Raw genomic sequence first — 58743 nt, forward strand, 5'->3', positions numbered from 1 at the left:
TCCAACTCTGATTTCCCGACGATCTGCTCCGGTAGATGCGTAGAGAACTCTACCAGGAGCATCGTGGTTGCTTCGGATCGTCAATCCGGCAACTGGTGGGGCCGAAAATGAAGAGAGAAGGGAGAGAGAGTCAGAGGAGAGAGAGAGCGGCGAGATAAATGAGTAAAAACTTGTCTTTCCACTATTTATACAGCCAGGCTCGTCGACGAGACACGTCACCTCGTCAACGAGCTCTTCATTAAATTCGTTGATGAAGCCCTATGTTCGTCAACGAAATTCAGGCTATCCCAAACTCCCTCTCGGTACTTTCTCGTCGACGAAACCCTGTGTTCATCGACGAAATCTTGAAGACCTTCGTCGATGAAACCCTGTGTTCGTCGATGAAGCTTGGCAGATTTATGAAATTTTGATTATTTAATATTATCTCCAAAATGCAATGTCGTCGATGAAGTCTACGGCCTCCTTCTATTTCTGTATCTATTTTTTTTCTCTCTCTCTCTCTCTTATTATAAAAATACTATTATTCTTCGGGTCACTACAAAGACGCCACCTCGTCGACGAATTGGACCGGGTCAAAGGCCTTATAAATATCCCATTTGAGTTGCTTAAAAGCTAAGCTTCTCCCAAAAGTGCTCTCTCTCTCTCTCTCTAACCTACGAATCTCTCTCTCTCTAGGATTCTTCACCTTTCGTCATCCGTTTCCAAAAACGGAGGGTACTGCGTGGATCAGAAGAGAAAACTCTACAAGTTTAGCAGATTGGATCGTCGTTTCGGAGATTTTCAGGTTTTTTTTCCCAAAAGTCGAGGTAGAGATCTGATCTTAGTTTTGATTATATATTTGGAAAGTAGTCGAAGTTGTAGTAAGATTTTTTTCTGTGGTTTTAGGTTTTCGGGATCCCAGGTTGTCGATTTGGACTGTGTTCATACAAAGTTTCATTTCGAGTATAAGGTAAAGGGAATTTGATTACAACAGCATTTTTTGAAAAACTAAACCGCTAAAAAGCTAGTTTATACTTATATGTATGATTTAACTGCTTAGTTGCTAAATTCTACAGAGTAGAAATGCCGGTTTTACGATTTTACGATTTTTGGTAAAAACAAGGATTTTGGCATATGATCTCCAAATATTACGGAAATCACTTATTTGCATTTATATTGTGATAGGAGATGCTTGAATCCTTTACTTTTCCTTTCAAATGATGTTTACTGGATTTATATTAATTTAGCGGATTTTTAGACTAAACTCGTGTGATATATGTTGAAATGGAAATGTATGAATTTTCTATACTATTGATATAGATTATGGGAACAGAGTTCCAATTTGTTATACCGAGTATGTGGAAAACAGAGGTCGGTGATACACCAAGCTGTATTTGTGAAAAGGGGTAAACTGAGTGGATAGGCGCCGGTTTGAACCCGATGTGATTATTTGAATTTGTGAAAATACTGGAATTTGCACAGGTTACTATATTTTGTTATAAATTGTATATATGATAAATGGAACCACTGCTTGCTACTAAAAGAGTTGAAAGATACTCCAGTTAGAAGTTGAAAAAGCTTCAGTTATGGGGTTGAAAGATAACCCCCAATGGCAGGGAATATTCCTTAGCTGGAAGGGTACAGTGCAACCATTCATGTTTAAAATCAGTTTTGGTACATGGATAGTCGGCTAGTAGGTGAAATGAAACCACTGGTGAAATAATAAACCAGATGGGGGCAGTCAGACTATATATAGATACTTGACATACGCCTGCATGAACAGGGCATTGTTGGAGTTGTTCTAATATTCAAATGCATGATTTAAATATTTGATGTGCTGATAAATGTTATAGGATACAGTATTATAAACAAACATTTCAAGCGTATGAGTTTGTATGAAAATGTGTATATATGCAGTCACACACTGTTGTAACACTTTCTTCTTTACTGAGAGGTGTCTCACCCTATCTTACAACCTTTGTTTTCAGGTCCATTAGTGCATCGATCCTAGTAGCTAAAGGGACTGGGGAGATTATTTTGGTTAGCTTACGTAAGCATATGAATTTTGTACAAAACTTGGATGAAGTTCCTTTTTGGAGGGTTGTAATAATGAAAATTATTCTAAGTCCGAATTTATGTAAATTATGGATGTATTTGTAAGCTTTGGTACAAGTCTAGTAGAAATCCCAATGGATGTTTATGTTTTTCCGCGACATTTACATCATAATTATGTATGATTTAGACCCGTGTGTCCCTTTTTAGGACGGGTTATTTCCATATCTTGAACAAGTATAGGTATTCGATATAAGTGAGTGACACCTGGGTCCATAAAAAGGGCCAGGTCATTACAATAAGTGTACTCAGTAACCAATGCATATCACATTTGTAACTCATAGCTACCCTAAGGATATTTCTCCACGCCATGCTTCATCCCATGGTCTGGGTTATGCTTCTCTGAAAATATTCTCCACGCCATGCTTCCCCCCATGGTCGAGATTATGGGGCCCGAAGGTTGGATCTTAACCGTAGTTGGATTACTTGGTTAAATCAAAATAAACATACCATATACTCGTCTATAGTACGAATGGCCTGCCTCACCCTGGTCCGAACTCCAAAGGGCAAAACTACCCTCCACACTAGCTCATTCGACTATCACGCCACATGCTCCACAAGTTCGTGTGATTGCACATAATCACCACTAGCAACGGTATCGTGCTCATGATCGCAATCCATCCATCAGGGTTTTCATTTCCACCTTTCCACTTTCACATATCAGTATTCACCATGTAGTATTCACGTTACATTATTCACATTTCAATATTCACATTGTAGCATTTACATTGCAATATTTATATTTCCAGTATTCATATTCCAATATTCACATTGCAATATTCCCATTTTTCAATATTCACAATCAAGTATACACATTTCAAGATTCACATTTCAATTTCCACATCTCAATATTCATATTACAGAATTCACAGTTCAGTATTCACATTAGGTTCTCATTCTCTTCTATTTCATTCTCAACATTTCAATACATACTTCATCTTATATATATATATATATATCATTTCACATTTTTCCACATATCTCAGTAAAACAATACCAACATTTCATATTTCTTCCATTTCCCAGCATACAGATCTATGCTCAATTTTTCCTCATTTCTCAGAAAACTAAGTAAGGTGAGTGCCCTGATAAGTATCAGTTGCTGTCTCACCCGAGTTAATCGGATAAGGTTACAAATGATATTAGAGCAAAGGGGAGCTACATGTATGAGCGTGTAATCTCCCTTATCCTTGGAATCTTTCGCTAATAAATATGGGTTGCATGTTGAGTTTTGAAAAATGGTATTAAAAGCTTATAAAAGCTTATGTTTTATATCTATATGATTATGAGTATAATTGGTATATTTTTCTCAGATGGTATTATCACTGAAATGAGAACATTATGATATAACTAAATTCTTACTACCACACACTCTAAATAATTTATTCCATCTTACTGAAATATAACTCACCCAAATATCTAAATATTTCAGGGAATTGTGTCAGACCAAGAGATAGAGCTCCGAGATAGAGAGGAGCTGGTACCCTGATAGACACGGTAAGTGTTTTGAGTTGGGGATGTATGATTCCCCTAGAGAGTTTGGTTGATTTTTGGGGATGTGTTGGATATGTATATATGGATGTTTAAAACTATGGTTATTTGTATTCTAAATGGTTTGTAAATATTGACTTCCATTGTTAGGGATGTTTGTATGACTGTGTACCCGACACCCACTTCAGGTCAGGTTATGTATAAATGGTATCAGAATTTTTGACGTGACCGATGTTTGATTAATATTTATTATTTATTGGAAAAAATGATATGAAAATCAGGGCGTCACAAAAGTATTCTAGAAGTACCCTTAGAAGCCCCTAGTTTTCATCTTCTTACAGCAAGCAAAAGGGATTATTATTAGCATATTGGGCTTTCGGTTGTGCTTACATTTGTGCTATATTTTGGTCGGCTTTTGGAGCTTTGTTCTCAACATTTGGTAAGGTCTTTCATCTTGTTACATTTGTTATACAATTTTGTATATTTGTAAGGCTTATCTCTTTTCTACCCACTTTGTACGAACCTTGGTGATAGTGGATTTGGACCGTCGTGTCCCGTGGACGAACCTCAATATTTAAGAGAGTCATGTTAAATTTCTTGTGTCTCATTTTATTTATTTATTTGCATTACACCATTGATTTATTTGTGGGAATCACTCATATTTTTTCCCAACAAGTGGTTTCAGAGTCATGTTCTTTGGACTCATTAGGATTGCGTAAATCATAGATGATAATGTTGGCTGTATGTTTAGCTTCAATAAAAGCAATTGGGTAACTTGGAAAAAAAAAATTGCAAGATCTTTTATTTTACACAGATTTGGATCGACCTATTGAGGGTGATAGCCAAAAGCCTCTAAACATAAGTGATGATTTGTGGAATAAGTTTAATAGAAAAGTTGTTGGTGTTATCTGTCAATGGATTGATGATAGTGTTTTTCATTATGTTTTTACCGAAACTTCGGCATATGAATTGTGGAAAAAATTGGATGATCTTTATGATAGAAAGTCGGTTACAAATAAATTTTTTCTTTTCTTAAAATTTGTGAACTTGAAATATAAAGATGATGATCTTATTACTGAGTATTTGAATGAGATGAAAAATATTATCAATCAACTTGCTACTATAAAAATAGTTTTTGATAATAAATTGCAGACCCTAATGTTTCTAAACTCTAATACATTGATAAAAATAGAGACAACAAACTGACATTTAGAGAAATTGTATTATATTCATATGTGCTCTCATGCAATACATACTTGATATTTATATATACATCAAGAGGGAATGTGCTTTGTAACAAAATTCAGTTTTGCAAACAGAAACAGAACACGAGTGAAAATAGAAAATTATTTTGGTTTGGCACAGCTGCAACAGTTGCTGATGAGGTGTCTTGAGGGCTGATCAGGCCGGTGAGACACTGGTAGTGCTAATATGTACTATATATATATATATATATATATATATATGGATTGCTTTCTGGAATGATGGAGTGGAGAGTGGAGAGTGGAGACCCCACCAGTAGGAGGGGTGGGGGGCGGCGCGTGTCTTGGAGCAGTGTCCCAGCAAAGGAAATGGGACACACAGGAAATGAAGGACACACGCAGCGGCAGGAGATGGATGGATAGAGAGAGATGGGGATAGGGATATGCAATCAGAGAAAAAGGGTTGTGAGCCAAAAGGGAGGATCAAATAAATTGGTCACATTCAGATTAAAAAGGAAGGGCAAGCAAGCTAGAACTACAAGTGGGTGGGTGGGTTGGTGGGTGGAAAGGTCCTACGCACACCCCACAAAGCCAAAAATATGGGAATTATATATATATATACAGTGAGGGATTGGTGCCTTTCTTGTTTTTGTTTTTGGATTTTTTGGTTTTCTGCTTTCGTTTTTGGTTTTTGGGTTATTGTGGGTGCGGGGAGTGAAAGGGGATGCATGAGTTGATCATGATGTGAATGAACGTGGCATGCAAAAAGGTTTGCAAGTAAAGCAGCCGCCCGCATTGGCACCACAGGACACACGCACAGAGCCCTTCACACCTAACTACTACGTGGCTAGGGCATGATAGTGAGAGCACAGCAGCAGTACTTCTAGGAAATTCTGAATAGCAGGGTTAACAAGGCCGACATGACCCTGGTTAGGCTTGTGTTTAACTAGCTAGGTGATTATTGCAGATAAAGTCATCAATGCAGAAGGTTGTCAACAACAACAATATCTAATTCAGTGGATGGGGTTGGGAAAAGAAGAGAACAGTTGGAAAAAGGCAGAAAACCTTCAACATGCCTTACAAAAGATTGAAAATTTCAGAAATTCGAAGACAACGACATCAGCTTCAACATTAGCAGAGTGAGGAGACCTTCTACAATACATCGACGAGGACGTCGATAAAATGAGTGGGGGAGGATGTTAGGGAGTGACAATGTAATGGGAAAAAGGGAGAAAGATGTACTGCTATAATTGTATTCTCTAGGGATTTAGAATGAATATATGATTATTTGTGTTAACGTTTGTATGGTTATTCTCTTGGATTTGAATAATACAAGTGGTCCTTTTCATTATGGTGTTTTGTTACCTTTGATTGTGATATACCATATTGTTGTAGCCTTATTCTGTGTACGTGAATATATTGCTCGTGGGATATTATATTGTTCCTTGTTTCTCTTGAGTATTGAAACTCACCTAGTGCTCGTGCTTGCAGGCTTGAACATGTGAGATTTAACTAACTCGTCGGGGGAGAGCTCTCAACGAGTGCCGCACGACCCTTACTTGAGTCCCATTTTGGGGGTCCGTGACACTAGGCCTCTTGCGCAACCATTAAAGGAGAGGATAGAAAATAATGGTTCTCTTGTGCGCGTAAGTTACGTTAATTCTTAGACGTGTATAAACGAGAGGTATGTTTCACATATGAGTGTTGATAACGTTCCATTTTCGCATGAGTTTGAAGATTAGAAGAACATCCCATGAATTTAAAATTTTATATGAAAGAAACATTGCCTAGGATGGCCGCCCAGAGAAGGATAGCAAAGGAAAGTTGGCGAAAACTCCTCATCACCTTTGTGATTTGAAAGATAAAAATAGACTCTTGGAGCTAGGTTCCAATGACTTTTGAGAAATTTCTCCAATGCTTAAGTTAGTGAATAAATTATAAGAAAGGAGAAAGAGAGTTTTTTTTTAGAGAAAGTTGAACCGGGGGGGGGGGGGGGGGGGGGGGGACTCGAATAAGGTCTCATCTAATTACATGTTCCTTGCATACAAGGGAGAGTTCATAGTAGGTATTAAAGAAAAATTGAAACAGTAAGAACAATGATATTTTTATTCAATAGCTAAGTTGTAAACATTACGTACTTTAGAGAGGATATAAATAAGGGTATTTATAAGATCTGCTATGTTGCCATATATTCTCTTTTTTTTTTTTTAAATCAATAGGCTCTGTTTTGTTAATATATATAACCCTCTGACATTGACTTTGAATCTTTGACACTCCTTACTCTTTATTATGATAATTTGTCTCGGATCTTCGTCATTTAAATCTGCAGCGGACAAATGTGACCGTCGATGGTTTGATGTAACCATCAATATGCATTGTTAATAGGTATGTTCTTCCACATGCCTTGTATATGGGGGAGCAGCGAAGTATTTGAGCTTTTTCTTAATCCATATAATTTTGCTTAAGCAACTAATCAGCTCCTTCATCTTGTTTTTCTAAACATTTTCAAACTTCAATAGAGATGCCAACTAAGCCTTCAGCAACTTTTTAATTTTCATCTTTTTCAATGTTGACTCTACTTTTTATAATTTTGTTGACCTGCCCTAATTTATAAAATAGAATTTTAATGAAGAATTTGACACTTAGAGAGAGAGAGAGAGAGAGAGATCCCTAAGGGGTTATTGTGCCTACGGTGAGAATTCGTTGGTACAATTAATTTGATTGATTAATCGAATTAACTGAAAATTTTCAATTAAAGAATCTTGTTAACCAAATCGAACTTAAATTTCATATTAGTCGAATTCCAAATCGACTGAAGTGAATTTTGGTTAAATAAGATAATCGATTTTAACTGATTTAATATTTTAATATAGATAATATATATAAAATTATAATATATAATATATAATTTTAGTATATATTAAACTTAGAATTGTATGGTTTTGGGAACAAAAATACGAAATAAATTATATTAAATTTTATTTAAATTTATGCAAATTCAAAATTATGGCATGTAATCGATCAATGCTCCTAGACATAATTTTAATATTAATTTTTTAAAAAAATTTACTTGTGAAATTATAAAAAATGCTATTTAGCAAAAGAGAAAGAGAAAGAAAAAAAATGAAAATATTTGAAATTTAATTGAATTATGTTTAGTCATAATAATTTCCACCCAAAGTTGAAACTAGCAACAATAAAAGTCATCACAAATTCTATTAGATGATCACCTTACCTAAAAGTTTAAGTTGTTAGGTTGTATGCCAACAATATATATTAAACTTTAACACTCCCCTACACGTGCAACCCAACAGCATGTGAAGAGATAAACACACAATAAATAACACCCATGATAGGAAACATAATTTTTTTTTTTTTTTAAGTATCACAGAATAAACGCGGGCAACAAGATTATAACTCAGGACCTCCTGAAAACCAGTTATGATATCATGTTAGTTTAAAAGCATAAGTTGTTAGGTTTTGGACCAACAATATATGTATATCAAGTTTTAACAAATTCATTCTCACGTACCTTTGATAGCTTATTAAAAGAGTCAAGCTAAGTAAACTCAGAGTGTAAACAATTGCTTTAGGTAGTGGTTTACTTTGAAAATTATGTACTGAAAGCTTGGTTTGTTTGAATTGATTGCATTGACATACATTGTGTGCTTGACATGAATGAAAGAGGATGGATTCAATGGAAAGATGAGAGAAGAGAAAGCAAATGACTTTTTACCCTTTATTGGGTACAATTGATCTTGAATTAGGATGGTCTTTAGTTCATAATAGCAATGGCAATTGAAACATATTAAGTTGAAAATAAAATGATAAATTCTCTTATTGTATTTGATTAAGATTTGGACTATTGAAATCCTAATTATAGATAAATAAAAGGAGTCAGATTTGGACTATTGAAATCCCAAATGAAGAAGACAAGTGCTCAGTTCTTGATACCAAGTATGAGGTGCTTTTTTCAAGTCATACAAAGACTTTTTTAACCTACAAACATGAAAAGGCAGATTAGCAACTCGAATAAGGTTTTATCTAATTACACGTTCCTTGCATGTGAGGGATAGCTCAGACTAGGTATGCTCTCTCACATGCCTTGTACATGGGGAGCAGTTCGAAGTATTTGTGCTTTTTTCTTAATCCATATAATTTTGTTTAAGAAACTAATAAGCTCTTTCATCTTGTTTTTCTAAACATTGTCAAACTTCAATAGAGATGCCAACTAATCATTCTACAACTTTTTAATTTTCATCTTTTTCAATGTTGACTTTGCTTTTTATAATTTTGTCGATATGTCCTAGTTTATAAAATAGAATTTTAATGAAGAATTTGACACTGAGAGAGAGAGAGAGAGTCTTGAGGGGTTATTGTGCCTATGGGTGAGCATTCGTTGGTATAGTTAATTCGGTTGATTAACCGAATTAACTGAAAATTTTCAATTAAAGAATCTTGTTAACCAAATCGAATCAAAATTGCATTTTAGTCGAATTCAAAATCGATTGAAGTGAGTTTTGGTTAAATCAGATAACCGACTTTAATTGATTTAATATTTTAATGTAGATAATATATATATATACATATATAATTTTAATATATAATATGTCATTTTAGTATATATATTTATATACCCAAAATATATCACCTACCTAGAGGAGACTAGAGCACAACATTAATAAGGGCGGTTACCGCCCAAGTCAATCGCCCGGTCGAAGCAATTGACGCTCGCCTTATAATGACCAGAGCAATCCACACCAATGGGGCAATAACCGAAGTGATTCACACCTGCATCATAATTCGCCAATAAATGGCATATCATCCTCAGGTCAAACTCCTTCACTATAAATAGAGACCCAGAGAAGAGGCTAAGGTATCTCATTCTAACCTATCTTTACTGTTGCTTGCAACCTCTCTAAAGTAGTCCCTTACTTTGGCATCAGAGTGATCCCCCGAAGTACACCCCAGGTCCTCCAAGCCACTCTCATTTTCTTCTTTTTCAGGCGATCGAGATTGAAAAGTTCATCGAAGATTCTTCGACATTTTATCCCGCAATAGTCATCACAAATTTTGTTAGATGACTACTTTACCTAAAAGCTTAAATTGTTAGGTTATGAGCCAATAATATATATATTAAGATTTAATACTCCCCTGCACGTACAATCCGACAACATGTAGAGAGATAAACACACGATAAATAACACCCATGATAGGGAACATTATTTCTTTTTTTAAGTACCACATAATAAATGCGACTAATAAGATTAGAACACAGGACCCCTGAAAATCAGCTCTGATATCATATTAGCCTAAAAATTTAAGTTAGTAGATTGTGGACCAAGAATGTATATCAAGCTACGTAACTTGAAATAGTCAATAATTGCTCTAGCTAGTGGTTTACTTTGAAAATGAAATATTGAAGGCTTGGCTTATTTGAATTGATTGCATTGACTTGCATGTATGCTTGACATGAATGAAAGAGGATGGATTCAATGGAAAAGATGAAAGAAGAAGAAAGCAAATGACTTTTTACCCTTTATTGGGTACAACTGATCTTGAATTAAGATGGCGTTTAGTTCATAATTGCAATGGCAATTGAAACATATTAAGTCGAAAATAAAATAATAAATTCTTTTATTGCGTTTGATTAAACTACCGGTAGCCTGTTAAAGACCTCCTTCAGTGCTGTTATTTATCACATATGAAAGGACCGAAACAATAGAAGATTAGTTGGTAATAGTAATTCAGTTGAAACAATTTTAGCCTTGATTAAAAAAGACATTAGAGGGAGGATGTCTTTGTTTATGAATGTAAGAGATAATTGTTGTAATAGGTTGCTCCAAAGGTTGTGGAATCTCCCCACCTCTATTTTTTCTAACAGGTTAGTTGCTTGCATTCTAAGGGGTTCGCTTCCTTTTCGGTGTTTTTAATATATTGACATTTCACCACAAAAAAAAAAAAAACTATATGTTTTAGTATTTGATATATACAAACATAAAAAATCGCTTCGTTTTTTAATTATGTTACTGCTTATTATAAAATTTTATCTAATTTAATAGAAAATACTAATATAAAAAATTAATTTTTACAGTTTAATATTGATATTAATATTAATAGGAATGAATTATTTTTATAAAAAATAATTCATTCCTATTAATATTAATATCATCATCACGTAGTTTATTGCATTTTGCATATTATGTTTCATTTTTATGCTTACATTTTATTGGTGTACTTTTAAATTAAACTTGCACATATAATATCATAATATGGTATAAAATAAAAATTATAAAATAAATTATAATCACATCACAATAACAACTTAATATTTATTTTTCTATTAAATTTTTTTCAATATTATAAAGAATAATAAGAGTACTATTATTGCTAAAATGTGTACCTAGTCGCGCTCATACACTATATGCTTACTCCACTGCTCTTGATTATTTAAATTTTGTTGTGAAATAAAATAAAATAACTTATTTTATTATTTGTTATTAAAATTTTAAAATTATTTAAAGAAAATGAATAGTTATATAGGTATTTGGGAGTTTTAGAAATGAGACCAATTTATAGCTAATCTAAAAAGTACTTATTTAACCCCCAGGGTGTAGCTCAGTTGGTAGGGCGGATGGTGGAGTACCTTCACGAGGTTAGGGATACATCCCCTCCCAGGTTCGATTCCTGCGGTTGGCTCCTGAATTTACCATCTCTGTGGAGTTGTGGGGTCAGCCGCCATGGGGCGTGGGATAAGTCGCGTGGACCGTAAAAAGGACGTGTGGACACCCGACGATATTCCAAAAAAAAAAAAAAGTACTTATTTAAAAATAGTTAAGAATTATCTATTATGACTACTTTTTTTTATACGTATTTTTTGAAGAAATATTTTTTAAAAAATATTTATTTTTATAAAAAATAATTTTTAAAAATAAATATTTATTTAAGTGCAATTATTTTTAAAAATAAATAATTGCTCTCTTAAAAAATACATATCAAGACGTTCCAAAAGAAAGCTTAATAAAAATACTTTAATCATTAAAAAAATATAAATGGACATATATTTTATGATAAATATTCTTCTGATTCTTCAGTACAATAACCTCCATATAAGAGAAAAATTTAGGCACACAAATAATTGAAGGAAGCTAAGGATGTATTGTTCACTTAATGTATGATGTGATGTTATGCAATTGAGCCTATGTGCGTCTTCTAAAATGATGAATCGGCGTCGACTATAACCCCTAGCCTTTCAAGCTAACAATGTGGATTCGAGACTAAAATATGCCACTGAAAGACTCTATTGTGGCGTTGAATTTCTCGATCCTTTGACTTATCTCGATGGGGGCAGGAGAAGCAAAAGCAAAAGCTTATGGGGTCGCTTTTGTAGTTGGATAACTGGCACATTTTTATTTACTTATTTTCCTTGATTCTTTAATTTCGATGAAATAGAAATAGTACAATTTTGATTGTTTCAAATTCACAATATATAAAGGATAATAGTAATTTCACCATTAACTACTTCATTTATGAATCTCATTGTAATAGAAATATATATCCAATCAAGTTAATAATGGCTGGACGAAACCAAGAAATAACCCCTCACATGCAATAAGTTATATCACATATGTATATAGAATGAAATAATATCCAAGTTTTAAAGAAATTTAAACTTTACCCTTTCTTAAAATATTTTAAAAAAAATTAAATTGTTAAATAGTTGCGTTTTCATTTTATATATATAGTGATGTGCAGTGCATGTATATATATGCGCGCGTGTGTTTATATATACATACGTATATATATATATATATATATATATATATATATATATATATACGTATGTATATATAAACACACGCGCGCATATATATACATGCACTGCACATCACTATATATATAAAATGAAAACGCAACTATTTAACAATATGATTATCTTTGCATTTAAAAACTTTTTCTAAATCTAATTTTTTTTAAAAAAAAATGGAAAGAAACATAAAATGTTTAAATAACTTTATTTGATTGTCATGTTTTCGGTGTTTGATTATTAATAGTAATGATATGTGAATAAGAAAAAAATTAAATTTTATATAAATTGTTAATATTAAATTTTGAGTAATTAACTAACTAATATGTGAATAAGACAAGTGAAGCAGGTAATTATGACCAACATTTGTATGATATTACCTCGAGATAATGTCTTGACATTTAAGTAAAAAAATGCAGAGAAGTAGATTGATTATCATGTTGTACTAATCAAGTATTCAAAGTGTGTCAGACACCATCGTTTCAAACATTATATATATATTATCTTGATCTAATCGATAAGTATAATATAAATCATCATTGTGATTAATTAATTATATATATAAATATATATCGTTGTGATTATGTATATTGGTCAATTGGAGATCGACTTATGGTGAGCCCAAGTTATGTAGTTATTTTGCATTTCATATCCCTTTCTCACTTCTCCAAGCACAAGACCTCTAAATTTTGAAATATTTCCTTGCATTATAGCATAAAATGCAAATATACATGTATATATATATATATATATATATATATATATATATTATATGACATTATTGGTTCAACCAACTGTCTCTATCAATACAAGTTTAAAACTATAATTTTGGCTATTATAAAATGGGTTTTTCTTTCTAAAATCGCTAGCTAGCCCTATGTTTGCGAGCATGGAACTGAGATTTTATAAATTTAGATTTGTATGAATTTAAGTAAGATGCAATACAACATTATTTTAATTTTTACACAAATTCATACAAAATTAAAGATAAGAAAACAATTTGCTTTGCTTCTTCTCTTTCCTTGGCTTAAGCATATGTTCATTTCTCCCTCTTTCCCATTTTACCAACACAACTTAGGATTGATGCCTCATTTAAGTTAATGCAAATTTGTGAAAGTAAGGACCAAAGATAGCTAAGCTTTAACATAGAAGAGAGACATAAATTATTTATTGAAAAAAAAAAAAGGGATGCTTGAAAGGGAGTGAAAGAAAGGGATGTTTGAACAACTAACAATAAAAATAGTGTCTAATCAAATTGACTTTAAAACAGGATAAAAATAAAAATAAACTACAGAAGATGGTTTGTACTTTGAAGAACATGCTGTGCTGCCCAACCAAATAGCCTTATCTGTCAAAATAGTCCCAAAAGTTTTCTGATGAATGATAGGCTTCAAGTATTGTTTAATGATCAATTAATTTATTGAGTTTAATTAATTACTGATTTGAAGATGAGTCTATGTAATTCTAATTTCTAAAACAGTTATATTATATTTAATGAAAGTTATAATATATACATAAATAGTCCGTGATACTATGGATTTCAAGTGTTAGATTTACATATTTATACACGGATTTAAAAGAAAAACATTTAGCACATTTTTTTGTACTAAAATTTATTTAAATTTATAAAAAATTAAGTTCAAATTTTGAATTTCTTGCTTCAACCATATGAAAAAGTTGAGCTCATATTTGGAGTTTGCAGTTGGTAAAGTGCAATATAAAATTGTATTGACTTTTATTAAATTTCTCACCTACTTATTTTCTAAACGTAAAATTTGCGCTTTTAAGCATAACAATCTTATCGAATTCATAAAAAGCTAAATATAATGTTGTGTTTGTGAGTATAGATTTCGGACTTTACATTTAGATTTGGGTAAATTTTGACAAATTTCAATACAATTTTGTATTACATCTGATCCATTCAAATACAACTCTAAATCCAAACACTCCAAAAATAGGGCAAATAATTTTTTGCCAAAAATAAGGTGATATTTTTGTTTTTTTACACTAAACTGGGTTGAGATTTTACAAGATGTAATACAATTCTTCTTATAGTCCCACTAGTATTTGGAATAAGGTTGGACCAAGAAACTCCCGAGACCTAGTAAAATGGATCGAGTCTGATAATCAGTGATGGATTAGGCGAATTAATGAGTGTGGAATTAAATAAATTTATGATTTAATTAAGTGGTGGATTTATATTAGTTTGGATTGGATAATTTGCAGTAGATTGTGAATAATTTGTCATTCACATCTCAAATGTAAATTTTTTTTTTACCAGAACAATTATTTTGTAAAATAATTGCTAAAATTATTTTTAAAATTATAATTTAAAAAATTGCTAAATATTTAATAATCAATCACAAAATTATAATTCTTTTTTTCTTATCATGAATTTAGGATTTTTTTTTATTTTTTTATTTTTTGTTTAGAAGAATTGTGTATTTGGAAGACTCAAATCTAATTGGCCAGGGCCTAGTCTAACAGGTGACCTCACTATTAGTACATTTCCTTAGGTGGGTACCACATTTAAATAACTTTTCAAAGACTTTTAAGTTTTAATTTATAAGGATTTGAAAAATTAGAGAATTGGAGATGGACTTACCTAATGGCATTGACGTATTATAAGTTATAGTGCCTCTCAAAAAATAAAAAATAAAGTAAAAAAGTTATATTATTCATCATGAATCGGTACCCATTACAAAGTTACGTGGTAATAAAAATAAACAAACACGTGGACACTTAGACAAATAAGTCTCTCTCTTCATTTTTGCTTGAAAATATTAAAACAATACAAACTCATGAGTCACGAATTCATACGACAGGGATCAATTAGATGAACAATACAAATCTTACTTTTTCATCCAATTTGCTTTTATCACATAAGCCTGTGATTATCACAAACTCGTGTTTTTAAGCGTATAAAAATGATTTGAAGCATTACTATATTGTTATGAAAAATATGAATGTCGTCTCATCTTCCACCATTTTAGGTTTTCCACCCTAATAAATATATTGTTTTCCATATTGTCCTATAGAATGACACTCTACCTATCACATTTGTATATACACATTGCATACTTAAAGTAAGTAAGATATATAGAAAGAAGAGGGGAGATAAAAAGAAGAGAAATATCTTATACAAGGGCCGGTTCCAAATCATCTTGTAATTTCTTTCGAGATAGTAAAATTGTTTATCACATCCGCTCGTGAAGTTGACATAACCAAATCACGTAAAATTTTATTTCATCTCTATTTATAGTGCGGAAATAAAAGCAATTAGGGAATGAATTCGTTTATATAAACGTTTGCATTATGTTAATGTGATTATTGAAAGTGACTCGCGAATTGTAGTTGATTGGTTTCAAAAAGGTAAATGTACTTTGTAGTATCTTTGGAAATTTTGGGAAGAGTTCGTGGCAGAGTTAAAAGAAATGAATGTCATGGTGATGCATCAATATAGGGAAGACAATAGTACGGCTGATTTTCTTACTAAAGAAGAAGAAATGAGAAATAGTGTAATATATGAAAAACAACGTCTTCTACCACGTTATCTGAAAGTTATCATTCGGATAGATAGGTGGGGTCTCGTTTCCATTCGTCGTTAGTTCAATTCTAGAATTTCGTTTGATATATTTCGTTTTGATTTTGATTTTTGTTGTTTTTATGATTTTATCTCTTTTGTTAGTTATGTTTAATTTTATTTGTTCTAATTTTAGTTGATTTGTTTTAATTTGTAACAACGATATTTCTTCGTCAAAAGTAAAGATATATTAATAAATAAATAGAAGTACACCCTCTTCTAGTAATATATATATATATACTTTTTACAAAATAAATATGAGCGAATAGTGAATTAGAGGGAGCTAGGTTGGAGAAGCTATCCAAACGCAGCCCGTGCTCGCATGGGGTACTGCGAGGTCAGGACATATCAAACGGTCGGAATTATCCCATCAGATTTACATTTCATTTTTAATTTTGATGCGTGGTACATTGTCTTTAGTTCCAATTGAGGATGAGGTCGGTCTGATCAGAACATCCATCATGATCCGTACGACCTCGAGGTATCCTAATTAAACCAAAAAATATATATGTAAATTAATTTTGACAAGACAAATGTGTCACGGGGGGTAGTCAGGCAAGGTGTCATCTGGCATCATCGCCGTTGCTTTTGCTGCAGGCCGGTCATGATGATGGACGTCACAGATCACTCCGCTCCCCTCAATTGTCGTATTGAAACATTCCGCAGCAGCAGCACCTGCACCTGCACCTGCACCTGCCAGCGAGGATGATTTGATCCCATCTTCCTTTGATGGATTGATTTTCAAAATGCTCCCCAATAGTTTTTAAATGGCTCAGCACGCGTAGTACCAGGTGCGTGGACCCCACCCTCCAGCACCAACTTCCCCTCATTCTCTATTTTTCCTTTTTTTTTTAATAAAAAAATCTTATTATTTGTGTTTGTCTCCCATCATTCATCAATAAATTATAACGTTGATGGTGGCATGATCTATGAATTAAACTTTTTTAAATGAAAAACTTACCATTAAACATTAAAATGCATCAGAAAATTGAAGGTTTGTCCAAAAAAAAAAATGCACGTCATTTTTTTTAATTGTACCTATAAATTTTTTATGTTTATCTGAAAAATAAAAAATAAATTTTTATCGTTTTAAGATTTTTGGATGAATTTTGAAAAAAAATTAAAAACAAAGTAGATTTTTTGAAAATTTAAAAATAAAAATAAAAATATTGAATTTTCCCATTTATCTCAAATGATGAAAATCAAATAGAATTTGAAAGGTCGACTTTCTAATGAGTTGATTTGTGATTCCTTGTCTGCTCTCTTACTTATAAATTATAATGATAAAAATAAATTCTCTTTATGTCTGTGTGCTTTGCTCCATCTAAGGTTAGGGTTGGGCACTTAGTTTCTTAAACGGCCTTTTCAACTTTATGTGCATAGTTGAAAACACCCGATTGGTTTAAGAGTTTTTGGTGACTTCTTTGACCAATGAAAAGCTTGTTTTTCCCTTGCTTTTCTTGGTGACAAATTTCAACATTAAAAGCCAAATAATATTTAGACTTTCAAGGACTAGAAAAAATTGAGACATAGTGGTGTATCGTTGACTCTGAGAGCACTTAGATAATTCATTTTGAGTACAGGGGAAATTTATTGGTAGAAATTCCTTAGGAATCAGGATGTGACATTGACTCACAAAGCACTTAAACAATTCACTATGAGTACAAGTAAAGTTTATTTGTAGAAATTTCTCGATATGTATTATGGTTTTTTCATCAAAGGGTGGATCGAAACAATTGCAATGAAAAATTGATATGAAATGAAGCACTTCGCCTATGGGCATTGAAGAAACAATAGCATATGATCCTAGTCATTCTTCTTGGATCGCTCCAATCAAGGGAGTGCAATTGTGCACCCAAAAGAAATGTAAAATGATAAAAGAGTTCATCCACTATACAAAATCATTAAACCTTCAATGATCACCATTCGTGGCCTATTCCAAAACATGTCTCGAGGATCAGTAAAATTTAAATAACAACTTTGGTCATTATAACTTGATTGATGTTAAAGCAACTTAGTATAATACTAAATTCTTTGAATAACAATATTAACTGTATGTGTTTCAAAATAATTAATGAATTAAATTCTTTGAAATTTCTTAGATTATTCCATTTGCTTAATAACTTTCACTTTATAGTATCACGTTAAGAGTATGACTATGTTTGCTATTTAAAAACTTTAACTTGAAAATTAAATCTTATCATTTTATAAAATTCAAATATGTTTTCTTGGTAGGCTTGAACTACAAAGAAACCATGCTTATGCCTAATGGAAAAATCAGGTTTAATTGTTGTCACTAAATTTTTGAAGATAAGAAAGTTCAAGTAATTTTCTCTTAGTTAAAAATATAATTATGTCCTGTCATTGATTTTATGAAGTAAGGATAGTTTTAAAAATTGGGTTAAGAGAAAATTTAAAATAAAAAAAGCGATTATTTTCTAAAATTATTTATCTCGATATTCTAGTTTTATATCTTATTTCTAAAATTTTCAAGTTTATCTATTCAAGATAGTTAGATATTTTTTTTTAAAGAAAATAGATGCCAATTAGGTATAAGCTATACAATGTCACATAAAATGGCAGCTCATCCCTCAATTTATATTCTTTTTTTTTTAAGTAAAAGTAAAATTTTTTTTTTACCGTAGAGTTTCAATTTCCCAACATAAGTGCACGAAAATTGTGTAATTAAAATTTTAATTTTTGCAAATTAATATAATTAGATTGTAAATTGTGGTGAATAGTGGGTGAATTTTAAGGAGACTTTAATAGTGAATTTATTTTTTAAACTACCAACTCTTTTGATTAATTAGGAGTCTACCGAATGGAAGGTTGCATATTCTTTTTAACCCCCAAACTTGACACCTTGATATGACCAAACATTAACTGATGTCTAAACTTCAACTAGAAAATCTCTGAAAAAAGAAAAAAAAAGACTTAAAATTACCAATAAACTTACTATACATTTAATTATGTATTAACTGAAGACATGGGTAAACTTTGATAATAAAAAAGTTGCAGTCAACACAAAAAGACACTCATAACTTCAAAACTATCTTCAACTTTCTAATGGAATTTAATAATTTTTATTTTCTTGTGAATTTTTTTTTTTTCATCTTTTCTGGAAATTTTATATGTGGTGTCAATATTTCCTATTGAAACGTTCTACAAAAGGGTCCAAAATGACGAAAAATAATAATAATAATGTAAATGTGATGCAGTCGTCACTAACATATTATTTTCTTAGATGCGGTTAGTTCACATAATTATTACTTGTTAAATGGTCTCTAAGACTAATCTTAGGTCAAGGGACCAATAGTCTCAGTCTGCTTTTACTAGAGTTGGGACTGAGAGCTCAGTTATGTAAGGGGAAGATATTAGCACTACTTACACACTGTTAGGTTTGGTGCAATCCCAAGAGGGGGGAGAATTAGAGATTTAAAAATTTCCTTCTAAGTTAAACTAATCTAACAACAGTATTACACAACCTAAGGGCAATCTAAGTATGTATGAGATTGCAAATATGATATATTAACCAAATTCAGTACATGCACTACAATTTTAGTATTTCTCAACAAGATACAATACTGTGTCAATCAGATACGCAATATATTCAGCAGGGAAATTAAATTAAGCACAAAACATAATATAATGCATGAAATGTAAAAGTGACACCGAATATGATATCGGGGTTCAGCCAATCCTGCCTACGTCCTCGCCTTGGCACACTTGTACAAGAATTATACTATAAACTCACTTAACGGGTTGAGTGACACCTAATACAACCAGGTCAATTAGCACAAGGCTGACATCAACCTTTACAAATTCTCCTTACGGGGCGGAGAAGACCCTAACAATCCTTACGAGTTGGATTACCGCCCCCTCAGAACATGTCTGGAATACAACCGAATTACAATACAAGCTGTGTACAATATAATGCTTCTCCGATAAGCAGATATGTACCAATACAAATCAATCAATGCACATCAATAATATAGGTTATGTAAGCTCAGTAATGTGTATCTTTGTGCATACAACACTCAACAAGATGTGATAACAAGTATGCTCAAAAGTGTTCTCATCAAGTTATATCTTTGAAACAAGTGTTGAGTATTCCACTTGTGAGCTTGTCCCACATTAGAAAATTTGAGTGGATAATAGGTGCTTATATATATGGTTGGACCCAAGACCCAATAGGCTTAAGCTTTTGGGTTAAGTTGGTGTTCACCCATGTGTATCAAGCCCACCCATGGGCTTCTCCGATCCTAACAACAAGTTATATCAAATCTCAATAACAAATCAAAGTTTCAAAGATGCTAATCAAATATTCAAACTAACTCAAAATATTTTCCTTCAATGAAATAAACATAAGAGTAGTTTGAAAATACTATAGCTTGGAAAAATATTTGCACAACAAAATCAAAGCTATAGGAATCTTGTAATGACAATGCAAAGATCCTTAAACTTGTTAGTTTATCCCAACACAAGATTTACAATATTCAAATATGTGGGATAAACTTAACTAAACTCCCAAAAATCAATATCAATAATCAACCAAAGCAAAGGTAGTATTAGTGATATCTAATAAGCACTAGCACAATCAATAAGCTCTCACAATGCTAAGATGTATCAAGAGAATGAAGATATGAGAGTATTTGGGTAAAATAGGATTTTGAAATAGAGAAAATTTTTGCTAATGATTTTCTTAATCTTTTTATTAATCCTTACAAATGAACTCATATATATATACCAAGGCCAAATTATGACCGTTTAGGACATGTAAGGCATTATTAGATTTGTTTTAAATCAATTTAGAAAAATTAACCCTATTTAATCCTTTTAACCATGGTAAAGTATTAAGTAACTCGAGAGGTTTTGGATGCTGAATTATGGTTCGGTCGCCCGAATAGACTTAGTTAAAAAAGCCATTTTTTAAGGTTTGGGTGCCCGAGTTCAAGCTCGGTTGGCTGAACAAAAGTCAGAAACTTTCTATCCATGATTCGGGTGCCCGAAGCTAAGTTCGGTTAATCAAACTAAAGTGTTTGGTCGCCCGGGACCTATTTTGAACTAAAACCTCAGTGGCCCGAGTTGGTGGAAAATGTTCTTTTAAGGGTTCAGTCGCCCGAGGACGGTGCATTCATTTTTGGCTCAGTTGCCCGAAACCAAGTCAACTCGCTGACTTCTCAGCCGTTCAAGCGCCCGAAGTGTTTTGAACACAATAGGTTCGGTCGCTTGACCTCTCACATGATTTTCAATTTAAGTCCAATTTATTTCAATTTTGATTCCCTGATGCGTTAAGTGATTTTGGGGACATCTTATGTGCTAGTGCTGGGACCTAGGGTCTTTCTAAGGTCTTTTAAGGATACCGAAAAAATATGGCTTCGGTTGACCGAGGGTGATCCCTAAGGTCTTTCTAAGGTCTTGAGCTTACAATTATCTTATATGCATGATATGTAAAGATATATTATAGACATTTTCTTCTATTTACTATTACAGACCCGAATTGAATGATAATATAAATTACAACATAAAATAGTCTTCAAGGTTTTCATGCTTTACTTTCATGTGCTATTACTTGATCTATTAATATAAACTTGCACATACACTTGAAAGCTATCAAATACTAGAGTATTTGTCATTATCAAAACCGAGTGTGACGTATAAGGTCAACACATACCCGTTCTACGAACGTTACCTAATTAACTATAAATTATCCCTAAATTAAATCTAATAGTCTTTAATTAACTCCTTAAAATAAATAAATATTTATAATTTAAAAAGAAAATGTGAAATGAGGTGTGATTTAGAAATATCTAATAAGACCTCCAAATGAGAAAATCTTATTAGATAAACACTCTTATCAAAACTAATATAGGTGAGGTCTAAAATACATCTTTACCCTTTGTTTAATCATTGGGACGCACACACACAAAAATAGAATATATACATAGAACAATTAATCAAATTCATCAAATTTGATAAAAAAAAAAAAAAAAAGTCTTTAAAACATTCCCATATTTTTTAAAAATATATTTAGATTTTTTTGGGATTTTTAAAGAATTTTTTCTTCATTTTTGATATTTTTATTTTTCCATTTTTTCATTCGAGTCAAAATAACTCAAATAACATTTATTTATTTTTTATAATTTTTAAAAATTACAAATAAAATTTAAAATTAATAAATAAACTGACGGTTCAGAAAAAAAGTCAAATTGATTCAATCCATATGAATATGAACCAGGTCAACGAATCAACTCAAGTTGACCTGAGTCAAACTCAATTTGATTCGATTGGAGAAGAGTGGCCAAGTGTCGACTAGCAATGGTGACATATGACACTACTTATTATTTCTTTATTTATTATTTTTATGTTTTTTTGAATTTTTTTGCTTGAGAGCGACATCAGCATAATGTCACCTGCCAAGTGGTAAAACATGGTTCGTTTGGGGGATTTGACATGGATCACTGATGTGGCAGCAATCCGCCCGTCTGGAGAAAATACAGATTGGATGCCCAAGATTGTGCCACGTCGCCCCTCAAACACACGGTCCTAAGTGTGCCACATGTCATCATATGAACGATGACATGTGCCCCGCTCATATATATAAAAGCCATATTTTCTCTCTCTTTTTTCTGCCATTCTCTTTTCTTTCTCTCGCACAAATCTCCACCTCTTTCTTCTCCTTACTCTCTTTCACTTCTACTTTGCACTCTCATTGAGAACTCTCTTTCTAATCTCTTCTCTCCTCTTTCTTCCGTCTTTCGTCCTCTCTCTCACAAATTCCTCTTCTTCTTCTTTTTTCCTCTCTGCTTCGCACTCTTTCACTGACCTCTCTCTCTCTCTCTCTCTCTCTCTCTCTCTCTCTCTCTCTCTCTCTCTCTCTCTCTCTCTCTCTCTCTCTCACTTTTTCGATTTTTCTATTCTTTCTTTTTATGTTTGTTTTTCTTTTCTTTTCTTCTTAGATATCAACCCCTTTTCTTCTTCATTTTGCAAGTCTGGATCGAAAAGGAAGTATGAGCTAAGAGCTTTGGGCTCTCTACTTTCAAATTTGTGTTCAGCCATAATGATAAGTCTTCTGACTCCTCTTTCCTTCCCCCCCCCCCCCCCTTTCACTTTTGATGTGTTTGGATTTTCTTGAATTTTTTTTGGTTTTCTTGTGTACCAAACAAGGCTGGCTCACTCGGGGTCAACCCATGTTAGGTTGGATTACGGGCTAGGTTGGCCAGTGTTGGGGTTTGGTAGGTTGGGTTAGGTTAGTTGAGTTTAGGTGACTTGGGCTCTAGCTAAGTTTGGATTGGGCTGATTTGTCTTAGACCTAATTGGGCTTGATTTGGGTCAGCAGAAGTGGATTTGATCAATTTGCACTAGGCCTAATTGGACCATGAGCTACTGAGTTGTTGGACTCGGACTAGAATCAAATTGACTCAGGTTTTTAGGTCGGATCAAGGATTAGTATCAGAGTATGAATAGTTGGATCAATTGACTTTGACCCGAGTCAGGTCCCAAATAATCAGGTATTCGAAATTTGCGTCAAATACCTGAATTTTGTTTGGAATATTCTGCAGTGTTTTCTCAAATTGTTTTGGTATAAAAACTTGATTTTTGTTCCATTTTTTTTTCAAATATACGCTCAAATTCAATTTTTAAACATGCATGAAATTGAATTGAATAACACAAAATTCTAAGGAACTAGCCACTTATTTCAAAGTGCTATCATGCTTCCTCCTTTGCCGAAGCCTTTCAGTTCCAAGCTTGTACTACAATTCGAACTCTTCAATCCTCAATCCTCTTTAATTTCTTCAATCTCAGCCACTCAACAATTCTCTCTCAATTTTTCAATAAGCAATTTCTTTCTAATTCTCTCTGTCTTTCTCAATCTCGGTCTTTGTATTCCAATCTCAATGTGTGTGTCCTTGTCTCACTCTAAAACCCTCAATTTATAGATTTGTTTCTGGATCATGACTTAAATTTGATTGACTAATCAAATTTAAATTAATCAATCAAACTTAAAACTAATTTTTTTCAATTAAGTTGGTTAATCAATTTAAATTGTTTAATCATTTTTAAGTAACTAATTGATTTTTAATTCTAATTTCCTAACTAAAATTTTACTGTATGTGTGTGCAGGTGCAAACATAAAGAATTCAACCCTTTTTTTATTTCATTTTTTTCTTTTCTATTTTTTTTCATTTTCAATGTAAAAAAATTCAATTTTCCCTGCATTTTCTCATTTTATTGTATTTACCCAATTTTTGTATTATATAAGTCCCGAACAAAATAGGGTGCCTACATTCCTACCAACAAATTACTATAAAAGTAACTTATTTTCGTAGGTTAGCTATTGATAAGTTATAATTAAAAATTAAAAATAGTGATAAAATCAACTTGGATCTCAATTATCAATGGATAATTAAAATGTATGTATGATGATGCAATCATAAATATTTAACCCTATGAAGTCATCCTAAATTTGAATTTATATGAATGAATATTCATGATCAAAAAGTCAAAAAACATTAACCAATGTGATGATTTTTGTCCAAGTATAATTGAGGTAGTCATATTGACCAATTTCTATATGAAGATTTTGTTCCATATTTTTAAATTTTAAAATGAAAATTTTTTTACTAATGTATTTGGCAAGGAAGAAAGCAAGTAAACTTTAACCAAGCAATTATTTTCCTACCAACCATTTTTTTTGTTCACACGTGGACAACATACATCCTTGAAAGATATTTATTATATATAAAAAAAAAAAAAACATGAGCTTTTAATATTTTTTAAAAAAATTTAAATGCCTATCGTCTAGATTAAAATTTTAACTTTTTTATATGTGGTGAAAATTTTAATTTCAAGTTGAAAAAAATGAATAATGGTGACAAGTAACTAATATTTTGAGTCCTACAAAAAAATAATATATTGAAAAATATTAAGTTTAAAAAAAATAACTATAAAAATTATTTTACTAAAATCAAGCTAAATTTCCCTCATTCATTCTTTAAAAAAAGAAAAAGAGAGAAAAACCTTTAAACTCTTTTCAACATTCTTCTGTACAATTATAGATAAATGTGTAATTATGCATGTTTGATATTTATTTAAAATGACATGTGTTAGTTGGTCCAAAGTTTCAGATTCTCAAATTAGGGTGTGCTTTTCGATGTCTAGTTGGACTAGTGGATCGAGACTCTTTTTATCATTCGATAAAATTTAAACAGTCAGTCCTAATTAATGGGTGCTTTTTTTATTATTTTAAAATTTAGTTCATAGTATGTAGCCTCTTTCAGTATGTTAGTTAATTATGATCGCAATTATTTTTATTTTATTTTTAAAAAATAAAAGTAAGAATTTTGGCGCTTTGAAAAAGATGATAAAATTAAACGAGTTTGACCATCTAAAAGCTATTTGTTCCACAAATACAACATAATGGTAATAAATAATTATTAAATAATAATATACAAAAAACTTTTAAGTACACTAATGTCAAAAAAAATTATTTCTTTCCGTCAAGAATATGCTTCTCATTTTCTACATTTGGTATATTTTTTAACCGACATGTACATATTGTAAATCTTTGACCAGTGTCATATTAAAAAATGAACAAAAATTTGAAGTAAAATCAATGCCTAAATTTCCTTATACCATACCGACACACGCATGTTTTTGGTCATCGTTGTTCTTATAACAATTAGACCTAACCGATAGCTACATCGAGGGTCAAGAAAAATATGTGCATATCACTATCCATGAATATTTCACAAATTTGAAAAAAAAAAAAAAGCAATTTAATGCTCAAAGTGTCATGGTTGCTATAATCACTATCAATTGGACACAAAGGAACAAGCCACATTTCCTAACATTCACTATTGCACGTGGGGAAAGTGGGGTATATAAGAGAATGACTTCCAAGGTGAAATGACATGACACTTTGTTTGGACTAAAAACAGGGGAATTTGGATTTTTACTCTGTTCTGGCTTAGCCAAAATTTATTTCTAAATTTGTGAAACTATTTCTTACGGTCCCAAATATTCACCTGCACTAAGCCTTATCACTAGTATTAACAACGACTTGGGGGGATAGAGGGTCAACTTGCCCTACCCAATCCCCTTTTACCTTTGTTTGTGTTCATGCGTGTTCATGCTTTTGAGGACAGAGGTGAAGGTGAATGAGCAAAATGGAAAAAAGGATGAACAGGACAGAGGGGATGGATATCTTGGTAATTTAATTTACCCAATGTCAGCCATTGTACGGGTGAGATTACAATCAAATGGGAAAAGGTGGGGAGATAATTCTTTGAGCCGTTGGATCAGATTTTCCTCAAACAATGTCAGAAATCATTGATGGGGTTTTGGTATCTACGGCTGTGATGGCTGGTTGGAGGCTCTGGCGAATAGGGTTGCCCACCGTGTATCCCTCCCTCCGGCCAACATGGGAATATGTGGACTGCGGTATAGAGAGAGAGAGAGAGAGTAGACAAGATCATGGGATCTGCATGTTTTTATTGCACAAACCCTGCAAATATGGATCGTGCAAATCTTCTTTATGCTCTCTCTCTCTCTTTTGATCGTACCCAGCTGATCTTCCCTTCTCTCTGTCTCTCTCTAAACTACTCAATCATAAATAAACAGTACTCCCTAGCTCCTCCTCCTCCTCCTCCTCCTCCTCCTCAGGTTTCTTTTCTATCTTTCTAAATTCTAATAATAGCCCATTTTAATTAAGGTCTATATCTATGCATCTGTGGCCAAATGCGTTTAACTGAGATGGGATTCACGGATTAAGTCACTTCTGTAGTAAGAAATAGGAATTCCTCTGTGTATATAATAATATGTCACCCTCAGCGAGCCCCCGTGCTGTATAGACAAGGCTTGTAAGTTGTAATAAAGGGAAGATGTTTCGGGTAGTGTGCAACTTGGCCTGCGTCGTAGACCCAGATGAGGAGTATCTTTACGGACGTATTAAGGCTACGTCTTTGCTGCTTTGCTTTGCTTCCTGAACCGAACAAGGACGTTTTCTTGGCTCTGGTTGCGTGCGTTTGTCTCCAATTCTCTTCCTGCTTCCGGGCTTTGAGTGAAAGAATCTCTCTCTCTCTCTCTCTCTCTCTCTCTCTCTCTCTCTCCTCTTTTTTCTTTTTTTCCATTCTTGTAAATTTTAGTCTCGGTCCTCTTCTCTGGTCCTATACCGAGGTCTAAAAGGGAAGAAAGAAAGGGAAGGAAAGGGAAGAACCCACTGAGCGTGCAAAAAAAAAAAAAACAAAAAAGAAGGGAAAGCTAAAATAGCAATCCCCAGCTATTATAGGCCTCCTTTTCTCTCTCTTGGCAGTGTTTCTTATTGGGTTTTCGTATGCTGGTGGGGTTTCTCGATCGCTCGAGCTGATATATGTTAATTACTGTTTGGGGGGTTTGAGCATCTCTGTGTGCTGTGGCCTTTGAGGGTTTTCACGTGTGGTGGAGGTTTTGAGAGGGTTCTACTGTGATCTCTGCTTTCTTCTTTTCTCTGTTTGAGCCCATAACCGGAGATTAATTTATGACGACTTGAGGATGTGCGATTTCAAGCGTTTCAGTTTTGGTTGAGGGCTTAAGGTATGTGCCCTTTTTTATCTTTTAGTTTATTTTGTCTACTTCGTTCACATGTATGATACTGGGTTTTTGTTTTGTTGCTGAAGATTGTCCTTCCATGTCTCTCTCTGAATACAGAAATTGCTTCATTTTCCCGAGAAAGTTCTGTTTTTTGATTTTCTTCTCGCTCATATCTGGGTCCAAAGTTGAAGCATAAGGTGGTAATTTTGCGTAGAGCCATAGAAATGGAAGGGTGCTCAAGGAACGGCGAGGCTCGTCCTCAGTTGTTAGATTTGATTCCAAAAGACATAGAATGGTTAGTGAACAGAGGTGAGGAGAGAAGCCATGGATGTTCAGAGGAGAAAAAGCTTGAGCTGAGACTTGGTCCGCCTGGTGAGGACTGGAACGCCAAAGAACACAACAGAAACAAAAGCAGAGAGAAAGAAGAATCCATTTTCTCTCTTGGGTATTTCTCAAATATGCATTCAGTAAACCACGCTGGGACCGTGCTGTCCTCTCCATGGTCTTCTTCAGGCTACCAAGTCAAGGCCCAGCAACCTTCACAGCAAACGAAGGCTCCATTTCTGCAATTCCCACCAACAGCTCAAAGATTGCCTGCTATGACCAAGGACTCTTCACAGCCCTGCTGCCCTAAAGTGGTAGAGATGCAGACTGCGGAAAAGAAAGCATTTTCCCCAGCCTCTGCTCCAGCAAATACAGCTGTGCCCAACAGCTCTCAGAAAAGGTACTCCCCCTTTTCCTCCCTGATCTCTAGTTTTATATTTCTTGGCAGAGGATATTCACCCTCAGTCACATTGATAGATGTTGTGGTCCAAACATATTTTGTTTCGCATGTTTATGCTACTAGTGTTAATATGGACTCCCATGTATATTCTTTCCCGTTTTTCGCTTGCTCCATTTTATAAATTATAGTTTTTCTGCTACTTGGTTTTTTCTCTCTTTTTTATTATTGTATGCGGAATCATGAAAGCTCTGGGTCTGTTCTGGAAATTTGAGCTTAATATCTCGTATGGTTCCTTCCAAGAAAGTTAAGAAACCCCAAATGAAAAAGGAAGACATCTTTGCTTATACCCTTGTGATTTGATTCTGTTTTTGCATAAACTTGTAATTTAGTGACTATTCAATGACTGATGTGTTTCTATTTTGTTAAATTTTCTTGTGTTCCTTTTTTTTTTTTTTTTGAAGAACTGCTCCTGCTCCAGTTGTGGGGTGGCCTCCAATTCGTTCATTTAGGAAGAATCTTGCCAGTAGCAGCTCTTCAAAACAAGCTCTGGAGCCCCAAAATGTGGTCCATGACAAGGTTGCAAGTGATAAACCAGTGGAAAGTTGCAGAAAAGGTTTGTTTGTGAAAATTAATATGGATGGAGTCCCCATAGGGAGAAAGGTGGACCTGAAAGCCTATGACAGCTATGACCAGCTCTGCTCTGCTGTTGATGAACTCTTCAGAGGCCTCCTTGCAGGTTGTCATAATAATTATGCCCATATGGTCAATTCGTTTCTTTCCCACCACACACACACACACACACACACGCATATGATGGCATTTTGTTTTGCTTGCACTTGTTCAATGCGATTATCCATTAAATTATGGCGATACAAAACAAAAAACAGAGATAGTGTTTTGCTCATTTGTTTGTTTCTTGCCTCTGCATGGCTCAAAAAGATTCCTCTATAATGGCATTTTGTTGTGCCTGCACTTGTACACGATCAATATTTTCTAATTGAAGATCTTAAAACTTAACGACAACCATTTGATGCCATTATTCATTAAGTTATGGTGACAAAAACAAAAAACAGAGATAGTGTCTCTCTTATTTGTTTGTTTCTTGCCTCTCTGTATAGCTCAAAGAGATTCCTCTGTTGGCGGAACCCAGAACAAGCAAGAAGAGGAGAAAGCAATTACAGGCTTATTAGATGGCATTGGGGAATATACTCTGGTGTATGAGGATAATGAAGGAGACAGGATGCTTGTTGGGGATGTCCCATGGAAGTAAGCATCTCACCCACCATGGATCTGATGCATTTTTAATCTTACTGCAGCCCCATGTTATATTCCAGCACTGCTTATTTTTGGCAGTTAAACCTTCACAAATCTTTGTTTTTAAAACTTATATTGTCTGATATTCACGTAATCCCCCAGAGCCCAATGCAATGGATGGCCTTTTTTCAAACTAAGAATATGCCTTCTCTTTCAAATCTCAATGCACAATAAGAAAAACAAAGCCCTTGATCTCGTGTGTCACTTTCCCTTAATTTATGTTGCACAAATTCTTCATGATTGAATAAATTTCCTCAACATTTGGTTTGCAGCATGTTTGTGTCCACGGCAAAGCGATTGCGCGTGTTGAAGAGCTCTGAAATTTCAACACTGGGCCGTGAGTTCGCTTGATTACCATCTTTGTGAATGATTTGAGTTATTAACCACTTAAATATTTTTTTATAAAGAAAACTGTAATTTGACGACTCCTACATCATTGAATTATGTGTGTTCTTTATGCAGTTGGCAGCAACAAGCAAGGGAAAATGTGTGTGGTCTCGGCAATGAAGTGAAAGAGAGAAAAGTTTTCCTTGGAGGAAACACCACTGAAGTTGCAGAGAATTGATTTGCGTCTCTATCGAATGACATTTTGCTTGCGTATTTTCTATGTCCATTATGAAAATAGGGTTTGTAGTCTACAACCCCCAAGTGGGTTGTATGAATGGTTACTTAATTTGCCTGGGAGATTTTTCCCCTTGGTCCTTGTAGAAAGAGGAGAACAACCAGACATGGTTGCATGTGTGCTTATGTTATTATTGCATATGAAGCAATTCCTAATATTTTTCACTTCTTTTTTCTGCACTTCTCTTTTGCCCCATCTGTATTTTTTGCACTAAAGAGCGAATTTTTAATGATGTTGTTTGGAAGGAAGAACACATCAAACACGGTAAACGTCATGTTAAAATCCTTGAAATGGCTAGAACCCTCCATAGCCAAGTTCTCGAGCTCCTGGCTTCCTTCCATTCGCATGGCTCAATCTCGTTTTGTAAAGCCTTCAATATTTTAAAGATTTTAATATGATGGGTTGTAGTAAGAAGGGGGATGTGTGGAGATGATGATTTAGACCATTCCAATATATTCCAGTGTATTTCCTTGAGTTATGCTTTGTATTTGAGGATGGACTTAGGGTTTTGGGTTTTTTTTATATGCATTATCTTTCTGATTTTAAAGTTTATGTTGGGTTTGCAAAATTTGTTCTTGAAAATAGAGCATATACAAATAGAAGAATTTATAATTTGCACATAATATATTACCAAAATGAGTAAAAATGGAAAAAAAATTATAAAATGAAAGTATAGATAAATGAGTTTTTTTTTCTAAATTTTATTATGTGTTTATTCCTTTCCAATTTTACGTTGGAAAGAATAATATGGATTTTTCAATGTGACTTATTTGTAAACTATTCCATCATTACACATGCATCACGAGAAATTATATAGGGGGGACTTCTCCCTTCACATGTTCGTGTACTTGTTGTAGTTTGGAGCCCGATGTGTGAAGATGAGATTGTTGAGATTTGTCTCACATTGGTTGTGGAAGGGGTTTGGTGGTCAGTTATTAAGCGTGAGAGAAAGTCTCATTCCATGAGCTAGTTTTCGGGTTGAGAAGACTCGAGACCATCCAACACTTGTTTCCTTAATTTTTTTACTGTGTCTGCCCATGACCTCACAATTAAGCTTCAGCTATTCACGGAGGGATATGAGCATATGTATAGCTATTATAAAGCACAAAGCTTGTTCAAAAGGGTGGAACGACGGCAATAAAGGGGCATGAAATTAAGCCGTGGAGTGAAACATGACAGTGATGCTCCTCTACCCTTCTGCCCATCTCTATCTAAGCTCTTATCCCTTAGACCATGAGCGAACCACGCTAAAGAATTCAATAGAATTTGCGCCATTTTGATTTGGGAGGAATCACATGAGCTAGATTACTTGTTTGGATGTTGGGGAACACCCACGGTACCTTTGATAAAGTTCAAACCCACTTGGAAGCAGCAGAAACATTGTATACACCAACACAGAGACAGCCAAGAGAGAGAGAGAGAGAGAGAGAGAGAGAGAGAGGAATGATATGACGTCGTTTTTAAGTTTTAGTTGGAAGCTGCCTAACTTTGGAATTGAGACCACAAGCTAGGAAGAAGTCACAGGGAGGCTGATGGTTACTTCTCCTACTCCCAACTACGCATTCATTATCCCATTTATATATATATATATATATATATATATATATATATATATAAAAGATAGTATGGGGACACATTTCTGTCTCTCTGTTCTCAACATTTATACTATATATTATTATAAAGTATTATGGCCGCCATCTTCCCTCAGACGTTTACATATATCTGTTTCCCATTGGGATAAATGGGAGGGAGTGGGATGCCTGCACGTGCACCCCAAGAGGGAGGATGGGATGCAGACACGTGTACCCCGAGCGTGTGTGAGAGAGAGGGGTTGGTGTTTGAAAACAACAGTTCACGGTGTTGTCTAATTTTTATTTTTGTCCATCCCCACCAAAAGATTCAAAGAATGAGAAAAGGATAGTTTTAGCATCACCCTTTTTTTTTTTTTTTTTCTTTTTTTTTTTTTAACCCGTTGTATTGAGAGTGGGGATGGATAGAGTCCTTAAACCCTCTTGTTTATGGTGTGACTTATATTTCGGGGATTTATAAATAAAGAGAGAAAAAAATATGAATGTGTTTTTGGTGCAGGGTAGTAACAAAGACTTGTCAATGAGTAATCTTCTCTGTCTCGTCGATGAGTGCCCTGTTCTCATCGACGAGTACTTCTGGGTTGCGAGAAAACATTTAAATTTTGAATGTAAATGGTGTGATGGTTGGGGATTCGAAGGGAAGCTTCCGAGGGCTTGTTATATATGTTCTTCTGGGCATATTTTGACATGTAAGAGAGTAAGAGAGGGGTGAGAGAAGGAGAGAAGATCATTGAGTGTGTATCTTTAATTTTCATAATGAAATCTCTTACCGACTGCTACCGTGAATGTAGCCTTTACCGAACCACGTAATTCTTGGTGTCATTATTCTTATCTTTACTTTCTATTATCTTTACTTTCTTTATATTACTATGGTTGTGGAATAATTCTGTATTTCACCATTAAGATTTGTTGGAATTGGTGTATTGCCAAGAATGGAGGGTGAATTTGGTATTTAAAAATTTATTCCTAAGTTTATCCAAATCAACAGATTCCACAAGTAGTATTACACAAACCTAAGGTCTTTTTATGTAATTACAAACCCAATCAAATATTCAACCAATAAACATAAACATACAGGTGCAGAAAGTAAATTGCGTAAACATAACACTAGATATGTTATCGGGGTTCGGCCAATATTATTTATGTCCCCGCCTCAAGTTCACAAGTAAGAAGATTCCACTATGGCTTACTTAACGGGTGAAGCGTCACCTAATACAATACTTTAATAGGATGGTGCACATAACTTTCCTAATCAGGTTAAAGCCAATTCAAGACTTTTCACAGGGCAAGTCTCCCTCTTCCGACCACACGTCCGGAATACAACAGATATAACAATTTGCGTACAAACAAATGTTTCTTACACAAGCAGATATGTACCACTAAGCACAATACAACCAATGCACTCACTAATGATAAAGATTTAATGCTCAAGTTAGATTTTCAACTAAATCTCTCAACCAAATAAAATATATGATAATGTGAGAGATGCAAATATCTATACGATCCTTGATCCAAACGTATAATGCACTCTAAATATTCATCAAGGAAATCAAGGCACAATATAATTTCTACCTCACATATATTTTGCCAATGAAGTGTAGGTAGTGATTAAGCTTCTAAAATAATTTTCGATAATCACACAAGAAGCTCTTGAGTCTTGCAATGAATTTGCAAAGACACACAAGCAATAAAAGATTTTTCCCAAAGCAAAATGTGTATCAATCAAAATATGGGAAGAACTTTAATAAAATACTCTCAAAAAAATTTTAAAATATATAGTATATGAGAGTGATGATTCTTCAAACAAAGATTTGAAGCACACAATAAAACCCAGTCAATCTCCTTTTAATCTTGCAATTAATTTGCAAGTAAGGAGAACAACAAAAATGATACTCTCTAAAAAATGATTTTATCAAAAGGAATTTGAGAGAGTAGAACAAATAAGCTTGCAAAAATGAGGAGTATAAGCAAATAGGTGTATAAAAAATTAGAGAGAGTTTTTTTTCCTAATCTATTTGCTAATCTTGGCTTAATCTTGCAAATGAGGTCATATATATAGACAAATCAAAAATTTTGACCGTTGGGGACATCAGGGGAATTATTAAAATTGTTTTAAATGAGTTTAAAAAAAATAACCCTAATTTACCCTAATTAGCTCTCGGTAAATTTTGGCCAACCTGAGAGTTTCGATCGAGCACATTTAAAGTTCGATCGGTCGTATTTGTAGGTTGGGTCAACCGAAGGACTTTTGAACTACAGAAAATGGTCGGCTAAATATAGGCGATTTACGAACCCTTTGAGGTTTGGTCGACCATATCTGAGTTCGGTCTGTTGTTCAACCAGTTTGGTCAACCCAACCATAATTAAATTGAAAGTTTGGTCGGCTAAGTTGTTGGGTATCAGACCTGTGCGAGTTCGGTTGACCGTAGAAGATATGTTCAAAAACATTTGGTCGACCATATTTTGGTCAAACCATTGACCCCTGAGAGGTTCGATTGACTAAGCTGAATATACACAGCTGGGTTCGGTCGACCAAAACCCTTTTACATTTTATTTTAGGTTCAGATTCTTACTAGAGTTTATCCCTGATATACATGGTATGAATTGTAAGATAGAGGGGATAATCCTAAGAGTTTGTGCAAGAACCTAAGGTCTTTTATAAGGCCTTTTTGAGCTTCTACACTAAGCCCAAAAAACCTACGTCAATTGACCGAAGGGTGCCCTAATGACATTTGGTTCCCTATGGTCAATTTATGATCATGTTGAGCATTACAATCCTATCATGCAAGTGATGGAGTTATTACAGACCATATATTACATACCTGAATGAATAATATAAAATACAAATACAAATGAAAACACTCTAAGGCTTCATTTTCTTCGAGCCTCCATATGACATTGCCCAATCATGCCAAATTGATCCTGCACACAAACTCAATGCGCAAGTAAGATACTTTGTATATGTCATAATCAAAACAAGATAGGACTCAAAAAGTCAACAAGATTGTTGCATATAGTATTGTTTGATAATTTACAATGTTTATTCTTCTGTGCATTGTTGGAAGAGACGTTATTTTCACAACAATTGGTATCAGAGCGTGTGTTGTATAACCTCTGAATTGAAGGATTTCGTGGTGCAGCAAGGCATGGTGAAAGGTTTATGCAGAATTTCAACCGGATAACATGGATGCAACGACTTGGAATGAATTAGAAGCAATCATTCATTTTTATTTGACTAAGGACGTGTTGTATCACATCATGGATGAGAATTATCTGGCATTAGTTTGGTGAAAATAGGAATGCCGATATATGTCAAGGGTTCGTCAAAATCTTCAAGTACAGTGGATGAAAAGTCAGAATGTAGTGATAGAGATATGCTAAGTGTTTCATCGGGTTCGGAGTGCCTCACGGGTGATTCTTGGATCTTAGATACCAAATGCTTTTATCCTAGAAAATGGTTTGACATCTACAGATCAGTTTATACTAGTTGCATTTTGATGGAAGAATGATATTTCATGCAAAATGTTTGTTATTGGAAATGTCAAAATCAAAATATATGATGGTGTTGTAAGAATCATATGTGATGTAAAGCATAAATCGGGTATAAGGAAGAATGGTATTTCATTGGGAACTTTAGACCGTAATGGATATTGTACGTTACGAGCTAGTCTGAATGTGGAGAAATGAAAGTGTGTGAAGGTAACTTGATATTGATGAAAAGGGAAAAAGTAGCAGGAAATATTTATGCATTGCAGGGTGTTACGGTTGTAGGTGGAGTTGCATCTGTTGAATCTGAGTCAGGTACCTGTGGCATATGCGGTTAAAGCATATGGGTGACTATATGTATTCAAATATTTGGGAACTAATGATGATAACATCAGGAGATAAACATATGTATTTCGTGTATTTATCACGAAAGGTCTTGGTATACTTCAAGCAGTGGCTGAGGTCGAGAACCATACCGAGAGAGAGATTCTCAAGTCAAACATTAGGTCTGAGTACGCTGGTTTTGTTCAAGGAGTTTTGTGAGCAAGTCAGGTTATATGCAGAGCTTGTAGGGTACTTCTTGGTGATGTCAATGAATATGGCGAGTTTCTCGTGTGATCGACCGCCAAAGGTATCATTAGATGGGAAAGTTGCAAGTGAATTGTGGGCAGGTTTTGCGGTAGACTACTCGGTTGCGAGTGGATGTCCACTGGTGCACTATTCTAGTGATGGAGATTCTAGGCTTGGTGTTATGTTTGGACGATATACTTTTGTGGGGTATAAGAAAGGTGAGTGTAAGCTAAGTGATCCTATAGCAAAGAAAAGGGTGATTAAAGACATGACTTTTGGTGATAGAGCCATGGGATAGCGTACTTAAGTAAAGGAAGAGAAACAAATGTCAGAAAACTGCAGTAGTAGCAGTCATGTTATTCAGATGGAGTTAGAGACTCAGGGAAAAAATGCGAGCAGTTCTATCTAGGGTCAACAATATTACGGCATGAATGTGCATGTGATGCAGGTGGAGCAACAGACTCAGGGTAGAGATGACATAATTCATATTGCAGGGCGTTTTTTCATCTCAGGAGACAAGTAGGATCACAGTGGGCTCATGAGCACTATCAGATCACTACTTAGGAAAGTTGGTGAGGCTTTTAGTTTGGAAGAGGGCAATAGGATGCTATGGAGTGATGTATATGTTGTGTGTGAATAACATGTTATTGGCTGAAAAAGCTTTGACCGAGACTAATCAATTGGAAACTCTGTTGAAAAGTTTTGACATGAATGTTGTTGGCCTAGTTAGGCTTACAACTCTTGATTTTGATGATAACAAAGTAAAACTATCTAATTTGCTTCAAAGTGATGCTATTTCAGTTAATAAAGGCAAAGAGGATTTCAGAAAGGGACAATTCTGAAAGCTCATTCAGATCAAATGAAACTTAGACCTCAAATGACATATCTTGAAAGCTCACAAGAATCAAGGACCATGGAAAGCCTTATATCAAAGAAGATGATCCATAATGAAAGCTCAAAAGAAGTTTGAACGATCAAACATCAGCGACAAAGTGAATTAAAAGCAAAGAGGAGTTAAATCAGTTTTTAGGACAAGCTTTGTAAGTACTTCAAATATAATTCAAGTATGATTTTTCATTTTGAAGCTCATTATGGAAAGAGACTTAGAGACCTTAGTTTTAAGTCTTAGAACATATTTTTCAAAGTAAAATAAATTAATATTCCAAGAATAAATAAGCAAAGAAGAGAAAGATCAAAAATAAGAAACAACTAATTGACAGGAGACTGGCTATCAATGGAAGTCAACTTCCATATTAAAGAACTTTAAAAAAGAAGACAAAAGCATGACAATCAACTGTCTAGTGTTGACAGGCGACTGTCAGGGTAAATTGAGACGATTGTGTGTGTTTTGCTAGTCGTCTGTCACCCTTTTGAATGTTTTAAAAAACCAAGTTGTTCAGTGACAAGCGCTTGACTGCTTGTTGATAGGCGACTGCCACCTTTCTGGTTAGGCATTTTAAACGTGAAAAACACTGTCAGCCAACTGCCAGAGTACTAACAGTCATCTGTCACGCAGCAACTTTTAAAATCACAACGGACATATTTTGAAATTTTAAGTTGCTTGGGGCTCAAACTTATTTAAAACTTGGACCCTACTCCAAGTAAACTTGGGGAACAAGTTAGATACTCTTCTACATCTATAAATACACCCAAGCTAACTTGATTCAATACCAAGAATTCAACCTAGCATTCAAAATCTCTCTCAAGTATTCTAAAATTCTCAAAACCCTCTCTTGCTCACAACTTGCACAAAGTTACTAAAGTCTTGCTAATTTTCTCATTGATATTGTGCTTCAACTATCAATTATTTCATCCATTGAAAGAATCATACGGTAAAAAATTTCTAGAGCTTCAATCTGAATTTCATATTGTGAATATTATTGAAATATATAGTTTTGAACTGTACTAATCAGCTCTTTGAGGAGCAATTTTTTGTACATCTATTTGATTTGTATCTTGTAAATTGACAATTCCAATGGTTGTTTGGATCATTGGCTAAGCGAGGGGATATCGCTTAGAGAGGCGGACTCTAGCCTATTTGAAGGAGTGATCAAACGAGGGTACATCGTTTGGAGAGGTGGACTCTAGCCTACTGAAAGAATGCGTGTAAACGGTGTTGTTCCGCCTGACAAAGGAACCGATTTTAGTGAATCTTTTGGTGATTTGTCAAAGGCGAGGACATAGGTTGGGTATAAGCCTAACCTCGTAAAAATCCCGCTCTCACTCTCTCTTTCCCTTACTTTTTATTTTCAGCACATATAAATTGCGTAGTGTTGGGCTTTTGTGGAGCCTAGTTGTGTCTTAATTTGGATGACGACCCGACCTCTGTTTAATTAGAGATTTCTATCCTAAGGCTTAGTCCATGGAGCGAAGGGCCCAAGCCACAGCGCTCATGGACTAAGCGGTACAAGCCGTACTCGTGGGGGTTCGGGGGCAACGCCCCTAGGGAAAATTTTTTGGAGCCCATTCGGAACGGAACCCTTGGCGCAACATATAAAAAGGGTGCTTTCGGGTGATTAGGGTTTGTGTGGTTGTATCCGCGAGAGAGAGCGAGAGCGAGAGAATTGTATAGCCGCACTCTCTGTGCTTTCTTCCTGATAATATTGAAATCCCTGCAACTCCGTGGACGTAGGCAAAATTGCCGAACCACGTAAATATTGTCTTGTGCGTGTGATTGAATTTTTTTTTTCTTTGGCGTTATTCTTTCTCTATTTGTTTCTCACAGGTTTCGGGAATTTGTTCGTATATTCCTAACACGTAGATGATTTAAATTCTTAATTATTTATACTACGAAGTTTGGAAATTAAGTAAATTGAAGTGTAAATTGTTTTTGAGCTTGCAGAAACCGAAAGGGAGTACATTGGTTGATCAATACTTTGCGGAAACCACAAAAGAGTACGTTGTTTGGTCAACACCCCAAAGATTCTTTAACTAAAAGTTTATTAAAAGTCTAGGCTTTTGGAAAGAGTGTTGGATTTCATATTGCATATCATATTGAAAAAGCAAATCCATTAATACAGGGTTTTATATCAGGAAACATAAATTGTCATTCACTAGAGAGCTTGATTCAAATTTATATCCATAGGGCTTATATAAACAAATAACCATCTTAAGTTCTTACATTACCCAAAGTGTTGTATATTTTAATCTTGGTTTGGTTGTTTGCTTTCAAATTGTGGTTGATTGGGTTGGTTGATTGATTACTTGAATGATTGAATGTTTGTGTGGTTGTGGATTAAATAAAGAAATAAGTTTTTGCTGAAAGTTTGAAGAATCAACAATAAGTTAAGAATTCCTAAAAAGATTTAAAAAAAAATTTTAAATCCCAATTCACCCCCCCTTTTGGGACTATACCTTACTTTTCAAATGCATTGGGTACAACCAAGATAGGCCTTGGTTTGCTGATTTGCATGGAAAAAACTGCATGGATTGGTATTATCTCAGGGTGGTTTTGTGGATAGGGCTACAGGGAGATTAGTGTTATCTCAGGGTGGCTTCATGTATGGAATAGCAGGGTGACTTTGTTTGCTGTCTCAAGGGAGTTCTATGGAGAATCAATATTGAATGTCTACCGTACGGTACCCAAGGATGGGCTATGATGTCCGGGATATGTCAAAGGTTCCCCATGATTGTGAAATGGGGTGTTTCAACAGGCAACAAAGTGAATCATCAGTTGTTAGTTTTTGTTGAAGACAACACATGGAGCTTTGGTGATATAAGGCTTGCAACAGGTTTTGTGTTTTTTGTTGTGAAAAGGTCTTGTTAGAAGTTTAGGGTGAAGTATTCAAGTATTGCATCTACAACTGTATCGGAGTTGATGGTAGAAGTTGAAACTGTCATCAGCAAGTTCAAGTTGCGTTGCTTGGATTTGGTGCATGTCTCCAAGTGCTAGAAGGAAGACAGTCCCAACCGAGCGTTCCAAGTTCAAAGTGGAGTAGTCACATATGTTTTTCGGGTTCTCCTAAAGGGTGTATAATCGTCAAGGTAGAGATTATTGTTTATGGTGTGGCTCTTATATTTAGGGGGTTTATTAACAAAAGGAGAAAAACATATGGATGTGTTCTTGGTACAAAGTCTGTGCTTGTCGACGAAGAGACACCAAGAGCCAGAAATCTCAGAGTTTCAAGACTCATCGACGAGTGGTCTTCTCTGTCTCGTTGACGAGTGCCCTGTTCTCGTCGACGAGTGCTTCTGGGCTATGAGAAAATATTTGAATTTTGAATGTAAACGGTGTGATGGTTGGGGATTCGAAGGGAAGCCTCCGAGAGCTTGTTATATATGTTCTTTTGGGCATATTTTGACATGTAACAGAGTAAGAGAGGGGTGAGAGACGGAGGGAAGATCATTGAGTGTGTATCTATGATTTTCATAGTGAAATCTCTTGTCGATTGCTCCTGTGGATGTAGGTTTTGACGAATCACGTAATTCCTGGTATCATTGCTCTTATCTTTACCGCCCAACCATATAGTTGAAAACTAAGAATGATGTGCACCTAAACCTCTAACTGAAGAGACCCATGCGATCCTAATCCTATATGAATCCTTTGTGGAACTCCTAATCTCACACGAAAACCCAAGATACCCCTTAAGGATATCAAAAGCCCACCCTTGAGCATTCTCTACGGTTTCTCACTTAGCACCTATTGAGCTACCAAGAGAGGTAGAACGCACACCTGGTCTTCCTCCAAAAGACATTCTTCGAAGTATTCTTGGTCATATACGAGCAACCACCAAGGATCTAATGATCATACATATTATATTCAAGAACACCACCATTAGAACTATCCGAACTAACGACAACATCATAGAGGCATATACCAAAACCATCCCCATAACAACTGCATAATTGCATCTAGGTTAACCGATCATTACCTTCAAGTCAATAATCATACATCAAAACCATATGTTAGGGTCACGAAACTGTAAGACTCTTAACACTAGGCTAACATATTGAACATATACACGCATGTTGCAAAAATATATAAAAATTTTAACTACTACTTATATTCTAAAGTAACGGTATAAAATTATAACCTAGACATATATGACAAATTACAAGTTGCATGCACTATATATATAGAGAGCCAAAATTACATTTGATGCAACATTCAATGTGGTTAAGAGATCATGTATTATTTGAGAGGCAAAAAATATGAGCTAATGTTCCAATGAATACCGTGCAATAATTTAAAGCAAAGAAAGAAATTACTAAGATTGGCCATTACAAAAATTCTCTCAACCAATATGCTAGAATTCAAAGAATACCATTCATACCTTTTTTCTCCTGATTCAAATGCAAATTATCAATATCTTAAAATGGAATGAGGTATAAGTTAAATGAAATAAAGATTTATATGAACACATTAAAATATATTGATCAGTTACCTCCATTCTATGTATTAACCATAGCGAGCCGTCACGGGCACATGGTGAAAACAACCCATCTCCACTACACGACTAAAAACAAACTAAAAACAAGAAGATAGTTCACTTGAGAATTAATCTACTCAAGACTCAAGAGCACAGGCAAAACTTAAGTTTGAATTTTATCTATCCCCAACTTTAACAAGTAGCAACAAGAAAGAAGGGGCAGAATGGCAGGTCGAAGCAAATAGCCTTACTGCTTCCAGGTACTCCATTTATAAATTTAATCTTTCTTACGCAAATTTTGCAGTCATAAAATTAAGATTCACATTCGCTAGAAACAGTATCCTACGATACAAAAAATTGGGGGGGGGGGGGGATTTAATGAAAAAATGGAGGAGAGTGAAAATGAATTACAAAAAGTAGTTTATGGAAAAAGGAACATGGGAAAGAATGCAAAAATGGTGGAACTTTACTTTGCGTGACCTCCACAGCCAACCACTCTCAGGATTCCTAGAGGTACTGGGAGTGAGAAGCAGCAAGAAGGGCAGCTCCAATCCCTGAGCCATCATTGGAATGCTCGACGAGAACACTATCCAAGAGTTCCTCCCCAAGCAATTCTCTCAAAGTGTTCTCTAAGCAATTGCTGAATTCAGTGTAGTGCTCATACAATCCACCATCCATCGCAATTACTGTCCTCCGTTTCTCCCCATCCTTCACCGTGTCTCTTCCCATTTTCTTCAGGATGCCAAAGATCCCAGCAGCCGAAAGACGAGCCCCACGTGAGGCAACAATATTGCAAAGCTCAACAATGAATTTCCTTGTTCGGAGGGAGGTATTACATATCTGAAATGAAAGGAGAGAAAAAAAATACAAAAGCTATTAAAATGCGGGCAAAGTTATCATGCCTGACAACAATTTGAAATTTCTCAAATACCATTGTAAATCCCTCCAGTGCAAGATAAAGTACTTTCAATAGGGGATGCCAAGAATTCAAAACCCAATTAAAAAGGTATGACAATCTTCAAGTGTCAGTAACAGCCATGAATACTGCATTCAAAAATCCATTTCCCCTTTTCTTTTATCCTTTTTTCCTTACCAAATTCAGTTGAGCCTCTATTCTACAGTGAAACCAAATCTTCTCAATATCACTAGATCGATATTGATATGTCCTGGAAAGACTTTCTCAAAGCAAATGAATAATCATTACCTACTTTAGATTCCAGTACGCTAGGATCAAAAGGAACTGGAGCAGGTTATTTTTAGATGGGGCCTCAAATTTTATGTCTAGGATGCAGAATATAGAGAGCTCAAAAAAAAAATTCAAATTTCTATCAAAGACGATGCCTGATGGTGCCATGCGAAGCAGGCACATTGGAGTAGCATCAACAGGGAAAAAAAAATTATAAACATAAAAATTAAAATTAAATGAACAAAATAAAGACTCTCACCACTGATTGTAACTCAAAGACAAAGTTACAAAGGAAAAACCCGCATACCTCTAATATATCCTTCAGTTTAGCTCCTACCACTCGCAGATCGGGAGATGTGTCATGATGCATTGCTGACATTTCAGGTGTCCTGCATATTCCAAAGTTTGGAATGTAACTACTGTAAGATTCCAATTTTTATCACTAATTAAATGCATGTTTTGTACAAAAGATTAGTCCACAGATCATGGAACAGAAAAAGGAGCCTGTGAAACTGCCTCAACACCTTCAAAAGATTAAGTTCATGCTGATTGTCAGTTGTTTTGCCCTTTATTATCATGAAAATTCTTCATTGGCAGCAAAACAATGTTTCGCAGATGACGGGACTGTTAAGCAGCAGCCAATCAGCTAACCCACTGTGGCCAGCAAACTTTGAATCAACAAAATGAAAAATTTTCAACTTGGGAACTACCAAGAATGGATTGAGAAAAAAATTTCTACCAAGAAATGGCAGGTAGGATGGTTTTAAATAGTGGTGGCAACTGGCTCAAGCAGATGCTTCAATTAGCACAGATTTTTGAGGTCCCGATATCTTTATGCATCGTTATAGCAGTAGGAATAAAACTCACAGGCACAGCAGCTGCCAGAGACTGCAACTGCTAGCAGGGGTTTGCTAAGAACACCACAAGAGTATTACAGTACAAAAATTAGTTTCTAACTTCTGCTTCTCATTTTTCATCATTTTTCCTTCTGTACTCATAAATCATTGCCAATTAGCTGTATGAGAAAAGAGAGAGGGAGGAGAAGTTATAATGAGGATAACAATGAGATAAAATTATTATTTTTCATAATATTCACAAGAGACGCATCAAATAAAATTTATATTAACAATTTCTTGAAATTTCTTGTGAAATAATTTTAATTTTATTTTTTGAATACTAGTAATTTGGCAATTCTTTTCTACAATTTTCAACTTAACATTCTCTTACTTCCTAATTTTTGTATTAATGAAGTTGTCAATAATTTATTTTTTAATGGCAAGTTTTATGATTAGAATAGCATATGTTTATAGTTTAAATAATAAAATTTTTTGGTCTAAAAATATTACATTAAAAAGACTTTACCAAATCAAATAATGAAAATTATTTAACTTATATTTATTTCATATTACAAGCCTAATGTATTTTGTTCAATTAATTTATTTATCACATATATTCTTAACCAATGATCTTATTTATATGGTCCAAAAGTAATGAAAATTGAAAAATAAATACAATTATCATTTTAAAAACCAATAATAATATTTATTACCATTAGTCCATTACTACACAATGTTTGTAAGCTCAACCAAAATGCTCCGAAATACATTAAAAATCTTATTAAGAACGGTTAGGGGCTTAAAACATGCAAATCTACCAATATACACAAGCTTGTGCATGCTTCAAAAAAATTTATGGCCAACACACCCATTTCCTACTATGTAACATCCCTTACAGGGACAGCAGTGGTAAACTGAAAGCATTCCAGATGAGAAATTTCAGATAAACGAGAACTGCAGAAACCAAAAATTGGTAGCTTACCTTAATATGAAAGGAATTTTCAATTTTGGTGGAACTATGTCACCGAAAAAGGCAGCTTCTTCAGCCATTCTACATAAAACTCTGCGAACAATTTCTCCCAAATACAAACCAGAAATTGACTTCTCAAAAATCTGTAAAAATCAATCAAAAAATGGCAGTTCACATTAATTGTAGAAGGCAAGCAAAGAAAAGGAAAAACAAATAGATTTCAAGTATTCAGTTACCTGTTCACCAGGGTTTAAGCTCTCAGCATCCATTGCACGGTCATACTCTGTTAGTGGAAGATGTGAAGACTTGAAGTTACCCCACTCCATGTTGATTACCTACAACATAACATTGACAGCTGCTTCAACATTGTTTTCGCACAATAATTTATAGCTGTTTGAGAAACAAAGCTTTAAAAAAAGAATAATAATGTTTTATGATAAAAAAGGAAATAAATAAATATTAACCAAATGCTAACCATTTCCCCTGACTTAGATGAAGGACCATGCCATTTTGGTATTGCATGCGCACGTTCAACATATGCCGCATTTGATCCAGTACCCAAGATCACAGCAGCAACAACATCCTCGTTTAAGTATCTACCTCCAGCTAATGTCCCAATTGTATCGTTGACCTACTGCCAATGCATTACATTAAGCCTTCTAAATTGAAAACACTATGATTTGAATATTGCTTATTTACATCTGAAATAATGAACATGAAATACCAAGCACAAGACCAGAAATTATCATCCCACATATCAGCATGAAGATCCTTAAAGGGAAGTTACTGCCTTAAAGCCTTGGACTCACCAGAGCTGATACACGCATTTCAAGGCCTTGTCTTTCCATGGCTCTTGTAAGTCCCGCCACCACATCTTGGCCAACCTGTTCAGTCAACAATTAAGAAAATTTCAGAACAAAAAACAGTCAAGAAACAAACAATGCATTTAGTCAAATTAAAATCCCCTGGAACTACCCCCAAACCATTACATTTTTATGGTATAATTCTGATTTAATTTAAGTAACTGATCAACAATAAATAATTGAACATAAAGAAAAGGTTAAGCAGTGAGGGGTAACCGCATCATCTATAGAGAAGCCTTTTGTCCACTTAATAAGAGTCCCCGAAGCAATTGATGTTTGCATCACGGGGAACGAGAAGGTAAAACCTAGTTCCCTCTGCCTACCAAGAGGAAGATGGAAATCTTGACCTTCTTCACGAACAAATTTTGCAAGTTCCGCTGCAATATAGTTAAAAAGTGCCTGAAATCACAATCACTTTTTTAGATTTTTGATATTTTATGCTCATGACAATTTGATGAAGGGCTGTCAACATTGTGAAGTGGACAGACTACAAACACTTACATCTGAAGTACCAACCATCAAATGAGAAGGAATTGACACTTCAACAAATTCTTGCTTAATAATGCGGCCAGACTTCCCACCCAACTGCACCCGCAACACTCGGAAGTTTGTTCCACCAAGGTCCAGTGCATAAAACAAACCATGTTCATCACTAGCATGCAAACATCAAAAGAGACATAATCAATATGCATCTATCTATATGTATAGAAGATTTTTTTTCCCAGGTGATCACAAAGAATATGTAAATTTTGGTCTGGAATTTAAAATTCGCAGCTTATAGCATCACTAGTGGGCCGATAATTAAGGCATGAGTAGATATTCAAGGGTGAAGCTACATTCTGTTTAAGGAGGGCATTTGCCCCTTATTTTCAGTTAGAAGATGCAGTATCAAAAGATAAGATTAAGTATCATAGATCTCCCTCCATAGTTCATTGTGTTTAACTCCCTTCTTCCCAACAAAACCACTCGAAATAATTCTATTGACCTTGATGTTATGGGTTGATAGTCCATCCATGAAGACATGTACAATTAATATTTAATAATGTGTTGCTTTCCTTTTCTCAGTTGGTCAGTTCATTGTGTATTAAATTTAAAGTATTTTTTATCACTAATTTAAATATAAAAAAATCTAAGAATATTATGTTTTCCTCATTCTTTGGAAGTCCTAGATTCATGCTGCTACAGGAGAATTCTATTATATTAACCTTATGTTTGGATAACCTTTGGATTTGGAGTTGTATTGAATTAGGATAAGATGTAATACAAAATTGTACTGAAATTTGTTCAAATCCATCCAAATCCAAGTTTTGACATCTATGCACCCAAATGCAGCATAAGTATATTCTCAACTTCAGCAAATAAAAGCAGATTTATGGAGTACAGATGCAACCAAACAAATTTTGTTGCATGATTTTTTGGTTTCACATCAGTCTAAAATTGTTGATTTGCACGGTATAGGTAAATGCCTCTAAAATATTGGACATGGAGAGAATAGGTCCTGCATTCTTGTTTAATATTTAATTATTTATAGCCATACCCTCAAGTCAGCAATGAGCTGCCCATCCTCTTCAGCCTTCTGTGTCCATGAGGTCAGTCCCAGGCTTACACTAGAGGGTTTTTGGGTCAGACTTGCATACTTTGAGGACTTCTTGCATGCCATTGGCTCAGCTAGAAAGCAGGCATCTGATCTGGCTTATATGTAATATCATAGAATTACTATTTTCTTAAATAATAGCCTCCGCAAGATATCAACTTTTCACTCAGTAATTGGTTTTAAATAGTAGGGATTAATATAGCATGTGTCAACAGTAAACTTTTCTTAGAAGCTAACAGTGGAAAGCAAATATAGTCAAAAGACTCGGTCAGGTTTTTATTCAAACTGGGACATCACACCCTCTGGTCTGTACGTTCTGTGTGCTGCATTGGATTTTCCTTCCCAAGTCAGCGAATTTTCTTTTTTGATAGAAGAAGAAAGTTATTAAGGAGGGAAAAAGAGATACGGTGGAGAAGTTGTGGAAATTTCCGTTTATACCTCAACTTTTCCAAAAAGTAATTTCCCCAGAGAATGTCAACCTTCGCCAATTGACGATGGCCGTGGAAATTATTACCATGATTTTCTGGAATTAGCTTTAGTTTGGATTTACGATTCCAGGTTCTTCACATTATAAAGAAATAAATAATATAACTTTCAATGAAGGCACATTGTCAAGCGACGTATTACATAAACAAGCCTTTTAAAAACATATTACATAAACAAGGATCCGGCGAAGGATCATTTCATGAGATCTAAAAGAGGATCAGGAATAAACGAATACAGCTGAATCAAAACCAAAGTCTGGAATTACTAGTCCACACAATCAACCAATGCAATTACCAAAATGTTCAAATCGTGATTCATAGACCTACCCCGTGGGAAGATTGTCGACATAGCTGATGAGCATCTTGAGCTTACTGCCACCTTCGGAGGCAAGACCCGCGTGCATTTCAACGGTCATGGCGTCGGCGATTTGCTTGAGCTTCGCAATCGGCGTTCTGCACTTCTCCTCAAACTCCTTCACAATCGCCATTGCCCGCGCCCACCGGCCCTTGCTCCGCATGCGGTGGCGAACCACCAGCGCCGCGGCCGCGCACGCCGCCGCAGCGCATATAACCGCGGCCGTCACCGCCACCTTACCCATCGCCGCCGCAGATTCCGAATGCACAGACCGACCGGTCACGAAGATCGCAAATGCGAGCTCGGGGTCGGTGGCGGAGAAAAGCCTAGTTTGGGGAGGTGCATAGGTGCAAATATGGTGGATTTCAAGGGATAGTTATGGAAAAAAAAGGGAAAAAGCGAGGGAGAAGAGGGGAGTTAGAGAGGAATTAGCCCGCGGACAAGAAAGGCGTTTACTAGGCCTACAGTGTGCCTGACGTGTGTTTTAAATTCATGCAATTTGACCCTTTCACCCTTCTCCGTTTTTGTTTCACCTTCGAAATTTGTCTGCTATGGAATGATTGAAAATGAAATTAAATTAAAAAAATATATTATATATTATGTTTTATAATACAAAATCAATGAAAAAAATAACCCTCAATCAAATGCAAAATAAAACCCAAAAAAATATAATCAATACCCAATTGAACAAATCATAAAATCAATTTAAAATGAAACACATATCGTACACAGTTGTTTGATCTTGATCCAAACAATCTATTTAATGTCGTTACAAACTGTTTGTTTACAACAATAATCATGTAATTTTATCTAAATGCTATTGATGTTTTACCTTTTATTTAGAGTTTATTTGTATTAAAAAATATATATATATGAAAGAAAATTTTTCATTTTTATTTATTAATTTACTATATATTTTATTTTTTCCTCACTTTCTAGCTTGATTGTCAAACATGAACAAGGTCAATTCTTTCAAATTTCTTGACGAAGAGAAGAAAAGCCTTGTGATAAAGATGCTTTCTATAAAATTATATTTGATAAAATAAATATTAAGGCAATGAGTATTACCACAGTTTCAAAAATATATTTTTTTAATGTTTTAAGTTTCATATTATTGAAATACTATTTCCAAACTAACAATTATTTTCTAAACTCTTTTGAAGAACATATAAATCGATCTATGCATTAAGAATAAATTATAACAAACAAAACTTAAAAAACCCACAAAGTAACTAGTAAAACAAGTAGAGTCCGTTGCCTTAAAAAATACGAAGTAACTAATAAGACAAGCCTATTGCTCCCTCTCTCTCTCAAATTGCAAAGACTTGACTTGGAATTTTTACTTTTTAGCACTTTCCTCAGTCCTTTTAGGATAGTACCACATTTTATTACTTGACTTTTAGGTCTTGTTTATGAACATAAAATATAAAAGAATTTACTTTTTGACGTTTAGTACTATTGAGAAAAGTGAAAAAATAAAAAATATATAAATATATATATGTCAAATCAATGAATAAAATTTTAATTTACATGCAATTAGTATTTGGTTTTTCTTAATTTTTAATCATATCAAAATATATTAATATTTAAAATAGAGAGAAAATACATTGGAAAGTGGTTCTTCTTCTTTTTCTTTTATCAAACAAAATCCTTCATTCAAAAAGGCCTTAATAAAATATGTTATCTTATACCAAATAAACCAAAACAACACATGTAATAACATGGAAAAAAAATTAAATTAAATTAAATTTTAAAAAATTAAAAAAATATATTATTAAATAGAATTAATTAAGTTAAGTGATATGATGGTTATATATATATATATATATATATATATATATATATATAAATCACTTATTCTTATATATTTTGGGATATAATATATATATATATATATATATATATATAATATTGTTATAATATATAATAAAGTAAAAAATAAAAATAAAAAAAGAGAAAAAAATAGGAAGTGAAAAGCATGAGGAAGCTTCTTAGCTTCCTGATTTCAACCAAATTGAAACAACATAAGCCCCAGCATCTCTCCCACTCCGTCCCTCCTCCACCTCCCCCCCCCCCTCCCCCTTCTCTCTCTCTCTCTCCTCATTTTCTCAATAAATATTCGATTGATCAGAAAATAGAAAATATCGTTGGGTTCCATTCTTCGCCATCTACATTTTTATTGGAGTAGATTTTTCGTAAGAACATCGTAGGTACCACTCCTGTGGTAAGGTAAACTCACTCTCTCTCCTCAATTTCTCTCAAATCTCCAGCCTAACTGACGATTTGAAATCACCACATTTTCTAGGAGTGTTTTTTTGCAAGTCTAGTAGAGCGAATTTTTGAATTGAATTTTCTAGACACTAATTCAAGGCTAGGGTAAGATTTAGAAAATTAAGCAAATTTGTGGTTTTTGGTAATTCAATTATTTATTTGAAGTTTATGAGTTTATGAAATATTAAAATAGTATTTTATTTGGGGTGGAATTGATAAATTAGGATTTATGAATTTAGGGTTTGGGTGAACGCCTCGAGTATAATTTCGAAATTCCTGCAAGCGTAGTTCAGAAGACCAAGTAAGGGGAATAAATTAAACTTGTAAGAACCCGAACCGTAATAAATGGGTTAAATAAATAAGAGGGGGGCAAAATTGGGAATTTGGCAAATTTTGTTGATGAAGCCTTTGTTCTTCTCGTCGACGAAATTCAGAGACTTGTCGATGAGGAGAAGCTGAGGAGTCTCGAAAAAATTGGAGATGCCAGATTCGTCGATGAGGCCACCAATTCGTCGACGAAGTCAGTGAAAGATTCATCAACGAAGGCACCAATTGGGTCAGATCAAAGGGCTATAAATAGGAAATTTCATTTCTTCTTCATTAAGAAACTTCAAATCTCTCTCTCTCTAGATTTCTTCGCCAATCGTTGATGGAATCAAAAATCTAAAGTTACCACGAGTATTGTGGAAGGATTCTCTACAACTTCTATGGATCGGAATCTTGTTTTGGAGATTTTTGGGTTTTGGCGCAAAATCGAGGTAAGGCTCAGTTTTCAATTCTGATCCGGTAGTTTTGTAGTTAACAGTCTTGTGAGTATATTCTGTACTTTGATTTGTAGGTTTTGGAACTCGATTAGCTATTTAGGTGCCTTGGAGTTCGGGATTTGTTATTCGGGGAAAAGGTAAGGGGAACTATGTTCATATTGGTTATTTTTGAAATCGAACTTAGTGGAACTGTGGTTCATGGTCCTGTGTATGTTTTGGTTACTCATTTGGGGGGATCTAATAGGGAAAACTATGGATTTTTCATTATTACAGTTTTGGAAAAAAAGGGGCAATGGGCTGCATCCCTGGTTTTGTTGGAAATCGTGGGTATATGTTGATTTATACTGTGATATTGGGATGGTAGTGCCTTGACTTATTTAAACTGTATTTATTTGGAAAACCATGATTTAGATTACCAAATGGGTGTGATTTGTTTGGTTATATGAGCATGCATGTGTGTGTGATATGTTAAATGGCTAATAGGAACTGGGTTCCGAATTGTCCAGGTACTGAGAGTGTCTAGCTCTATATCTGAGGGCATGTGTTTTTCGCCTGCCACATAGACAAGAGTGTTCGGCTTTATATCCGAGAGCGTGAGCCTATACCGGCAGATCAGGCCGAAGGGTGTGGATCCACCTATTTAGCACCGATACGATGCCATGGGAGTCGGGGACTAGCCATGTGTCGGTGGCACCGTGCTTCGCGGGTTGGCTACGGGCCAACGCCGGATTGTCGCAGACCGGCTTCAGGACGAAGGGTGTGACAACACCGAGATTACTGATCATGTGTATGTGTATATGTGCGTGTATGCATTGTGGAAATTAGTACTAGAATGCATTTAACTCCGTGTATGTTGTATCATGATAACACTCAAATGCTACACACCGATATAACCTGTGTTCTTTGTTACTGAGAGGTGTCTCACCCCTACTGTACGTACATTTTTATAGGTCCTTCGAGTAATCGGAACTAGCGTCCTGGTGTAGGGAGCGTAGTGGCCGGTGTACTGCATTTAGCGCTTGGGTTAGTGCTAGGACTGTATTTTGATGGGTTGCCATTTTGGGATGTGTTGGGCACCCAGTTTGTACGTTTTAATAGAGCCATGTTCTGCTCTTGTATAGACTCTGGTATGGTACTGTATATGTTTATATAGAGTGACTTTTTCCGCTGCATATATGATTGTGTTTGGTTGTGTTTAGGGTGCCTAAGAATCCCACGGGGCGGACCCTCATCCATTGTACTGTATCTTTGGATGTTTTATTAGATACAGGGACAAGTTAGTTACATTTTCACCATTGGCTCCCATTTCGGGGTTCGGGGCGTGACAAAACCAGTAGTTTTTATGATTTTTCCAATTAAAATGGAAAATATATGTGTTTATAAAGGTATATGATTATCAGGTAAGTTTTAAAATAAAAACCAATCGTTTGAACTGTGGTTTTTTAGCCTACGACTATAGTTATTATTTGTGAAAATGGAATGATTCAATTAATGTGTTTTCTAGAAATTGTACAAGTATGTAAATGTGTATTTTCAGTAAATTGGATAATAGACATAGGTTGGCTCACTATTTTAATGAGATATAATTATGCGTATTATTTGAAATGTGTGGCATGAGTAAAATGAAAAACATTAAGTATAGCTGTGTTATATGTATATATGACATGTTGGGAAATACTAAAATGTATTAGGATTATTGCATGTGTATTGTTAATCAGATCTGGATGTGAATGTTAAATTGCAATTTATGATTTGAGAACTTCGGTGGACCATAGTGAGGCACAGTAATGTTGCGTATGATTTTTGGTAGAAATTAGTGCACCCACACATCTTATAAAGAGTGTGGAGATGTGATAGTTGATTGTGTTGTGTAGGGTAGAGTTCCCCCTGGAGTCCGAACTAGTGTGGGAAAGCCAATCGGACCTACATACTGTAGAATGTGGTGTTGATTTAACTCTGGTGGGTCGACTAGGATTAAGTCCATCCTTCGGACCGCACAACCCATCATGGGGGGAAACATGACAGTATTTATCCATTTGACAGCGAGTTCTAAATGTATAATTGTAAATTTAACTAACGTATAATATAAGAACAATGATTGTGAATACAAATTACAGAAAGGGTCCCGGGGGACGGCGAGAAGTAATGCCCGGTGACTATTATTGAGAAAAGTCTCGGGAGACGGTGATACATAACACCCTGATGACATGGAAGTGAGATTTTTGTGATGTGAAATACTAAGAAGTGAGAAAATTGGGAACTTGAAAAGATGAATAATACAAAGATAACAAACACAGAGTAAAGTAATAAATGTATTATATATATTAGTATTATGTATTTAGAGCGAAGTATACTCTCCTCCCAAGGGCTTGCTGATAAAGGCGAGTGCCCTGATAGGTATCAGATGTAGCCATGTCGGGCTGCATAACGTATTAGGGTAAAGGGAAGCTACTTGTATGGGCGGGTAATCTTCCCTATCCTCGGGAACTTTTGCTGATAAATAATTGTGTGAATGTGTGTAAATACGAGACAAACTATTTACCTAAGGGCTCACTAAGTAAGGTGAGTGCCTTGATGAGTTTCAGTTGTAGCCATACCCGGTTGCATAAGGTATTGTATCTATGGCTCATGTTAAAATGTGTAGGGTTGGGACCCAATCATTAAATATGGAGTTGTCTGTGGTTACACCAACAAAGACCTTAGTAGTAGGTAAAAATATACTTACGGGTTACCCAATTTGTATTAAGGTAAAAGTACTACTTGCCAATTTAGTAATATTCAATATGCATGGGTTCAATGTAATTCTAGGGATGAACTGGCTAGCTTCCATGTAGTGACCCGAAATATAATAAGAATAAGGAAATAAAGAAAAAGGGGATTTTTGGTTTGGTGTGGACCAAACCATCGACGGTTTACTACAGCTGGGTTAAAGGTAAACGGTGAAAACTGGTTTGATTAAAGACCAAAACGTCGACTGTTTCAAAGAAGCTTAAGAAAACCGTTGACGATTTTTGCCAAGGATGGAACACTATTTAAGGGTTGCATGCCATTTTTATTTTAAAATTACAAAAGCTCTCTCTCTCACACACACAAAGCTGTGAAACCACTCCCTCTCTCTCTCCTCATTTTCTCACTCTAAACTCGCCCCATCGACGATCAGACTCCGCATCTAACACCTAGTGGCGATCCTCGTTAATTTGACCAGAGCAGAATTATGTTTTGAGGATCCCGGACACCATTCCAAAACTAGGGTAAGGGGGATGTTTATAAGTTTAATGAGTTATTTGAGTTAAGAGGACTTAGTAATGTTTGGTTGTTATGCATTCTTGGGTCAAATTGATAAAATTAGAAATTTTGGAATATAGGATTTTGTACGAGTGTCGCAGGCATTGGGTTAGGATCCCTACGAGTGTTCCCTTGGGAAATCAGGTAGGGGTGATAAATACTTAACTATTTGGAATTTCATTGATGAAATAGAATGTGTGAGCCTAAGAAAATGTGATTTCAAGGTTTTGGCAAGCCTCTTAGTAATCAAGTAAAGAAAATATATTATGCCAGTTATTTTAGAAATTTTTACCAGTAAATTATTTTATATATATAGTTATGTGCTTTCAGAATATGATTTTTGGATAATTTAGAAGTATGATATTGTGGGTATGAAATTAGGTATTTTCAAAAAAAAAAAAAATTAGAAATTTGGATTTTAGGAAAAATTCTACAGATATATATATATATATATATATATATATATAAAATACACACACACACACACACACACATATATATATATATATATATATATTTCTTATACAATGGAAAAATGCAGATTATAGTATATGAGTTTATTTAATTGTGTGGCATGAGAAATATCCATTTAGTACAGAATTTTACACAGCTTTTATAGTACCATGATTACACAATTTTTACATAACCATGATTATACAGTTTTTACAAAACTATGATTATATAGTTTTTACAGAATCATGATTATACAGTTTTACAGAACCATGATTATACAGTTATTACAGAACCATGAAATACAAATATTACAAAATCATGGTATTACAAATATTATAGAATCAAGACATTTCAATTTATACGGAATCATGGTTATTTCAGTTATATAGAATCATGGTAAAATAGTAATATACAGACATAGTATTATATAGTATCAAATCCCTGATGGACCAAAACAAATTATAGAGGACGGTACCGTAGCTAATACAGTATAGATAGTGCAACCACACATCTTAGATAGAGTATGGAATGACAATCGATTGTGCCTCAGATGAGAGACGAAGAGCTCCTTGGTAGTCAGGGCCAGGTTAAGCAGGTCAATCATACTATAGAGGTTTATAGTTTGACTTAGCCTGGTAGGCCAACCAGAGTTAAGTCCAGCCCACAGACCACACAACCCGAATCATGCAGGGTTAATTCATGATATAAAGTTATCCATCCAGGGAAATTTTTACAGTTACATATGTATGTAGATTTACAGAAAATAGAAACTATAAATATTATAACTAAAATGATTAAATAGAAAATTCAGGAACACTTGTATTTTAAGTGACATAGGAGTGAGTTATGATATGTCTTACACTAAAATGTTATCTCGGTTACAGTTTGATTAGTAAATGTATTATTCATGTAAACTCATTTGCCACACACTAGTAATAACATATTTCGTATTACTGAGATGTGTCTCACCCCAGAAATTCAACCATTTCAGGAAATTCAGACCGACATATGGAGCGAGCTCCGAGATAGAGGGGATTTTAGTACTGCCCTAACTGCAGGGTAAGTTTTTGAGTTGGGAGTTGTATTTTTGGGTATGCCTCTAAGACATTGTGTTTCTTTTAGAGATGTATATGTGTATTTATGTACATAGTAAAACTCTGGTATTGTATATACGATTGGATATTTTATGTTTTCCACTGCTTAGATGGTTGGTATTGATGGACAGGTATCCTTGGTACCACTTTGGGTTCAGGATGTTATAGTGAAAATCATTATGGGTATCAGAGTAATAAATGTTGTTGTAAAAAGAATATAAATAAATAAAAAATGGTAATAATTTTTGGGTTATTACAAGTTTGGTATGAGAGCCTAAGTTGCTAGGTTTTGTAAACTTTAGTGTACAACGAAAAACAATACCAAAGTATAGGAATGGATTTTGATGAGGGTAGAAATGGGTAGACTGAGATTTTGGTAAGTCAATGTGGGAGATTAGGATGAGAATTTATGGTATTATCTTGCAGTTTGGATCCTAAAACTTCGGGATTGTTTTCTGTGATTTTCCTAGGATGACAATTTCAAGAAAGTCATGGTAAGCTATCATCGATTTTTGTCACCGAATGGTAAGACTAAGCCTTAAATTAGCGTATTGGTGGTATGAAGATATGTTGTGATTCTTAGTAGATTAAGGCAAGAACTGTATTATAAAGTTAGGATTCTCAGATTATTCTCGTCTTAATTGCAGGATGGACCTTGGAAATAGCAATGCACACGTCGGTGATGGTAGTGATGCAAGGCCTTCCAGTATGGGTGGCGGTGACTCTAACCAGGTGCTATATAGTATAACACAACAGGTGATGGCAGAAATCACACAAAACAGTAAAGAACGGGGCTACCCACCAGTTGATCAGGGTTGCATGATCCAACAATTCACAGGCATGCATCCTCCGACATTCTTAAGGGGAGCCAACCCCGTAGTTACTGAAAATTGGATACAGGAAATCGAGAAAATACTAATGGTGCTGCACTGCACTAATGAACAGAGGATCCTCTTGCCACGTACAGATTGACGGGAGAGGCTAAGAGGTGGTCGACAGTGAAAATAAAGGTGTAGTCCCAAGAGAGGGGGGGAATTGGGTTCTAAAATTTTCTTTCAATTCTTTCGTGAATTCTTAACCTTTTATTATTTCAGAAATCATACAACCAATCCTTAGTTCTTTATTCAATCCACAACAAATCACAACAAAACTCAAGTAAATCAAAACTTAAACATTTAGCCAATCAATCAACTAAAATGTTCAATCCACAAAATTCAATATTCAGCACTTTGACAATTCTTAGCTTTTATTGACAGCCCTTTGTGTGTAATTGTTTCAAGCCCTGTATTAAATGAAATTTGATTCAAGCCCTGTGGTTAATGTAATTGATCTTTCTTTATGATAATTAATATAACATCCACACTCTTTCCAAAATCAGATTTCAAATAATCCTTTAATTAATATGTTTTGGGTTGTCAACCAATCAACGTACTCCCTTAAGGTTTTCGCAAATTATTAATCAACCAACGTACTCCCTTTCGGTTTCTGTAATCCCCAAAATAAATTAAATTTTAGCTTATTTAAAATCCAATCCACGTAGTTTTTATGATTGAGAAATATAAATCTTCCACGCAGTTAATCTATGTTGAAAAGAAAGAGAGTAAGGGAAAGAGAGTGAGACCAAGGCTTTTATGAGGTTCGGCTTATCCCCAGCCTACGTCCTCGCCTTAGGCAAACCACCTAAGGATTCCACTATACCAATTCCTTTTCAAGCGGAACAAGACCATTACACACTCCTTCAGTAGGTTAGAGTAATCACCTCTCCAAGCAATACCCCTCGCTCAGTCCAATGATCCAAACACCTTGGAATCGTCAACAATCTACAAGAAAACAATCAAGAGATTTTCGTACAAAAGATGCTCTCCAATAGAGCTGATTAGTACAATTTCAAAACTATATATTTCAAAGTAAATCAATATGAAATTGAAATTGAAGCTCAAGAAGTTTTATCACCGATTGATTCTTTCAATAAATGAAAGATTTAGACTTGAAGCACAAACTCGGTGATTGAGAGTCAGCAATACTCAATGGAATTCATGAGAAATATGTGAGCAAGAGAACCTTTGAGAGATGAGAGCAATTTAGAGAATTTGAGAGCTGAATTTGATGCTTGGTCAATAAAATCAATGGCCTTGGAGGCTATTTATAGACTTGGAAAAGTAATTTACTTGGTCCCCAAGTTTTCATGGAGTAGTGCTCAAGTTTTTTGATAAATTTGAGCCCCAAACAATCAATTTTAAAAACTTTCCCATTATAAAAAATTTTGAATTTTACCGCGTGGTAGCAGCCTGTCACTTTAGGTCAAACGCCTGTCACTTTAAAACCCTGTTTAATTTGAAAGTCAGAAGGGTGGCAGTTGCATGGCAAAACCCAGTCAAACTTCTCATTTGGCCCTATCAGGCTTCTATCAAGGTTTGGTCAGTCGCCTAACAACCTTCTGTCTGTCTATCTTAAAAACTTTAAAAATGGCAGCCTACTGAGGGTATTCAGTCAGGCTTCTATCTAGTTCAAAATACTGTTTTTAAGATTTCTTTACAAAAACTCTTTTTGCTTCTCAAATCTTGAAATTTTGTTTTGTTTACTTAAAAAATATTTTCCAAGATTAAAAATTACGTCTCTTATATTTAATGAGCTTCAAACAATCTCATATTGGTGTATACTTGAAGTACTTAAATAAAACTTCTTATGACTTTGACATTCGAAGTACTTGAGTCTCCATGTTTGTTTTTCTTTGACTTCATTGCTTGTCTTCAAGCTTTAATATATTTTAAACTTTTAGTAAGTCTTTTTGTAACATCCATGCACATATGTTCTTCAAGTTTTATTTGATCATCTTTGCATTCATGCTTTGACTCTTCATTGTGATCATTTTACTTTGTATTCTCATTCTTAAATCCTGAAATATCATTACTCAACCAAATATGTTAAGTTTCTCTTATTTGTTATCATCAAAATAGTATTTTAAGTCTTGTAAGGCCAACAATCTCCCCCTTTTTTATGATGACAAATAAAGAGTAAAACTTTGAGTGAGCCTTAAAAAAACTGTCCCTTACAATAATCATTATTTGCAATATCAAGGTCAATTTCAAAAATTATAAATTATTTTTACATACCATGCTCATATATTAAAATTACATCATTCAATATCAAATACTTCAATCCCTTTTG

General features: G+C 34.5%; 2 protein-coding genes across 3 annotated transcripts; one reads left to right on the top strand and one right to left on the bottom strand.

Annotated features, from left to right (window-relative positions):
• Positions 1 to 26585: 26585 nt before the first annotated feature.
• Positions 26586 to 30566, top strand: LOC131164338 (auxin-responsive protein IAA26-like). Of its 2 annotated transcripts, none has more exons than XM_058121450.1 (6): positions 26586 to 27748; positions 27863 to 28469; positions 28931 to 29205; positions 29588 to 29735; positions 30056 to 30120; positions 30246 to 30566. In XM_058121450.1, exons 2-6 carry the CDS (start codon positions 27970 to 27972, stop codon positions 30293 to 30295), a joined length of 1038 nt encoding a protein of 345 aa, XP_057977433.1. In that variant the 5' UTR covers positions 26586 to 27748; positions 27863 to 27969; the 3' UTR covers positions 30296 to 30566. The 2 variants fall into 2 exon arrangements, with proteins under 2 accessions (XP_057977433.1, XP_057977434.1); XM_058121451.1 differs by having other exon boundaries at positions 26629 to 27748; positions 27832 to 28469.
• Positions 30567 to 41649: 11083 nt separating this feature from the next.
• Positions 41650 to 48166, bottom strand: LOC131164339 (hexokinase-1-like). Its single transcript, XM_058121452.1, has 9 exons — positions 47681 to 48166; positions 45776 to 45926; positions 45491 to 45673; positions 45221 to 45295; positions 44887 to 45042; positions 44648 to 44746; positions 44424 to 44554; positions 42913 to 42994; positions 41650 to 42259 (listed from the first exon to the last, which is right to left on the bottom strand). Exons 1-9 carry the CDS (start codon positions 47950 to 47952, stop codon positions 41927 to 41929), a joined length of 1482 nt encoding a protein of 493 aa, XP_057977435.1. The 5' UTR covers positions 47953 to 48166; the 3' UTR covers positions 41650 to 41926.
• Positions 48167 to 58743: the final 10577 nt, after the last annotated feature.

Source organism: Malania oleifera, chromosome 9, assembly GCF_029873635.1.
Source record: "Malania oleifera isolate guangnan ecotype guangnan chromosome 9, ASM2987363v1, whole genome shotgun sequence".
Taxonomy (NCBI): Eukaryota; Viridiplantae; Streptophyta; class Magnoliopsida; order Santalales; family Ximeniaceae; genus Malania; species Malania oleifera.

Excerpts from the sequence above, each read along its gene's own strand:
- LOC131164338 (XM_058121450.1), top strand. The coding sequence starts at position 27,970 with ATGGAAGGGTGCTCAAGGAACGGCGAGGCTCGTCCTCAGTTGTTAGAT. Across the intron at positions 29,736-30,055 it reads GTTGGGGATGTCCCATGGAA|CATGTTTGTGTCCACGGCAA; the intron begins GTAAGCATCTCA and ends TTTGGTTTGCAG. Across the intron at positions 30,121-30,245 it reads TGAAATTTCAACACTGGGCC|TTGGCAGCAACAAGCAAGGG; the intron begins GTGAGTTCGCTT and ends TTCTTTATGCAG.
- LOC131164339 (XM_058121452.1), bottom strand. The coding sequence starts at position 47,952 with ATGGGTAAGGTGGCGGTGACGGCCGCGGTTATATGCGCTGCGGCGGCG. Across the intron at positions 45,674-45,775 it reads TGATGGTTGGTACTTCAGAT|GCACTTTTTAACTATATTGC; the intron begins GTAAGTGTTTGT and ends TTGTGATTTCAG. Across the intron at positions 44,747-44,886 it reads CATCTAAGTCAGGGGAAATG|GTAATCAACATGGAGTGGGG; the intron begins GTTAGCATTTGG and ends GTTATGTTGTAG.